The sequence below is a fragment of the Solanum dulcamara genome, chromosome 12, assembly GCF_947179165.1.
Source record: "Solanum dulcamara chromosome 12, daSolDulc1.2, whole genome shotgun sequence".
NCBI classification, from domain to species: Eukaryota; Viridiplantae; Streptophyta; class Magnoliopsida; order Solanales; family Solanaceae; genus Solanum; species Solanum dulcamara.
The window spans coordinates 63989890-64048370 of NC_077248.1; the positions used below are offsets into that span (position 1 = coordinate 63989890).

General features: G+C 35.6%; 4 protein-coding genes and 1 pseudogene across 4 annotated transcripts; 2 read left to right on the forward strand and 3 right to left on the reverse strand.

The window, feature by feature from the left end:
• Positions 1-2070: 2070 nt before the first annotated feature.
• On the reverse strand, positions 2071-3823 carry LOC129877531 (phenolic glucoside malonyltransferase 1-like). Its single transcript, XM_055953048.1, has one exon. It carries the CDS (start codon positions 3726-3728, stop codon positions 2268-2270), a length of 1461 nt encoding a protein of 486 aa, XP_055809023.1. The 5' UTR covers positions 3729-3823; the 3' UTR covers positions 2071-2267.
• A 1040-nt stretch (positions 3824-4863) lies between these two features.
• Positions 4864-5716, forward strand: LOC129875837 (uncharacterized). Its single transcript, XM_055951063.1, has 3 exons — positions 4864-4906; positions 5088-5203; positions 5312-5716. Exons 1-3 carry the CDS (start codon positions 4864-4866, stop codon positions 5714-5716), a joined length of 564 nt encoding a protein of 187 aa, XP_055807038.1.
• A 22882-nt stretch (positions 5717-28598) lies between these two features.
• LOC129877099 (phenolic glucoside malonyltransferase 1-like) lies at positions 28599-29988 on the reverse strand (annotated as a pseudogene).
• Positions 29989-36707: 6719 nt separating this feature from the next.
• On the forward strand, positions 36708-46872 carry LOC129876720 (diacylglycerol kinase 5-like). The gene is made up of 13 exons (XM_055952208.1): positions 36708-36857; positions 39294-39518; positions 39834-39956; positions 40062-40190; positions 40481-40566; positions 41095-41218; positions 41977-42025; positions 42506-42588; positions 44437-44504; positions 45358-45432; positions 45628-45715; positions 45872-45988; positions 46263-46872. The coding sequence occupies exons 2-13, from the start codon at positions 39306-39308 to the stop codon at positions 46587-46589; spliced, it is 1482 nt and encodes a 493-aa protein (XP_055808183.1). The 5' UTR covers positions 36708-36857; positions 39294-39305; the 3' UTR covers positions 46590-46872.
• Positions 46873-49349: 2477 nt separating this feature from the next.
• On the reverse strand, positions 49350-56771 carry LOC129876721 (external alternative NAD(P)H-ubiquinone oxidoreductase B1, mitochondrial-like). Its single transcript, XM_055952209.1, is given in 11 exon segments — positions 49350-49676; positions 50055-50174; positions 50984-51105; positions 51309-51572; positions 52430-52534; positions 52662-52881; positions 53394-53461; positions 53463-53645; positions 53947-54153; positions 54429-54705; positions 56520-56771. Coding segments are annotated over 11 exon segments (1734 nt in total). The 5' UTR covers positions 56600-56771; the 3' UTR covers positions 49350-49588.
• Between the last annotated feature and the right edge of the window lie 1710 nt (positions 56772-58481).

Consider the following 58481-nt stretch of genomic DNA (forward strand, 5'->3'; position numbering starts at 1 on the left):
TAAAATCATCATCCCTTAAGGCCATATTTGCTTCAATATTATCATTATTCAAAGGCCTTGCCTCAACATTATTTTCGAACGCCAAGTGTGACTCTATCCGAGTATTAGAAGAAGATGCACCACCTCTATTTGCTTTTCTTTTATAAGAATTTTGATAAAGTCTTACAAAATGCTCAGGCGTCCGACATTCATTTTTCCAGTGGCCTTTCATGCCACAACGATGACAGTTACTTTTTGAAGGGCCATTTTGAGAACTGATATTGTTCTCCCTTTTATGTTGACCACCACCACGACGATTATTATATCGTCCTCTGCCATTGCCACGCCCACGCACATTATTATGACCTTGATATTTATTATGTCTTCTTTCAGACTGGCCATGTGCTTTTACCATATTTGCCTCCGGTAACGGAGCAGTTCCAGTGGGACGGGCTTCATGATTTTTCATTAAAAGGGCATTATGTTGTTCAGCCACCAGAAGGCATGATATCAATTCAGAGTATTTTTTAAAACCCTTTTCACGGTATTGCTGCTGTAATATTACATTAGAGGCATGAAAAGTAGTTAGTGTCTTTTCTAACATGTCCTCATCATTTATATTTTCCCCACATAATTTTAATTGGGAAGTTATTCTAAATACAGCAGAATTATACTCAATTACGGTTTTAAAATCTTGAAACCGTAAGTGCATCCACTCATAACGAGCTCTTGGCAATACCGTTGCCCTGAGGTGGTCATACCTCCCTTTTAAGTCTTTCCACAATTCAAGTGGATCTTTCACTGTCAAGTATTCCATTTTTAGGCTTTCATCTAGATGATGACGAAGGAAAATCATAGCCTTTGCTTTATCCTGACTTGATGCTGTATTTCCTTCAATTATAGCATCACCAAGACCCTTAGCGGTAAGGTGAATTTCAGCATCAAGTACCCATGACAAATAATTTTTACCAGAAATATCAAGTGCAATAAATTCCAATTTTGACAAGTTTGACATGATGAAAATTAATTTGAAAGTAACAAAGATAACTTAAAAATTAAATTTCTTTAGTAGATATACCTGATATAGAAGTTAATTTTCTGAAAAATTAGAACTTCGTGCTGATAACGTGTTATGAATTAACTAACTTGACAATTTTATAAAGGAAGAAGAACAAGAGAATATGTATATAGAAAGTGTTAATAGAGAGAGTAGTAATATAGAGAGAGTAATAGCAATTCTTTCTCTTATGTGTTTTGTGTGTTTTTACATTGAAGTTTAAGGCTATATTTATAGCCATATTTACAAGTGGAGGAAAATATTAATGGGCATTTTACTCACTTAAAAAGTAAATGGACTATCCACCATTTTAAGTGGACAACCATTTTACTTGGTTGATATTACTTGGTTGATAATACTTGGTTGATAATATATTATATACAAATTTTAGGTGTGACATTCCGCAATATCTTAGAATTCTCTAGTTGATTTAATAGATTCAAGTGAAATATTAAACTATCATTTGATCATAGAATTTTAAATTTTTTTGGCAAGTTATTTTTGAGTGAATTTTCATCATGCGTTTGATCATAATTTTTTGAAAAAATAATAGTTTTTTGAAAAAATATTTGACTTTTAAAGGAAATATGATTCGTGATAACTGAAACACAATCAAAATAAATGATGATAGATATTAAAAGTAAAAACTACAAAAATACAGTAAGTACTATGACAAATACCAACAAACCTAAAATCCTCAAAAACCTCTACTACCTATTAACTTTCTACTCTAATATGCGACTTCCACGCCCTTTTATATTCTAAGATCACTATAACAAAAATAACGTTTTAGTGGCAACAAATATGCACATTAATAAAGAGTCCTAAAATATTTACCGGCATTAGTTAATTGTCATTAGATTCAATGTCGCTATAGGCTTTAGCAACATTTACAAAGAGTGTTAATTGCCTCTAAAAAGACATTTTTAATGACAATTAAGCTATTGCAGTTAATTAATTGACGATAAAAATCATTTTTGACGTAGTAGATCATGTCCTCGACAATTTATCATATGAGGTAGAAAGAACTAATATCAAGCAATTGAATAATAAATTCTTGGATGACATTCAAGATACACCAAACAGATTTGAAAAAGGATTCTTATTTGGACCAGTACCAGTACCATTACAACTACAATTTGAAGCATTTCACACAAGAGGTTATATTTTTAGGTCTATTTTTTATTGGTAATTAATAAACAGATAGGGGTCCTTGCCAAATCCTCGCCACTCAGACATGATATAGAAAACTTAGTCCATGAGTGAATATAGCAGCAAAAGCATTCATTCGAGTTTTAGACAAACACAAGCCAATCTCTAAATCTCCATCAAAGTCCTTAGATTTACTAAGAGACATCGAAATTCCATCACCACCATTATTAGGAGAAATGAATTCTAACTTTGCAGCCCTTCCCCATCCAAAATCAGCAGCATATAAGTCATGTTTTGGCGATCCAGCAATTGAAACAATTCGATTCACGTCTACGTTGACCAATTCTTTATACCAACTACCATTCAGGATCCATTCCTCATTATCCTTCATTTTTTTTTGAATGACTTCTCCAATTAATTCCACAGCAATGGTAAAGCCTTCTTTTCCAGCTAAGTCAACATGCCTTGTCCTTGTGATGCACCCAACTATGCAATTCCCAAAATAAGATTGAGGAATTGGTGGATTGAATCGCGGTCTATAATCTCCAGCACATCCAAAGAACTCCATTACATTATCGTCTATGATCATCTCTTCTCTGATCGCGTCCTCTGATTTTATCAAGCAAGTCCATACATAAGCACATGTTATAGTGAAAGAAGTTACATGAGTTAGAGTACTATTACTCCGTCGTCCTGAGTACAATATTAAATTCTTGAGTTTCTCGATATCATCTCGTCTTATAGTAAATGTACCTTGAACCATGTGTTCAGGGGGAGGAGTCACAATGTCACGCATCTCTATATTTATTTTCTTCATTTCTTCCCATATGTACATCCCTTGTCCATATGGGTCTTTGATTACAGACCTATCATAAAATGGGATGAACTCATTCGATAAGAATTGTTCATGTCCACCGAATTTGTGGAGTAGAGCCCACGCCCTAATGAACCCTACTATGGTAGCTCCATCACCAACAACGTGATAGTTAGTGAAACCAATGGATACACCAAGATTCGGGAAAAATGTCACTTGGATGGCTAAGACCGGTGCTAATTGGAACCCCGGTGCATCCTTAGGTTCCCCTAACTTAGGAACAAAGTGATAAAAATCCTTAGCATTACGAGGATGGTCGTCAATGAGATAATTGAAATCCATATTAGTCTCAGAAAAAGTAACAGATACAGAATCTCCTGTCACATAACGTAACTCAGGATATCCGTTTGTATCTAGTGGACAAGCAACGTTTCCAGCTAAGGGTAAATAGTGTTTGAGAGCGAGGGAGAGTGAATCTTTAAGATGAGGAATGGTGTTTTGGACGAAATCCAGTTTGGAAATGGGGAGCTTGTAGAATAATATCCTACGTATACGGTGGAACCCTAACCACATATAATCAAAATAGGTAAGAGGGAGTGTTACCTCAGCTGCGCCGCTGGGTGGTGGCGCAACTTGGCATTGCTCAATCACGGACGCCATGTTAATTAGTATAATATTTGGTTGAATAGGAATACACACACATATAGAATTGGATTGGCTTATCATCAAACATACATGGAGCCATGAAACTGTTGCCTTTCACTTTATAATAAATAAATTGATTGGCACGTTTTTGTGTCCAACTCTAAAATGTACTCTGAAAAATTCATGATACGAAGTTTATGAGTTTTTATACAATCTCAAGTTCAAATTATAATAGTAATTTTTATATCAATCTTAAATTCAAATTATAATAGTAACTTAGATTAGAGTTTAATATTTTTGAATTTTTACTAGTAGATTTCATAATACATATATATTTAAAGTTTAGACAAAAGTTATTAGTTCAAGAAATTTGCCTCGGGAAATGTATCCATGACACGACAGTACATGTGTATGGTCGTAATTATGGGCTCCTGTTGTCCTAATTTGTACTGTTGTCTCGATGCATTATGGATAGGCATATACGTGGCTGATTTTGAATTATGGCCTACAAGAGGGACATCAAAGCTGTCATGTTTGAACTAGGAATCCCAATTCTAGATAATTTAAATGTCTCTAGAAAAATTTATCCCACAACACTATGTGAATAAATTTCAAAAGAAAATTAACTTGTTTGAAAATTGGCCCAAAAATTAAAGCTATTTGAAAATTGAAAAAAAAAGATATATTAAATTAGATTTTGGGTATATGTCATTTCACAGATATGGAAGTTTTTTTCCCCTTACGCCTAGATCTCAACATTTTTTATTCAGAGTTCCATTGGGGTATTTTTACCCCCTCCGATTCCTAAGGGTCCACATCCAACTCTTATTAATTAAGTAATTGATGAACCTCCATAATGTACAATGTGTTTTTGGTGCTCTCTCTAATATCGTGACATATGTCTTTTGCATATGTTTTTATTATTGGAAGTGATATGATATTACCATTAATTTCCTCTACGATACGGAAATTGTTAATCAAAGAGTATGGTTAAACAAGCTACGATGGTTAGATAAGCTAACTAAGTTTGTTAGAGTTTGTTGGTAAGTAGTTAAAATTTAGTTACAAAGTAGACACTTAGCATAACCTATAAGTATTCATCTCTTCACATGTAAAAGGCATGACTTTCAAAAATAAAGTAACTATTTTTCCTATGAATACACTGAATCACGAGTAAGCATCCAAGTAGAAGATCAAGTTTCAAAGCTGGAAAACAATGGCAAACACAGCTGAAGTTGAATTTGGATCGTTGGAAACTGGCAATCCAAACTTGAACACAACACACTAAAACAACCACCTATGTCATTCCAGTTATAGATCATAATCATCTGCTGTATCTTCAACCTAATGACACTCCAAGTAGCTCCCTAATCTCTCTGCAGCTTACTGGTTCAGAAAACTATGTGATCTAGAGTAGATCTATGTGTATTGGACTCTTAGGTAAAAGTAAACTAGGATTTGTTGATGATAGATTTCCTAAATCTCAGTTTGCACCTGAGTACTTTGACATTTGGGAGAAGTGTAATGCAGTTATTTTGTCCTGGATTATGAATGTTGTATGACCTGATTTACTGACTAGTGTAGTGTATGAAGGTGATGATCACAAAATGTGATGTGATTTGAAGGAGAGGTTTGATAAAATCAATGATGCTCATGTGTTTCAGCTTCATAAAGAGATTCACAGTCTTAGTCAAGGAACTATGTCAGTTACAGATTACTATACTACTCTTAAAAGTTTGTGGAATAAATTCGACTCCAGTATGCCTTGTACAGGATGTTTATGTGATGAATCCAAGAAATTTAAGGAACACTGTGAATATCAAAGATTACTTCAGTTTCTAATGGGACTGAATAAATCTCACTCAGCTGCCAAAGTACAAATTCTGTTACAAACTCCTACTCCTAACTTGAACAAAGCTTTCTCTCTTATCATAGGCCATAAGAGCCAAATGAACATAGAAAATACTAGTTTAGACATCTCTCTTCCTAGAGTTGTTGAGAGCACAACTCTATTTAGTCAGAAAGGAGGAGGTGCTACTACTCATGGTGGAAATGGTTTTGGACATTAACTGCGAGGTGATGGTAATCCAACCAGGGGACACTATGATGCTCAGTATAAATCACAGAAACCACATAAACCTCTTTTTATGTGTGAAGTGTGTGGTTATAGAGGACATACTAAATAGCAGTGCTTCTAAGTTAAAGGTTATTCTGTTGGCGGGAAGTCAAAGAAGAAAGATGGAAATACTAGCTCCTATGCTAATCAAGTTGAGGTTACACTATCTGCAGGTTCATCACATGTTGATAGTGTTGCTACAAGTCTGAATTCCTCTCTATCTCCAGTAGCTTTCTTCACACAAGATCAATATCATTAAATCATGCAGATGCTAGCTAAAGAAAGTGCAGGTGCAGGAGAGCATTCATCCAAAGCAGCTACTGCAGGTGGTATCTTATCTGCTTTAGTCTCTAAATATATTGATAAGGACTAAATTTTTGATACTAGAGCCACACATCACATAACCTCTAGGATTGATGTGCTAGATAGGTAAAACCAGTATCAAATACTGAGGAGGGACAAGTCAATTTGCCTACTGGTAATGTAGTACCAGTTTCACATATTGGTTGCACTCAAGTACTTGGTGATCAAACTATTACAAATGTGCTATTTGTTAAGTGCAATTTGCTATCTGTAGCACAACTTACCAAAGAACTTCATTGCATGGCATCTTTCTTTCCCGACTTCTGTATTTTTTTAGGATCTCTCCAATGGACAGGTTTGGGAATTGGTAGAGAATATCAAGATCTTTATATACTCAAGGAAGGTCAAAACAACTTAGTTCTTGTTCACTCAGCTCATTCAGCCCATAGTAATGCTGCATCTCCAAATTAGACTGATTCTATCTCTTTATGACATAGAAGATTAGGACATGCATTTATAGATATAATAAAAAGATCATCTAATCTTAATATTATTGATACTACCATACATTCTCCTTGTACAGTTTTTCCCTTAGCTATACAAACTAAGTTGTCTTTTCCTGTAAGCTCACATACTTCTAAAGCTGTGTTTGAATTGATTCAATATGATATTTGGGGGCCTTAGGATGCCCACTCATGCTGGAATGAAGTATTTTGTAACTGTTATAGATGAATTTTCCAGATTTACTTGGGTGTTTCTTATTGTATCTAAATCTGATACTATAGTAGTACTAAGAATTTTTTTCACACAAGTTCACAACTTGTTTTCCACAAATATTAAAATCTTCAGAACTGATAAAGGTAGTGAGTTCTTTGGTACTATTTTTCAGTCTCTCATGTTGAATCTTGATATCCTTTATCAGAGTACTTGCGTGTACACACCACAACAAAATGGTATAACCGAAAGAGAGCATAGAACCATCTTAGACATGGCTAGAGCTCTCAGATTTCAGGCTTCTGTTCTATTGAAGTTTTGGGGTGAATGTGTAACCACTGTTGTATATATTCTAAACAGGCCTCCTTCTAAACTTCTTCAGTACAAAGCTCTTTTTGAACAATTGTACTCCCATCCTCCTTCCCTCTCCCACATAAGGACCTTTAGTTGCTTATGCTATGCAATATGTACTAAAGTCCTTGAGAAGTTTTCTCCTAGAGTTATACCTGCTTTTATGATGGGTTATTATCATGACCCAAGCCTAGGGCCTAGACGTAACACGGCGAATGAGATATTCGAAGGTATCTCGCCCAAGCCTCTTAGCATTCATTAAGCATTTCATTGGTAATGATAAATAAATCAAAAGGAAACATAAGGGATATAGGGACTAAGGGGCTTTACATTAATAAAAGTCAAAGACAACATAACATCATTTAGTGTATCTAACAATACTTTCTACATTAAGACTTGATGGGGGCTAAGACATATCCCTAGCTCACCCTCAAGATTAAGTCAAAATACCAAACTTAATTTAAATGTATAAATATAACATAAGCTAGATAAGATAGGAGTGTCATTCCAGGAACATGGGAACTCACTAAAGTGGTAGCCTTCAATGCTCAACTTAGCCATAGGGAGGAAAGTGTGGAGCGATGTCGGTCCTTACATAGTGATATCATGTAGACAAAAGTATGCATTAGTACTTTGAATGTACAAAGTATTTGAGTGTGTTATAAAATGAAGAACATAAGAGAGAGACATATATAGGCAATATGCATAAGTGAATGCATGCATAAGAAATCATCATGTGAATCCTTAAAATATTCATTTTGTGGGAAAGCGACTATAACCAATATTTAAGATCATGCGAGCTATTACATGGAATCCAACATATTCCCCTACATTGGTACGGGGAGACTACTTGCCAGGTAGGACTCCGATCAACTTTAAACATTTTTTAACTTTAACTTTAATGGCTCATCGTGGATCCACTAGCCTAAAATAGCAGACAAGGACCCCTATGGTGGCACATAATTAATGCAACATGAGACTTTACTTAAGAACCCCTTCAGTCAATCCCCCATCTACATCTACATTCGGTGCTAGGTCAAATCTCACAGAATAAAATTTAAACATAATATAGCATAAGCATTATATAACTTTAACATTAAAACATCAATCGGTGGAATAGCTCATTAAAACCTTTCATTTGATTCAATGCGAGAATTTTACTTTCACATTGAAACCTTACTTTGGTTAAGAAGCCCTCATCAATCAGTCATTTCATAAAGACTTCCATTCATAAGCATTTACTTCATAACATTTATTGGAGTCAAACTTCATTTCAACTTTACTTTATCATAAGAAACTGGGTGGGTTCATTTTATAAAGACCTTCAAATATATTTAAAGAATACTTGTATGCATGAGAGTGATATAAATGTATAAAATCAAACATCTTCAAAGTAACCCACCATATACACTTTAAAACTACCTTTAAAACCTTCATATAAAAACCTTAGCAACCCAATCATTTCATGAAATTGAGAGTCAATATATATCAATATAAGTAAATAAACTTCAAATATATCATAAACTATGCATTTGGAATCATCATGTAAAAGCCCATAAGATTTCATCATTTAAAATTGAAAAACTAGTTTGAGAAAATATTTGGTCTCCATGGGTGGAAGGACCCATGGATGAAAACCCACATACCTTGAGGAGTCAACTCTTTAATACAAAACTTGAAAAGAAATGGAGGCTTGATTTTCTTAGAGTGAAACCCTAGAACCATTCTTGGAGATGGAGGAAGAAAGTTTGAGAGGAACTTGGGAGGTTAGGGTTTGGGTCTTAGAATTTTGAGTGAGAGTAAATGAGTGTGGGAAGTCTTTAGGTATTTTATATAGGTGAATTCAGCCCTCAAAACGACACCACTTTGTGTTAAAACATAGGAAAAGACTAAAATGCTCCTTTTAAAACTGACCAAAACTAAATTTCACGGGGACCTTCACGGTCCGTTATGCCCACCACGGACCGTGGTGGGGTCCCGTGGTAAAAGACTTGGAAAAATATTTTGGAAAGTGTTGTAGAGAAGTCTTTGAACCTTCATCACGGACGACCATTACGGATCATATTGAGTTGCACAGAAGGCTATTACGGGTAATGGTGCTCACTAGTGATCCCATAGCTTAAACTGATTGAAAAAGTGGTCTTCATGGACGACCATTACAGACCGTATTACATTTCACAAAAGGCCACCACGATCCGTATTCCTCACCTATCTGAGAAGCTTCACTAAAATAGCCATAACTTTTTACTCCAAACTCCAAATAAGGAAAACTTAATGGAGTTGGAAAGAGGATTTAGAGAAATTTGTTTTGGTAGGTTATGGGACACCTGAATCTATATATTCAAGGAGATATGATCACTTAAAGTTTACCTATGTAGAATCTTACATCAAAATTCAATCGGTAAGGAATCTTTCAACTTAACTTTATGCCTAAGAACTCTTGTGACCTTAAAACATCCCCAAATCTATTCCCACACTAAATAATTAACCTTAAATCCCATAAGATAGAATGAATAGACCTCTGGATGGACCATCTTCAAGGTCCGTGAAAAGCTCCACTATCCATGGTAGTCGTCTGTGGCCCTTGCCTTGGGATATTTCTTGAGGATTTTGGGGAGGGGTCAACACGGAGGTCTTCATCGCCCGTGGTGCTCACCACAGTCCATGGTTGTCACGACCCAACCCCGTAGGCCATGACTAGGCTCCGACCTGGACCTCCTTATGCGTATCTATCCACTATTCTTAAGTTGAACCGTGTGTGATGTGATACCATACACGAACCCCAACGGGTCAAAAACTTTTTTTTCATAAACCTGTAGCCTCATTCACCTGTATCATAGCAGGACAGGTCATGCAAGCCGACGAGGCTACCACACCAAGAAAATATTTGCAATACGTCGTATGAGCGCAACTAAAACAAACTTACAAATAACCCACATACACATGTCTACAGACCTCTAAGAGTAATAACTGTATCATATGGCAGGACAGGGCCCTCGTCGTACCCCAAAATAAATAAACATATACATCAATGACCAGCATTAATAGTAAGTCTCCGGAATAGCAGAGCACATCCAACATAGCTATGTGGAAGCCCTAAGCTAGCGGATCTCCAACAAGAACATCTGTACCTGCAGGCATAAAACGCAGCCCCCCCGAGAAAAGGGGGGGTCAATACGATATATGTATTGAGTATGTAAAGCATAACAATACTGAGACAACAACTGAAGCAAGGATGCAGGAAACCAAGTATAACATTTAATAGGGTACTGTACCTGCACCTTACAAAATAAAGTAATGTATACCACTATCACATATCGTATCCGGCCCGCTCGAGGACTCGGTGTTACAAATACATCATCTATCATGATAGGTGTATATACACCATTAACGCTATGGGACATACAGCCCGATCCCTGTATATAAAAAGTACATGCCGAGAAACGACGGCCCAATCCGTATATCGTATAACAATGCCGAGGTACGATGGCTCGATCCGTATAATGCATAATAATGCCGAGGTACGATGGCCCGATCCGTATAATGCATAATAATGCCGAGGTACGACGGCCTGATCCGTATAATGCATAATAATGCTGAGGTACGACGACCCAATCCGTATAATACATAATCTGTCGTGGAACGTACGACCTGATCCTTACATAACAAAATGTGTTGAGGTACGTTCGGCCTGATCTAGGTATATATCATAATGCATATACGTGCATGTAAAACTCTGTAACATATGAAACATTCCTTAGATATCATCATCAAGCATGTTTAAGAGCCCCTAGGTATAGGAACTTACACATCCCAACACTATTCAACCTATAAGAGGCTCAAGGGTCGTAGTTCAACTACTTCAAGGCCCTTATCATTCAAAAGTGGGTACAAGTCATGAGTTACATCCAGAATCTATAAATGGGGCTATATCCAAATCCATATCCTATAGTACCTTTATTTTAGTCTTTCTAGAAGCAGGAAAAGTCAAGCTTTACATGCACCATTTCCTATCACATGGGAGACTTGAAAAGTAATGACTTAACTTGTTACAAGAATTCTAATCAGTAGGAAGTGAACAAAAGCCTTAACTCGCACTCAGAGTTTTAAGAGTATAATAAATTCAACTTTATATACACAATACTTACATCTAAGTCACGCCAAAAGAGAGGAAGAATAACTTTACATACACTACTTCTTAGCATATAGAAGACTTGAGGAATGGAAGCTTAACTACTTTAAGAGTCTTAACATTCAACAATGGACACGAATTATGAATCATGAATCATGTTCAGAGCTCATGAATAGAGTTACCCCAAGCTTCATACAAATATCACTTGTCACTTAGATCTAACACATGCCCAAAAGAAGGAACAGATAGGCTCTACATATTTATACCAAAATATGCCAAAAGAAGGAATAGCTTTACATACTTATGCCAAAAACATGTCAAAAGAAAGCTTCACATACCTTGTATGGACTTCTCTTAATCACGTCCACGTTCGTTGTCCTCGAAACCTATTTAACATGGAAGTAATGCAAGTATTAACAACCTTGGACTTTTCAGCAACTTAGACTACCCACTAGTATTCATAACATTCATCCCTTCACTCGCCTTCTCGACTAGTTCCTTAACTAGTTAAGGCGTTAACGAAAATCGGACAGCACCTTCCCTATAATGTGCCCTATCCGAAATCTCAACCATGTCCTTAGAACCTGCAGACAACCAACAATAGAACCAGCAGCCCGTACATATACATATTACGACCAAAATTACACCATATAAACCCCCAACAATTCACTCGAAACTAAGATACCAAAACTAGAGTCTTTAATCTTTCTTTCGCGAATACTTTAATTGCAAAGAGGAGGGTCATGTGGCTGCAACCAGCAGCTCCCACACCTCATTTATATAACTTTTAGACCCTTCAACATGCCACAACACAACCAGCAGAAGCCCCCACGCGCACAACACCTTATTTCGACAACAACTTAACTATAGCGATTCCAAATTCGTTTATTTCGAACGCCGAACTTTTCAAACCTTTTTCCCAACTTCCAGCAGCCCCTAAGGTGTGTAATACACCCTAATTTAATATCATAAACTTAAAATTAGAGGGGAAGAACTTACCTTTCCTGAAATTGGCTAGAACTCGCCAAAATCGTGCCTCGGAATTTTTTTTCAGCGTGCTGTAATGTCGTGGCAGCTTGCTATCCATTTTTTGCTGCACCAAACTCTAATTTTATACTACTAATACTTCCATATCATCGTGGTATACGCTATATAATTAATTTACGGGACGAAATCGGGACTTACCTTATTTTTCTCCCAAGCCGTCGCAATTTTCTCCTTAGCTCTAGGGTTTGTTTTCTCTTATTTGTTGCTGCAGTTTTGGATGAAATTTTGGGATAAGCAGCAGCCCCTTAGTCACAATATACATATGTGTAGGTTTCCTTAGGAGGTGACACATGTTATCCCCTTAGGGTGACACGTGTCAAGCCATGATTGGCCACCGTGTCATGCTGTCAATTAGGGGCTGCCACGTGGCAGAGGGGTCCACCTCCCCCAAGAAGCTGTATCACCTACTTGACCCTAAGTAGGTGCATCACCTACTTTCTTGAGGTGCTGCCACATGCCGCTCCTCCATTGGCTTCCACGCGTCATCTTTTTCCCTTCCTCACGGGTTCGTAATTTCGTCTCACTTTAAGAGCCTATGTAATCCGCACTACGTAAGATTGATATATCCTTAAGTAACTTAAGTGTGTAAGACTCTTAACTTAGTGGCTTACGTAGGTAAATCGAGTCCTACGACTCATTTCTTAGCCTCCAGCTCTTTCCGGATTCTTATGACTCTATCTCCAACCTCCCTTCTCGCGAGGTATCACAATCTTCTTTCCTTAGAGTTGTTTGATAGTGTCGTAGCTTATCCAGCTCACATGATAGTGTCTAAGGAACTTAAGAATACGTTCCGAGCTCAAGAGTGCGGGGTGTAACATCCTTCCCCCTTTTAGAATATTTGTCCCCGAATTTTGAATAAAACTTCCCTTAAGACTTTATACGGATCATAGCGAGAATCCTTTCCACTGGAATGACATACATTTTCATCCAAGTAATTAATATATGAGTTCCAAGACTGGGGCTATCTGTAGACATCGGGAATAGGTACGGACACCTGTGTTTCATGTCCTTTTCAACCTCCTAGTTTATGTCTTCACGATTCTTATTCCGTCACAGTACCTTGACGGAAGCTATGTCCTTAGTTCGCAACCCGTTTAACTCCCTATTACGTGGACCTCCTCCACGGGAAATATTCCGGGAGTGTCGTTCATATTCTTGCAGAGCATTGATCTGTGAAAACTGAATGTATTATTTCAAATCGGACGGTATGTCCCACTCATAGGCAGCTTTATCTATTCTAAAAATGCCCTACGAAGGATCAATATACCCCCTTCTTTCGACTCTAGGCTGCTAATCGATATCTTATCCCGGAATAAGCTTTACTTTGTCAATAATTTGCTGGATCCCTTCTAGGCCTATCCATTAATCAAAGGGAAAATATCACTAAGATTCATCTGTGTTCCTCAATCCCTTCCGAAATGATAGATGTGGGACTCTGTGAAATCTTATTGTTTCCCTACTATGTCATCTCGCATAACCCTCAATTGAATATGCCTTCCTAACTGGAGGGGAACAGGTTGATTCTGTCAGCCCATCTACCATAGCCCGTATGAACTCTCAGTTCCTTAGAATGCGAGGTCAGCTCGTACTATAATACATATTAACTGCTTTCCACTTTCGAATTGGGATTCCCATCCCCCGCTCTGATTCTCCTCTTCGTTTAAGCCATTATCCAACTCCTCTTAATTCAACTTGTAACACCTAAGGTCTGTTATCTTGCTCTTTTACTCAGACCTTCTTTCCAGTTTTATTACTACACCTTATACTGTAACTCTTGCACAAAAGTATGTAGGTACGTAGAGCCATTCAGAAAATGCTTTCGTGTCTCTATACTAGCGGCTTACCTCCTTCGGTCGAGGTCAGGGCTCCGCTAGAGCTTTTTTCCTTAATATCGATTATATCTTAATAGTTTTGTCTCGAACCATTTTACACTATCCTTTAATAGATTCTAAGTATGGAAATCACATTGCTATTACTGACTTCCTTTTATCGAATAATTATTTGAACTCGCTCTTAGTATTTCAATGTTCATAAGCTGCACAACTATTCTTGTGCCATTTTCATGAGGTGCGTTGTATTTCAGTCATAATCTTTTCTGCTCTTGGTTTACTCTATTCTATATGTGTCATTGTACTAACACACCTTTATAATCTCTTTTTGTCATACTTGTTTTGTTCCCTTTCTCACTTCTCATGGGGTCACCCATCCCAGTGCTACTCTCATCCGAACACGCTTAACTTCGGAGTTTTGACGGAATCCAGTGCATCAGTGTGGGTATGATCACGCCCATCCCTTATGGGGTCTCGTTTGACGTTTAAGCATTCCTATTTACATATGATAGCGTCAGTTGATTTTCTCTTATGCTTGTACTTCTCTTGTCCACTTCCCCCCTTTTAGGGTGTACCCATGTCATCCTCCATTTATTTTTAGCTATTCACACATGAATGATTCTTACTCCAACATATTTAACGTGATGTACTATATCTACATCTTCTGTTAAATCATCCCCACGTTAGGTTGCCTTTCTAGGAACCCTAGTATAACCATAGGGTGCTTTAGTATTCACAATGTATCGTATAAAATCTCATCTAACGATTGATACTCGAGTAATATCCGTAATGTAGCAGTGCATTCAAAGCCATATTCCATTCATCCCAATCAGTAATTAGCGAGGGCTCATAATTGGTGCAAATTCCCCACTCGAGTGTACTTATACTTTAATGACTCATGTTTCGAGCTTCGTCATTATACTAACTTTATTCCAGTGGATACCACTAGTTATTAGAGTGGAGTCACGTGTACACCATACTTCTTTACGCCTCCTGATCTTGCATCTTTGTCGTGTGCTTAAGGCTCATTTCTAATCCTACTTAAAACCATATCAACTTCGTGGTAGTAGTGGCCTTGTCTTATTAACACTTCATATCCATCACCATTCTTTATCCCTCGTACTCTTGTCTTAATCATACTGTTACTTCCTTCAACTATAACTTATCATAGTTTATCCCTATGTATCACTTCAGACAATGCCTTACTATATCGTTTTATCCCGATCTATCAGTCCTCTCTGAGTCATTTTCTTTGGCTTACAGGTCCTTTCTAACCTCGTTCTACTATTCCAGTATCGACCTCCTAGTTTCTATTGCCATTAACCCAACAATTAACTTATTTCTCGAGGTCAGCCATACTCGTTTAGTCAAATCTCATCAGTTGCGAGAACAACCTTTCAAGACATACTACAACCCTGTATTTCATTCTCCTCTTATTTCTAGGAAAATTTGGGCAGAGTTTCCTCTGTATTTCTTACTATCTCAACACCTGTACGCAGAAAATACCAATAATGCCTCACAGGGCACACATATATATATTCATATCATCTCATCTCGCAGCCGCACAGGGCGCCCATAATTAACAGTATGGAAATGAACTTACCTGTTATGTCCACTCGAGCTGCACCTGTTATACTTTCCTGTTTACCTTTACTTTCACTTTTATATTGTATCTGTCAATCGCATTTCAATACCTTACCTGAAATAGGGCCTTCGTGCCTTTGCTTATCTACGTGCTTCATAACATCTAATATTGTCAGTTACTTTCTTCTATCGGCGTTGTCTTCCTGCTAAAATCGCAGGTTAGAATGAGGAATTTCATTTCCTATAGCTCGGCTCTATCGCACGATCTTAGATATGAAAGAAAGTAACATCCTAAATGTCATGTAGCCTCCTGTCTATAGATGTGGTGCACAATACACCGATAAACAAGACTCTACTAGACACGGTCTGTAGACATTCCAAGAATGAACTGCTCTGATATCACTTCTGTCACGACCCAACCCCGTAGGCCACGACTGGGGTCCGACCTGGACCCCCTTATACGTATCTATCCGCTACCCTTAAGTTGAACCGTGTGTGATGTGATACCATACACGAACCCCAACGGGTCAAAAATGTTTTTTTCATAAACCTATAGCCTCATTCACATGTATCATAGCAAGACAGGAAATGCGAGCCGATGAGGCTGTCACACCACAAAAACATTTGTAATACGTTGTATGATCGCAACTGAAACAAACTTACAAATAACCCATATACACATGTCTACAGACCTCTAAGAGTAATAACTGTATCATATGGCAGGACAGGGCCCTCGCCGTAGCCCTGAATAAATAAACATATACATCAATGACCAGCATTAATAGTAAGTCTCCGGAACAGCAGAGCACATCCAACATAGCTATGTGGAATCCCTAAGCTAGCGGATCTCCAACAAGAACATCTGTACCTGCAGGCATAAAACGCAGCCCCCCCCCCCCCCGAGAAAAGGGGGGGTCAATACGATATATGTATTGAGTATGTAAAGCATAACAATACTGAGACAACAACTGAAACAAGGATGCAGGAAACCAAGTATAACATTTAATAGGGTACTGTACCTGCACCTTACAAAATAAAGTTCTGTATACCACTATCACATACCGTATCCGGCCCGCTCGAGGACTCGATGTTACAAACACATCATCTATCATGATAGGTGTATATACGCCATTAATGCTATGGGACATACAGCCCGATCCCTATATATAAAAAGTACATGCCGAGGAACGATGGCCCGATCCATGTATCATATAATAATGCTGAGAAACGACGGCCCAATCCGTATATCGTATAACAATGCTGAGGTACGATGGCTCGATCCGTATAATGCATAATAATGCTGAGGTACGACAGCCCGATCCATATAATGCATAATAATGCCGAGGTATGACAGCCTGATCCGTATAATGCATAATAATGCTGAGGTACGATGGCCCGATCCGTATAATGCATAATCTATCATGGAACGTACGACCTGATCCTTACATAACAAAATGTGTCGAGGTACGTTCGGCCCGATCTAGGTATATATCATAATGCATATACGTGCATGTAAAACTCTGTAACATATCAAACATTCCTTAGATATCATCATCAAGCATGTTTAAGAGCCCCTAGGTATAGGAACTTACACATCCCAACACTATTCAACCTATAAGAGGCTCAAGGGTCGTAGTTCAACTACTTCAAGGCCCTTATCATTCAAAAGTGGGTACAAGTCATGAGTTACATCCAGAATCTATAAATAGGGCTATCTCCAAATCCATGTCCTATAGCACCTTTACTCTAGTCTTTCTAGAAACAGGAAAAGTCAAGCTTTACATGCACCACTTCCTATCACATGGGAGACTTGAAAAGTAATGACTTAACTTGTTACAAGAATTCTAATCAGTAGGAAGTGAACAAAAGCCTTAACTCACACTCAGAGTTTTAAGAGTATAATAAATTCAACTTCATATACATAATACTTACATCTAATTCACGCCAAAAGAGAGGAAGAATAACTTTACATACACTACTTCTTAGCATATAGAAGACTTGAGGAATGGAAGCTTAACTACTTTAAGAGTCTTAACATTCAACAATGGACACGAATTATGAATCATGAATCATGTTCAGAGCTCATGAATAGAGTTACCCCAAGCTTCATACAAATATCACTTGTCACTTAGATCTAACACATGCCCAAAATAAAGAACAGATAGGCTCTACATATTTATACCAAAACATGCCAAAAGAAGGAATAGCTTTACATACTTATGCCAAAAACATGCCAAAAGAAAGCTTCACATACCTTGTATGGACTTCTCTTAATCACGTCCACGTTCGTTGTCCTCGAAACCTATTTAACATGGAAGTAATGCAAGTATTAACAACCTTGGACTTTTCAGCAACTTAGACTACCCACTAGTATTCATAACATTCATCCCTTCACTCGCCTTCTCAACTAGTTCCTTAACTAGTTAAGGCGTTAACGAAAATCGGACAGCACCTTCCCTATAATGTACCTTATCCGAAATCCCAACCATGTCCTTAGAACCTGCAGACAACCAAAAATAGAACCAGAAGCCCATACATATACATATTACGACCAAACTTACACCATATAAACCCCCAACAATTCACTCAAAACTAAGATACCAAAACTAGAGTTTTTAATCTTTCTTTCGCGAATACTTTAATTGCAAAGAGGAGGGTCATGTGGCTGAAACCAACAGCTCACACACCTCATTTATAGAACTTTTAGACCCTGCAACACGCCACAACATAACCAGCAGCAGCCCCCACACGCACAACACCTTATTTCGACAACAACTTAACTATAGCGATTCCAAATTCGTTTATTTCGAACGACAAACTTTTCAAACCTTTTATCCAACTTCCAGCAGCCCATAAAGTGTGTAATACACCCTAATATAACATCATAAACTTCAAATTAGAGGGGAAGAACTTACCTTTCCTGAAATTGGCTAGAACTCGCCAAAATCGCGCCTCGGAACTTTTTTTCAGCGTGCTGTAATGTCGTGGCAGCTTGCTATCCGTTTTTGGCTGCACCAAACTCTAATTTTATACTACTAATACTTCCATATCATTTTAGTATATGCTATTTAATTAATTTACGGGACGAAATCGGGACTTACCTTATTTTTCTCCCAAGCCATCGCAATTTTCTCCTTAGCTCTAGGGTTTGTTTTCTCTTATTTGTTGCTGCAGTTTTGGATGAAATTTTGAGATAAGCAGCATCCCCTTAGTCACAATATACATATGTGTAGGTGTCCTTAGGAGGTGACATATGTCAGCCCCTTAGGGTGACACGTGTCAAGCCATGATTGGCCACCGTGTCATGCTGCCAATTAGGGGCTGCCACGTGGCAGCGGGGTCCACCTCCCCCAAGCAGCTGCATCACCTACTTGACCCTAAGTGGGTGCATCACCTGCTTGCTTGAGGTTCTGCCACGTGTCGCTTCTCCATTGGCTTCCACGCGTCATCTTTTTCCCTTCCTCGCGGGTTCGTAATTTCGTCTCACTTTAAGAGCCTATGTAATCCGTACTACGTAATCTTGATATATCCTTAAGCAACTTAAGTGTGTAAGACTCTTAACTTAGTGGCTTACGTAGGTAAATCGAGTCCTACGACTCATTTGTTAGCCTCCAGCTCTTTCCGGATTCTTATGACTCTATCTCCAACCTCCCTTCTCGCGAGGTATCACAATCTTCCTTCCTTAGAGTTTTTTGATAGTGTCGTAGCTTATCCAGCTCATATGATAGTGTCTAAGTAACTTAAGAATACATTCCGAGCTCAAGAGTGCGGGGTGTAACAATGGTCCTCTGTCGTGGTCTTCTCCCTACAAGTCAGAATCTCTAAATCTCTACCACGGTTGTTCACCACGGTCCGTGGTTCTCACCACCGCTAGTGATGGCTTCTGTGGTCAACCCTTGGTGTCGATTTCTGCAACTTTCTGAGATTTCCTTCTTTGATCCTTAATTTAGGAGTTTTTAAGTTTTTGGGGTCTTATAGTTATTCTCTATCATAAAAGGGTTGTGTTCTCTATGACTTGCGTTCTAAATCAATGTTTGTCAATAGGAATGATGTTTTTAAGGAGGAAGTATTTCCCTTCAAAGACTAGCAAACTTCTGCTAATCCTATGTTTGCTGTTCTTACCATGGTGCTTCCAGTATCTGGTCCTTGTTCTGTCTCATCTTCCAGTCCATCCTTAGCTTAGTTACCTTTTAGTCCATCTTCTCTTGTGTTTTCCTCATCTTTTTCTTATTCTAGTCTGTCTCCCTCAGTTGATCCTTCTTATTCTTCCTCTATACCTGGTTCTTCTCAGCCTTGTGTACCACCTCCTATTCTTTCTAGAAAGTCTTCTAGGACCACTAAACCTCCCATTTGGGTTTAAGACATTGTCACTATACCCAAAAGAAAATTCCTGTGCCTTTCCCCTATCAGACCATGTTTTCTATGCTCATTTATCCTCTTTCTATGCTTATACTCTAGCTGATTATTCATCTATAACAAAGCCTACTTCATACAAGGATGCAACCTTTGATCCTCAGTGGATTCAAGCTATAGAGTTGGAATTTGTTGCCCTGCAAGATAATAATACATGAACTGTAGTTGATTTACCTCATAGTAAGAAGCCTATTGGCTGCAAATAGGTGTACAAGGTGAAGTATAAGGCTTCAAGTGAAGTTGAAAGATTTAAAGCTAGGCTTGTGGCTAAAGGCTTGAGTTAGCAAAAAAGTCTAGACTATGGTGAAACTTTTAGCCCTGTTGCCAAGATGGTTACTGTTAGATCTGTTATAGCTCTTGTTGCTTCCAAAGGGTGGTGTATTCACCAGATAGATGTTCACAATACCTTTCTCAATAGTGATCTTGTAGATGAGGTATACATGACTATTCCAACTGGGTTTGCTAGACAGGGGGAGCATGGTAAAGTCTGTAAACTCCACAAATCCCTTTATGGGCTCAAGCAGGCTCCTAGACAATGGAACCTGAAACTAACTAAAGCCTTAGTACAGTTGGATTTCTTCAGAGTCACTATGACTATTCACTGTTTACTAGACAAATTGAGTGATATACTTATTGTACTAGTCTATGTGGATGATCTTTTTATAACTGGTAGCAATCAGAAGCTCATAGACGCTACAAGGAAGGATCTTCAGAAGCAATTTAAGATGAAGGACCTAGGTGAGCTTAAGTTCTTTCTAGGAATTTAAGTTGCTAGATCAAGTCAAGACATATATATGTCTCAGAGAAAAAATGCATTGGAATTGATAGCTGAGTCTGGCATAGGGGGAGCTAAGCCTGAAGGAACACCACTTGAGAAAAATCAGAAATTAACCTCTATGAAATATGATGAATGCATCTCTCAAAAGGAAGCACTTGAAGATCCTATACTACAGGACCTTGGCAGATATCAAAGATTAGTAGGGAGGCTTTTTTACCTTACTATGACTAGACTTGATTTGGCTTTCTCAGTACAAGTGTTGAGCCAATATATGCACTATCCTAGGGAATCTCACATGGAAGTAGCACTTAGAGCAATGAGGTACATTAGATGTTGTAACGGCCCATTGGGTCGTTTTCAGAACTAGAACTTTTTATTTTATAAAGAACTCATCCCGTAAATTTTTAATTGGATTCTTTAGACTTTTTGATAACTTCGGTTAATTAGTTAAGGGGTAAATTTAAATAACTAATTTAATTAGTGGGTTAAGCTAATAATTTATTTAATACTCTATACCAATTATTAAAATAAAAGGATAGGGTTTATGAATTGTAATACATAATTATTTTAATTAAAAAAGAAAAAGAGAAGAGAAGGGTGTGAGAAAGAACTCACCTACGGCGGCGGACGAAGAGGCGATCGAAGGCCTCCTTAAGAAAATTTGTTTCAGATAACGACTTGTTTTGTGAATTACTTGCTAGGATATATATATAGTATATTACTTAATGTACAATTAGTGTTGGGAAAAGAGTAATGAATATGAAAAAGTTGAACTCCTAAGTCATGTTACCTGTCGTTCATATATTGTAGTAATATGGAAAAAAAAAGATGTTAGCTATATTGGAAATAGTATACATAGGTTGTGGCTTAGTTTTGCAATTTGTCCACCTGCTCACTTACTTCTTATTTTTGTATTAATTTATTCTTACAATTATCACATTATAATTCATATTTTGGTATATTGAGATAGGTAATTAAATATTAGGTGTAAGGTGTTATATGAATATCATCAAATTTATGATATTGGAAGAAATTAAGGCTTAACCCTTTCTTAAGATTTAGGAATATGAGACTTGAGATATTAGTTGTATCTAAACTTAGGAATTTGATTATAGATTTGGATGAGTTGTAGGGTCTAGGTTAAACATATAAATAATATTGGTGTCTGCGGACTAGTTTACTTATAAATATTATATATTTGATAGATTGGAAATGGTCTGAGGCATTGAAGAAAGGAGGGACATTGGTGGATTAGCTTGCTTTACTTCGGTTCTTCGGTTGAGGTGGATTATGGTTGTTCTATATCATAGATAGACTCTTAATAGTGATTAATAGTCATTGAGTAATGTGTGAAGTTTACTATGCATTTAATTATTGAGGTTTGGATGGTTGACATGTTGTTGTGATTGGTCTAAGATCCCAAGACCGTGAAATTTATAATTTTGAAATTGCCCTATCAAAAATAATGCCTTAGATAATAAAGTGAAATGTAATAATAAATAATGATAAATTAATTATATTAGATCGGGTGTTACGTTCCGACACAGTATATTTAGATCGGATGTCACATTCCGACATGATATTATTAAATCAAGTGTCACATTCTGATACAGTAATATTAAAGAAGAACAATATAAAATGACTTAATGCTATCCAATCTCCAATAACTCATTTCTCAAAAGAGCGTGATGTGGAGGCCTGAGTCCTCGCGTGTGGTCTTGATATTATTGACTCGTTATGTAATTATTCATTGTGTGGTCATTTGATCTTGATCTTGTTGGTTTCCACCTGTTAAGTGCTATGGTTGATTTCCCGCTACTACTTTATGCATATTGATTTCTATTTTGAGTCAGCCGATAATACCTACTCAGTACATGTTGTCCTGTACTGACCCCTACTTATATCTTTTCTTTGTTTTATTTTCTGGAGTGCAGCGAGTGTTCCATCCACTTCGACTTGACCTCAGCTCTAGAAAGTCTCAAGTTCATCAGATTTTAGGGCGAACTATCGTTCTAAGCTTGTGATGGATTCTCTCGATCATGACATGGTTTCCTTAGTTTTTGGACATACTATGTTAATTGTTTATTTTAGTGTTTGATATTTTCAGACTTAGTTTTTGAATTTATATATTCTTTATGTGATGACTTTCAGATTTTGGGAAACGTTAAGTAATAGATTTTAGTGGCTTTGGTTATTTCTAACTTTAATAAGGTTGAGCTTCCGCATTATTATCGTGTTTTATAAGTTGAATCATTAATGTAAGTTGGGATTTATAGCATTTGTTCTCCCAACTAGGAGGTTAAGCGTGGGTGTCACTCATGGCCCATTTTGGGTCGTGACAGATGCTCTAGACCTTGGACTACTTATGCCATCTAAAGACACAAACCAGCCACTAGCTTATTGTGATTCAGAGTGGGAGCTTGTCTAGAAACCAGGAGTTCTGTCACTGGATATTTGATCAAGTTTGGTGATGCATTGATCTCTTGGAAGTCAAAGAAACAAGAAACAGTTTTTAGGAGCTCAGTAGAGGCAGAATTCAAGAGTATGGCTAATTGTGCAGCAGAGATCACCTGGGTATTAAGCTTATTCAAAGAGCTTGGAGTTCATATTAAGATTCTAGTTAGAATGGTGTGTGAGATAGCAAGGTTGCAATTCAAATTGATGCCAATTCCATCTTCCATGAGAGAACTAAACACATACATATAGATTGTCATTTTGTAAAGAAAAGAATTTGTCAGGAAATATTGAAAACTGAGTTCACTCTTACCAAGGACCAACTAGCTGACATACTCACAAAGAGTCTTGGTAGGGCACAACATCAACTGCTGCTCAGTAACATTGGTGTCATGGATCTGTTCAAACCATGAGCTTGAGGGGGAGAGCTAACCAAAAAGTATGGTTAAGCAAGCTACTATGGTTAGATAAGCTAACTAACTTTGTTAGTGAGTAGTTAAAAATTAGTTACAAAGTAGACACCTAGCATAGCCTATAAGTATTCATCTCTTTCACATGTAAAAGGCATGACTTTCAAAAATGATGTAACTAATTTCCCTCTGAATACAATCTCTGCTCTTCCTCATTATCTTCTCTATTAGTTTCTTTGTTCTTCAAGCTCCTTTATTGGAGTTAACAGAGATATGATATTGTTTTGTCTTATTTGACAATTATATTGACATAGAAGCATATGTTTTCTTTTCCATTTCTTGAGGAGTCACCAAGGAAGCAGAAAGGGAAAAGTGTTCGTGGAGGAGTTAAAAAATAAACTTGGTGAGAGTAGTGAATCGGTATGTGTCTGAACCAGTCTACTTTGACAAATTTTCCTAGAAAAAAAATCAAAAAAAGATGTCATTAATCGACTAATCTTGCATAAACATTAATAAATACCAAGTTTAATTTTTTAATTTTTTTTTCAGATTAAGGAAAAAAAACCATTATTTTGAGTTATGAGTGCTTTACCACTTTTAAATCTTTCTTACTTACTGGCCTATTTGTATTAGAGTAAAACGACCCACTCCCAATCTTTAGGGTGCATGCACATGTATTTATATATTTTTGAATATTATTTTTAAAGTTTTACATATGATTTATATTAGAAAATATATTTAAGAGATTTGACATTATTATTTCTCATTATCTATAATATTTATTCCCTTTTGCCATTTAAATATAAATATTCATTACATTAATTATCATATAATGACATGTTGAATAACCAAATGGAACTGAAAAGAGAAAAAAACAAATCAAACTTCTTTTGGTTCGAATTGAAAAAATCAAAATTTAAAAATCAATAAATCAAACTGAAAATGTAAAATCAAACGCACACCTCTACTTGCTACAAAATACTAAGCCCATGACTAAATACAACAACAACAACAAACCAGGTATAATCCCACCATGTGGGATTTGGGGAGGGTAGAGTGTACGCAGACCTAACCCCCACCTTGAAAGGTAGGGCGACTGTTTTCGAAAGACCCTCGGCTTCAAGAGAGAAAAATAAGATAAAAGGTCAGATAAGGACAAGTATATCAAAAATAAGATAAAAACAAGGAATAAAAAAAGTGGGAAAGTCATGGTAGAATGGTACGGAAAGAAAGAGGCATTAATTACAACAACAACCCAATAAAATCCCACAACGTGGGGTCTGCTCATTAATTACTATAAATAAGATAAGATAAGATAAGATAATCAAAGTACAATGGCCCCACACATATAAACAACAATACAATGCAGAAATCAAACAGCAATAAACAATGAGCAGAACTACAACTACTATGGTGTAAAGGGTAAGTCACCTAGCCTTTTATCCTAATCTGAGTTCATAAAAGGGTAGAATAGCGAGATTATGTACTAGCCTTCTACCCTAGTGTGGATTCTCCACGTCCTCCTATCTAAGGTCATGTCCTTGGTAAGCTATAACTGCGTCATGTCCTGTCTAAGCACCTCACCCCAATATTTCTTCGGCCTATCCCTACCTCTTCTGAAACCATCCATGACCAACCTCTCACACCTCCTCACTGGGGCATCTGTGTCTCTCCTCTTCATATGCCCAAACCATCTCAGTCGTATTTCCCGCATCTTATCTTCCACCGAGGCCACTCCTACCTTATCCCGAATAGCCTCATTTCCAAGTTTGTCGCTCCTGGTATGCCCACACATCCATCTCAACATTCTCATCTTGGCTACTTTCATCTTTTGAACGTGAGAGACCTTAACTGGCCAACACTCCGCCCCATATAACATAGTCGATCTAACCACCATTTTGTAGAACTTACCCTTAAGTTGTGGTGGCACCTTCTTGTCACATAGCACACTGAAAGGGAGCCTCAATTTCATCCATCCTGCCCCAATACGATATGTGACATCGTCGTCAATTTTCCCGCTGCCTTGCATGATAGACCCCAGGTACTTGAAACTACTTTTCTTTTGGATGGCCTGATCACCAAGCCTAACTTTAGCGCCAACCTCATGAGGTGTCTCACTGAACTTGCACTCTAAGTACTCTGTCTTGGTCCTACTCAGCTTAAACCCTTTAGACTCCAAGGTATGTCTCAAATCCTCTAGCTTAGCGTTAACTCCACTATGAATCTCATCGATCAGGACTATGTCGTTCATAAAAAGCATACACCATGGCACCTCACCTTGAATTTATCGCGTCAATACATCCATCACCAAGACAAATAAAAATGGACTAAGGGTTGATCCTTGATACAACCCCATCACAACTGAAAAGTGCTTTGAGTCCCCTTCTATTGTCCTTACCCTAGTTTTGGCACCCTCATACATATCCTTGATCACTCTAATATACGCCATAGGTACACCTTTAGCATCCAAACATCTCCATAGTATATCTCGTGGAACTTTATCATAAGCCTTTTCTAGATCGATGAATACCATATGCAAGTCCCTCTTTCTCTCCCTATACTGCTCTACCAGTCTCCTAATAAGATGGATGGCTTATGTAGTTGAGCGTCCTGGTATAAATCCGAACTGGTTCTCTGAAATAGACATGCCTCTCCTAACCCTCATCTCCACCACTCTTTCCCATACTTTCATAGTATGGCTTAGAAGCTTGATATCTCTATAGTTGTTGTAGCTCTAGATATCCCTCTTGTTTTTGTATAGAGGGATCATTACGCTCGATCTCCATTCTTCGAGCATCGTTGTTGTTCTAAAGATGACTTTAAATAACCTAGTCATCCACTCTAAACCTACCGGGCTCGTGCTCTTCCAAAACTCCCCAAGAATCTCGTTAGGTTCGGTCGCTTTTCCCTAGCGCATCCTACGCACAACACCCTTAACCTCTTCAACCGAAATACTCCTACAACACCCACCATCATGAAGCCTCTTTGTATGTTTCAAATCTCCCAAAACAATATCTCTGTCTCCTTCTTCGTTCAAGAGTTTATGGAAGTAGGACTATCATCTCTGTTTAATGAGGGTCTCATCTACCAATACTTTTCCATGCCCGTCCTTAATGCATTTCACTTGATCTACATCGTGTGCCTTTCGCTCCCACACCTTGGCTAGCTTGAAAAATTTCCTATTCCCGCCTTTTCTAGTTCATCATAAAGGCGTACAAAAACTATCGTTTTTACTATCAAAATCGCCGACTTCACCTCCTTCCTCGCAATCTTATAAAGTTCCCTATTCGTCTACTTCTCCACCTCATCCTTGCTTTCTATCAGCTTCGCATACGTTATCTTCTTTGCTTCCACCTTCCCTTGCACTTCTCCATTCCACCACCAATCCCCTCGATGCCGGCCACGGCTACCTGTCCAGATTTTCAACACTTCCCTTGCTACAAACCTAATACAATTAGCCGTCCTATCCCATATAGTATTCGCATCCCCATTACTATCCCAGGCCCCCATATCCTTTAATTTATCTCCCATCTCTAGGGCGCTAGCCGTGGTCAATCTCTCCCATCTGATCCTAGGTCGGTCATCCCCGGACCTCTTCTTCCTCGACATCTTGATCCCTAAATCCATCACCAAGAGCTTATGTCGAATCGTAAGGTTGTCAATTAGAATGACCTTACAGTCTTTGCATAAATCTTTATCATCCTTCCTAAGGAGTAAAAAATCATAATGAGTCTTAGCCACCGCACTCCAGAAGGTTACCAAGTGGTCCTCCTTTTTTGGGAAACTCGAATTGGCTATCATCAACCCAAAATCTCTTGCAAAGTCCAAAAGTGAGACTCCTCCTCCATTTCTGTCCCTGAAGCCAAAGCCACCATGGACATCATCATATCTTCCCGAAATAGACCCGATGTGCCCATTGAAATCCCCTCCCACGAAAATCTTCTCAATAGGCGGTATGCCTCCCACTAACTCATCCAAATCCTCCCCAAAACGCCTCTTATCCTCCTCGCTTAAGCCTGTTTGCGGCGCATAAGCACTAATAATGTTCACCGTGATTCCTTCAACAACTACTTTAATTGACATCATCCTATTAGTGACTCTCCTAACCTCCACCACCTGATCCCTTAAATTACTGTCTACTAAAATGCCTACCCCATTCCTATACTTCGATCTACCAGAGAACCAAAGCTTATACCTGTCTACCTCCTTAGCTTTAGAACCTACCCATTTGGTCTCTTGTACACAAGCTATATTAATCTTCCTCTTCTTTAGAATCTTAACTAGCTCTAATGTTCCAAGAACCTACTACCAGTCTAGATGCTCCTTTCATCCAATTATCCCTCCTAACCCTCGTCCCCGTCCCCGTCCCCGTCCCTGAGCAAGAACATGACCTTAGTCTACCATCACTATCCAAAGCCACGAAAATACGTATGAACTAATAAATTATTTAAAGGTTTAAAGTCAGCAAAATTTAACTACAATTGTATGAACAAGGAATATATAGGGAAAGATATGGAAACTGGAGGTACCAACTCCAGTTGAAATGAACCTGGTTGCCAAGGTGCTGTTCACAACGACCTTTGGGTTGTGTAGATAGCAGATCTTGGGTTGAACGAATCCTTGAGCCAAAAACCCAATAATGATTGCATTTAATGAAATAGTATTTCGTTGAGGAATTTCGTCGAACACCTTCAAGGCACCTTAAGAAACTTACCAAGATAGGGAACTATAACAGAGAACGCAGACAGAAAAACACCTAAAACTTCCATTCTGAGCTCTTTTGCTTTTCCTTGTTGCAACAAACCTTTCTGGCGAAGAAACAAACTTTCGCCTCAAAACCCATGACTAAATATAGCAACAAAAGCATTCATTCGAGTTTCAGGCAAAAACAAGCCAATTTCTAAATCTCCTTCTGAATCTCTCGACTTATTGAGGGACATAGCTATACTATCATCACTATCAATAGAAACAAATTCTAGTTTTTCCGTCCTTCCACAACTAAAATAAACTGCATAAAAGTCATGTTTTGGTGATCCTGCTACTGAAAACATCCGATTCTTATCTACGGTGCTAATTTCTTTCATGCAATCGTCGTTCAGGATCCATTCTTCATCCTTCCTCCTTTTCTGAATGACTTCTCCAATTATTTCTGCGCCAATTGTAAATCCTTCCTTTCCAACTAAGTCAACATGTCTTGTACTTGCAAGGTACCCTGCTATGCAATTTCCAAAATAATTCGAAGGAAGTGGTGGATTGAGTAGCGCTCTCCAATCTGCGGCACATAAGAAGAACTCTATTCCATGCTCATCTATCTCTTGATCTCTAGTAGTCGCAATTTCTGATTTTATCAGACAAGTCCATACATAAGCACATGTTACTGTGAAAGATGTTACATGAGTTAGGTTTGGTCTTTTTGAAAAAATTAAACTCTTGAGTTTTCTTATGTCATCACGCCCTATAATGAATGTACCCCGGACCTTATCATGAGATGGAATACTAAAGATGTCGCACATTTCCACCTTGTAAGTTTTCATTATATCCCATTGTGCCTTCAATTGTCCATGAGGATCTTTCATTAACGACCTATCATAACATGGACGGAAATTATCTCTTAAAATCTGCTCATCTCCATCGAATTTGTTGAGCAAAGCCCATGCTCTTACAAACCCTACTATGCTAGCTCCATCACCAACAACATGATGGTTAGTGAAACCAATTGATATGCCATGATTCGGAAAAAGTGTCACTTGAATGGCTAACAACGGGACTAATTGGACGTCCCCCGGTGCATTTTTACAAGGTTCCCCCAACTTAGGAACAAAGTGATAAAAATCCTTTGCATTTCTAAGATGGTTTCCTATGAGAATATTGAAATCCATATCACTCTCAGAAAAAGTAACTGACACAGAATCTCCATAATTCAGGATAATTATTTGAATTTAATGGTTAAACAACATTGCCCGCTAAGATCATATAGTGTTGGAGAGCGAGGGAGAGTGAATGTTTAAGCGAAGGAATAATGGTTTGTACAAAATCGGATTTGGTAACGAAGAGCTTGTAGAATAAAATCCGTCGTATACAATGGAAATTTAACCACACAATATCGAAGTACGTAAGAGGGAGTGTCAACTCCCCCGGTGGTGGTATAACTTGACATTGTTCAATAACCATTGCCATTTGCTAAGAGTTTAATTATTTGGAATGAGGATGGGGCTTTGGACTTTGCCTTATCAATACTTGTATATATATATATTTACTAAATTTTGACTCTTACTTTAATAGGACTGTGAAAATAGATACTAATATGTAACGGGAACTCATATTTGAAAGAGTAGTTTTTATAGTTTATGTTATTTTAGTTTATTTTCAAGAATTTGGCGTAATTTTTTTGAGGTGCGACCTTTGTTATTTTTAATCTATTTTTGTATAAGGTGTTTTTTAGACGGTTTTTTTTTTGTGGCTCTGATTTTGAAAAAAATTCACATTTCTGGTTAAATTTACCAATCAAAGTTTGGTAAATATTTTATGAAAGATAAAAAATACTCACTTTTGACAGAAATTTAAAGGATAAAAAAAATACTCATTTTTCATAAATTCAAAGGACCAAAATTGTTCAAGTGATACTTACATGAATTATTTCAAACCTGCTATTAAAGATAAGAGATCATTTTTATCGTTTTCTTCGATACCAACACCAGTAAATATCTACACACACGACTCTATTTTCTTAAAAAATAAAAATATTCAATTGATCACCCTTTAATTCTCCGCCACTACCTTTTGATGACTCGAGGGGTGACCTATATGTTGGTTCTCGAAGTATGTACCTTGTCGAAAAATAAGGCAATTTTTGCATGTGCAATGGCCAATGGCTATAGTGTGCCCTTTAGTCTTTATTGTCTAAAATTTTATTAATGTGGTCTCTAAATTGATTTTCTGCAGATATCATGTTTACCTAATTATTAATTGGTTGTGAACAGAAATTAATTTCAGGTCCACATATTATTGTACGTGTTTTTAAAAAAATTATTGTGTTTAGCCATGGATATAAATTGATAGTATTTTTGATTGTGTTTGATGTTTTTCATATTCCTGAAAAAATTTCGATATTCAACTTCAAATAGAATTCTGAATTTTTTTTAAATTTTATGATCAAATGTGTTTCGAACCAGATTGACTAACCATCCTTAAGAATGCATTTTTATAGTTGAGTGTCCGCCTTAGTATAATTTACAAAAGCTAGGGTAGGTTTGGTTATAGAAATTATGCAATATCTTTTTTGAAGAGTTAATATGCTAATAAAGTATGTCAGTACTTTTTCTTAATGCAGGTTTTACACATGGTGGTCCTTCAAATTTTTGGTTGATGGAAGCACATTTCACCATTAATTACCATTTAACCCTAACTCTATTTTGATCGATGTTGTTTAAGAATAAAAAAACCTTTATCAATATTGAGCTAGCTGGAATTATTTTAAAACTAGTTAAGTTGTTCGCATTTCGTGGGGTTAATTTTTTAAACAACACAATTTTTAAATGAACATGAAGTTGAGATATTGCCCCCTTTCTGAAGAATCATCATGCATATCCTTCTTTTTCTCTTTTGAATAAATAATCAATCATACAATATCATTTCTTTGGATTTAATTTTCTATACTACGGTCTAAGGTTTCAAACTTAACTCACATTCAAAAAATTAGTTTAGAGGAAGAATGATTATTCAAGCCTTATAAGGATGCCCAAAGAACCTTATTTTCACCGATGTGAGAGCTTCTCCCTTCATCACATTTCCATCACAAGGCATATCCGTTAAAAGTGTTACTTGAAGGGCTACGACTTGGGCTAATTGAACCAATGAGATAATTGAAATTCATATCAGTCTCAGAAAAAATAACAGACACAAAATTTTCCATTACGTAACGCAACTCAGGATAAGATAACAACTCGAATCCAGTGGACAACAAGGAGTATATATATATATTGACAACATATACGGATGCATTTCGTCTTTACTTGTCTAGATAATTTGATTGTTGTGTCAACATGTACTGAGGGAATCTATGGGTGAAATTGGAAAAGGCCTATCCCTGTGGGGGTGAATCCCATTTGCAACTTCACGGGAATCCAATAGATAGTTGTTATTCAAATTTTGTATATGTATTAAAATATTTAATAAAAATTGATAAATATTTTAATATAAATTCATTTATTAATATAATATTAACTTGAGATCATATTGCAATACGTAACTTTCAAATCATGGATGTGCCTCTACCTATTAGTGTCCACGAATTTTATTTTTAAAACATAAAATGAAACATATGGAAAAAAAATCGTCCCGTTATCTTTATTACGTTTCATGTTAAGGAATTACACAAAATATGACTTTTTCATGAGCGAATGAATAAACAGTTTATTGTATAGTTTGATAGAACATAGTAGTTTTAGCTTGGATCTTGTATATGTGCAGAGAAATTCACTATTACAAGTGAGGCATCGTCCATATTCATAAATTTCAAATCTTAAATCTCTCTCTTCTTGGGAAAGAGTGAATTCAATAACTTTGGGTGTGTTAGGTTGGAAGAAATTTTGCCATATTTTCTTGGAAAATAAGAGGATTTCTTATTTATTTTCTATTATTTAATAAATAAGCAAAATATATTGATCCAAAAGTATTTATATACAATCTAGCAAAACACTACTAATTAATCATATTTTTCACGTTTGTTATTAATGAGTTCAAATGAAGTTTGATAGGTCTACTTCATAAAATGTAGCCCAGAAACATATGTGAGTAAATAATGTTTAAAGTAACCAATATAGGTTTCAAATACAGACAACGGATAAAAACAATGTTAAAAGCATACGTTGTATATTGGTGACTGCACAAAAGTTTGATTCCCATTTTCAGAGAGTACTAATGTACCCCATATATAATTTGGGACCACCGAGTTTTTTTTGGTCATTTTTTAGAGTTGCAGCATTTCCCACTGGTTTATGTTGTTTTTCGATCTTCTTATTTTGAAGTCATCGACAACCTTTTAAAGTTTGTCAAAAAAAATTGTATGACACTTCATGTAGAATTAATACCTATTGAATGATCCACATCAAGAGGAGACGGAATTTCAAGTTATCCCGAAATGGAAACATACTTCAGCTGTTTTGGGATGGGGGCAATGGAGGAGATGATGCTGATTTAGGAAAGAAAAAATTACTTAAATACACAACTTATTTTATCATATTCTTTAAAATTTTCTATCATTTGGAAAAATTACAAAAATTTCTACTCTCTCCTCTTATCGCATACATCATTTTATACGATGTATTGATCGGATACATTACTTTACGTGATGTATCGGAACGTCATACACATCACTTTATTCGATGTATCAGTCAGATACATCACTTACGCGATGTATCGATCGGATACATCACTTTACGTGATGTATCGAGACGTCAGATACATCACTTTAAGCGATGTATCTGAACATTTTGGGATGTATCCGAATACCACCAAAAATTTCTAAAAAAATTGTAATTTGAAAAAGAATAGTAATAGAATATAATTAGCTCTTAACACTATGAGATTTGTATAATCCATGCTTTAGAAAACCCTAGACATAGAAGAAGTGTTCATAGAGACAATGAGGCGCGCTATGTCCAAAATGACCTTGGGCCGTTGATTTTCTATTTTTTTCTTTTGCTGTTTATTGGATTTGGGTAATAGGCCCAAATGAGTTTTGTAATCTAATTATTCAAAAAGTACACCTATTAAACATAAAATGTTGATGCGACCCAAAAAAGAGTTGGCCGATGTCTATCCATTCATTCATATTTGGCCACCTCTGAACAAACGTCACCAGTCTAAACGTTTGACACCAATTTTCACTTACACATTTCAATTTGATTTTATTTATTTTAAACACTTTATGTCGGGGTTCATTGTGTCATTTTAACATTTTTTATTGACATGACATAGTAAGTGTAATACATTCAAAAACAGTGTGTGAAGGCTTATTTAATCAATTTTTTATTTTATTTTTCTCTTCTTGTTTCCCATTTTTTCAAACATTACTTTTCACCATTTTCCAAATTTAATTCCTTCAATGACTCTCAAAATCTGTCCATCTCTTTGAGAAAAAAATATTTTTTTTAAATCACTTTTAACAATAATTCAAAAAGTGAAGAAAATAAATTTTTTTCTGCAAATATATGTACAAGAAAATAAAAATAAATAAATTTTGAGTTTTTAATCCGAATTCATGGAGTGCATAATCGTATCAATGGAATAATTAACTCTTAAAGAAGAAGAAGTTCAGCAAGAACACACTTTATGCCTCAAAAATTATGAACATAATTTTTTTGATTTTTATATAATCCAATCCTAAATATTGATTTTCTCCTTTAAGAATTTTGATTTTCTTTCTAATGGTGAATAGCGATGATAATTAAAGGTGAAAGTAGACGGAATTGAGATTTGAATAATTAAAATATAGCTATGAAAACCAACACACAATTAATATTTGAATAATTAAGATTAAATTAAGCATAAACATATAAATAAATGAGGCCTAAGCATGTGAGTTTAATTTCACATTTTGTTCGAGATTTTCTTTCCCCTTCCCAACCCATATAGTAGAAATGTACTTAGAAAAATTTAATCTAATTATTTATTTATGCAGTAGTTATTATTGTAATTATCAGTTTTATTGTTTAAGAAAAGAAATCCACAATATCATAATCCTTCATTGAACCCGTTTAATAGCTTGTTTGACCAACTTTTAAAATTAACTTATTTTGAGAATGATTATTTTTTTTTCCAAAAAGTATTTTCAAAAAAGTAGTTTTAGTGAGAAGCAATTTATGTTTGGCAAATAGATTTAAAAAACACTTTTGAGCAACAATGTTTGATTTGAAGAAAAATACTTTGCACAAATATATTATCTAAAGATCATTTATATGTTATCTAACAAAATACTATAGCGCGATAAGATGGGAAGTGGAAGGGGTGGGGTTGGGGGGCAGGGAGGATTGAGTAGGTGAGATGAGACAATAAACTTATAATATCATTTATGCAACTTGTTTTTTCTATTTTTATTAGAGAAGTCATTTTATTTTAATTTTTAAGAAACTTGTTTTCCAAAATAAAAATATTTTTCATACATTTTGACCAATCAAACATAGAAAATTCCTCCATACCAAACAATAGTGTTTGACCAAACATTTTAAAGTATTCTAAGCGTATTTTTCTCGAAAAGTGCTTTTCAAAAAGTTGCTTTTGGACAAAACTATTTAATTTAATTTTTATGACTCCCAAAACTTATTTTTAACCTCCTAAAAGTTAAAGCATTTAGTGGTAGGTCCAACACCAATATTCATTAGGGATTAGGGATCACGAAATCTCAATTCTCATTCGTTTACTTTTGTGGGACCCATTTTGAGAATTTCAATCATTGCTAGACTGATCATGATATAAGAAGTGTCTGTATCATGAGTTGTTGATACAATAGTCAGGAAAATTAGGGACGAAATACCTTATCTTGAATACAGAATCAATTACCAGACGGATTGACTGGCCCACTTGTACGTAATAGTAAAAAGTAGCTCCGCTAACAGTGCAGACAAGCTGCTCAAGAAGAGCACAACTCTAACTAGCGAAGAGAAGTGATCAGAAGCAAAACTCGATAAGGAAAAGGTGAAACTCAGATGCTACACTAAACTAGGTGTTTATGAATTGGACACTTTAATCATGTATAAGCTGAATTTTAAGGCACAATAATTTCACTTTAGAAATAGAAAAGAATTGGCTACTACTGAAAATGTGAAGCTTACCTACCTAATTCCAATAATTTAACTAATTGATGTCATACTTTATGTGGCCCTAATCCACAATAGTAGTACTAATGGTGCTATTTCACTAATTATTATCTTTCAAATAATTCAAACAATTCTAATAACAGACGGATGTAGTTTTCTAACATCAGATTGTTTTTTCTAATTTTAATATTTTTATTAATGTAAAATATAAATTTATATATAAAAATTTATTAAAATTATAATAACTAATAGGTTTGAACTCATAACTTTTATATCCCACCTCCCCATTCCCTCTCTCCTAAATATTTTTTCTCTTTCAATTTATGTTAAGAAGTTCGAGTACAATGATCAAAATATTTAATTTTAATTATGAATTTAGGTATAGATTTTTAAAAATATTTTAAAATAAAATCTACATATTTTAAAAATAGACAAAAAGTACTACAAGTCAACACAGTTAATAATTTAAACTATTTTAAAAGAAATTGTAAAAATTACAATGAATACTAAATATTCAATTTCTCAAATAGTAATATCTTCCCACGGAATGGTAGGATGTTTGAGATTCTCCCACTTTAACTAAGGTGTCATTTGACCCCAAATTGTTTTTGAGAAAAAAATTAAAAAAATATAAAAATTAGTGTTTAATCATATAATTTGTCATTATTTGATAAATATATTTGACAAATATCTCAAATTCTCAAGATCTAGAAAAAATTAGAACTTGGGAACTTGAGAAATTTTAAAAATTTAAAAACTATCTCAAAATTTTATATTTTATAAAAACACCCATCATTTATTATCGGGAAGAGATTGTTCATAGAATGTGGAAAGATTTTATAAAAAATAGTTTGTTATTACCTCCTCTAGAAAATAATAGTTTGAGTGACAAGATTAGAAAAAAAAATAATTTATTTTGTAATTCGATTAATGTATTGTTTTTATCAATATTGTTATTTTGTTGTTGTTGATTGTTATGAATTATGTTATAAGATTTTTTTTTAATAGAAGAAAATATTCGTTATAAAAAAATAACATAAACTTATGATTATTTTTATTAACGTTTAGAAATTTATATGTACTTTTGAAACAATCAAATATTATTAAAATTTTTTATGACCAAACGGATACCCAAATAAGTCAACACCTGCGCCACACATACTTTTCTCATTGTCATGGGATACTTTTAGATCCAATTCTCCTAAAGAAGTTGCATTTTCTGTTTACGCTGGGATTTCTCAACCCAATTCTCTGTTTTCTCAGGTAAATTCTCTCTTCTTTCGCTTCTTTCTCATCTGAATTCATTCGCTTTGCAATGTTTTTTTTATTGATCGTTGGAATCAAAAGTAAACGTTAATCTCTTTGCATTACTTTGTGATCGTTTGTTTATGATTTGAATTGCTTATAAGATGTAATTGCTTGATTTACTCAGTGAAAAAATGTTGGTGTTTTTGCCTTTTTAGCCGTCGAAATGAGTGCCAACTTTAGGCGAGGAGTGATCCGGTGCACACCTTCATCTAAAAATTATGTGGTTTATAGAGGTTAAATGTTTGTTATTATTATTATTATGAATGTATATTTAATTTTTGCACACCTTTTAACATAATTGAGAAGAAAAGTTGCACATCCGGCCAATATGGCTCACACTTAACAACAAGAAAATATATTCACTGTGATTATACAAGTGGGTCCGGAAAAGGTATAATGTATGCTAATCTTATCCCTAGCTTTGTGGGTTAGATTAATTATTTTCAATAGACCCTCGTCTCAAAGAAAGTGAAAATATTCGGAAAAGATTTGCAAGAAGAAACACTCTTTATTGCTTTGAATGTTGGACATGAGTGCCAACTTTGTGTGGGTCGCACTATTTATTGCTTTGAATATTGTAAATGAATGCCAACTTTGTATGGGTCACTCTTTATTACTTAACAATAACAACAACAACATAAACAGTGTAATCCCACAAGTATGATTTGGAGAGTAAAATGCAGGCAGATCTTGCCCTACCTTTGTGGGCTTGATTGGTTGTTTTGGATAGACCCTTTGGCTCAAAAATAGAGAAGTTATTTCGGAAAGGGTTGCAAGAAGAAATAATCTTTATTGCTTTGAATGTTGTACATGAATGGCAACTTTGTGTGGGTCGGACTCTTTATTGCTTTGAATATTGTAAATGAATGCCAACTTTGTATGGGTCACACTATTTATTACTTAACAATAATAACAACAATAAAAGTAGTATAATCCCACGAGTAGGATCTGAGGAGGGTAAAATGTAGGCAAATCTTACCCCTACCTTTGTGGGCTTGATTGGTTGTTTTGGATAGACCCTTTGGCTCAAAAAAAGAGAAGTTATTTGGGAAAGGGTTGCAAGAAGAAATAATCTTTATTTCTTAACAACAACAACAACATACCTAGTGCAATTCCACAAGTGGGGTCTGTGGAGGGTAAAATGTACGTCGATATTATCCTTACCTTTGTGGGGTAGAGAGGATATTTCCAATAGACCCTTGGCTCAAAAAGCGAAATTCTTCGGAGAAGGGTTGCAACAAGAAACACTCTTTATTGTTTGAATGTTGTAAATGAGTGTCGACTTTGTATTGGTAACTCTTAATTGCTTGACTGTTGGATGCAAAAGTTGACCTAGTGGATATGAAATTCATCGTTTTTTGTTAGAATCCTATGTTGGTTGAAGTTTCGGATTGTAGTCTCTTTATATGATTTTGGGATCGATTTTAAAGATACGATAGCGAGGCATGTAAGCTTTCTGCTATGCTTATGCTATTATAGGATATAGGAGAGTTACTGTAAACACACAACTTCCACTCTCTTGGCTGTAGTTTCAGCTTGTATATTGAGAAATTAACAAGAAAAAAACAATATTTGAAAAAGAATTCAAATGAACGATTTTTCTGCACAAAACAGGGAAAGACAACTCTTTGATCATAATTTTCCGTATGAATACTGCATCAAACATGAAACTTATGGTTGGTAGTAAAACAACGATTTGCTCGTTGAGACCTAATTCGATCTTCATAGAGTTCTCGAGATATTTTCTTACGAAGTTTTGTTATAGCATCTATTATCACTTCCGCTTTAGGTGGACAACCTGGCAAATATACATCTACAAGAATTAGCTTATCGACTCCCCGAATAGTACTATAAGAATTGGTACTGAACATCCTGCCTGTAATTGTACAAGCTCCCATAGCAATAACATATTTTGGTTCAAGCATTTGCTCATATAATCTCACTAAAGAGGGGGCCATTTTCATTGTTACTGTTCCGGCTGTTAAAATTAGATCCGCTTGTCTAGGACTCAATCTTGGTAAGAGTCCATAACGATCGCGCTTGAACTAGCTATGAGGTTGAATTAGGTCCAAGGCACATTTTCTTAACATTTTTCCAAGACCCATCCTGATGCTTGGTTACTTAATGTCGGGCTCCCATGTTTTCTGAGTTTTATCAGGCTGACAAGTAGATTATTAGAGTTGCACAAAGGTTGGGTTGAACACCACCATTGCAGAAAAAATGAATTTAGAGGATTCATATAACTGTTTTTTACTAATTTGAGATTTGAGGGGTTAGTTGATTAATTGATTGATTGTATATATAACAAATTGTAGTATATTCATGTATTGAACTGGTGATGTTTTTGTCTTTTCCTAAAAAATTAATTCGCCAACTCCTTTTGGTCTGCAGCTACAGCTAGTTATGGCCTCTCCTGAAAGCAATTTTGATGATAACATCAAGAGATATTTCTATATTCCTTCCTATATACTTTCAGAGGATGCAAGTCTGAGTGATGATGTAAAATTGCCTGATGTACCTACATGCCCCGTGCTAGTATTCATCAACTCTAAAAGTGGAGGTCAACTTGGTGGAGATCTTCTTCAGACATATCGATCACTTCTTAGCAAGTATCAGGTATTGAAGCTTGTTGCCTTGATTCACATAACAAAGCTTGGTGAACATAAAGTGTGAGACAAAATTGAAATAAATTCGTTTTTGAATCATCTTTACCAATTCTCAATTGAAAAGCTAGTCCTTAAGTCAGGTTGTTAGAGTACCGCTATACTTTTAATGGGATATGAAATTTAGAGACACCACTTCACTGTTTATATTTTAAACCTGATATATAAATTGTATGGCTCTCTTTTATCATTTTGTCTTTTCTGTTCTTTCTGTTTTCTTTCTGTGGTTTTGGGCTGATACCTCATATAGTTGCATTTGACTTTTCAGGTTTTTGATTTGGGAGAAGAAACTCCTGATATTGTTTTACGCAGACTCTATCTGAATCTAGAAAAACTAAAGAACAATGGTGATGAATTTGCGGCGAAACTTGAGGAGAGATTGAGGATAATTGTGAGTACAACTCTTTTTAAGTAGTTTATTATTTCTACAGAGTTTCTTGTAAATTTACCAGATGATTACTTTCCAGCATTTAGCCCTGACACAGTTGTTTACTAGGTTGCAGGTGGAGATGGCACAGCTGGATGGCTTCTTGGAGTTGTATCTGATCTCAAGCTATCTCAGCCACCACCAATTGCTACTGTGCCTTTGGGAACTGGAAACAACCTTCCGTTTGCTTTTGGCTGGGTAAGGATCTTCAGCTGAAATAGCTCAACTCACCAATGCTTGCTGCAAATAGAGTTGTGTTATAACTGTTAAAATGTTTACTGCTATTTTACTGAGTAATTATTTTTTAGTTTAGGTTATGATATGATGAAGTTACCAATTAATCGCTTGAAATTTGTCAGACAAACCTGCTCATAGATGTTTTCGCTTAAGTTAGATGCTGGATTTCAAGTTTATTTCATCTGTAATAAATTGATCTGTATTCATAGAGGATAATACACCATGTAATATGCATTTGTTGTAACTGGCAGGGCAAGAAGAATCCAGGAACCGACCGGAGCTCAGTTATCTCATTTTTGAAGAAAGTAATGGATGCAAAAGAAATGAAGATAGACAGGTTATTCCATTCAAAGAGTTAGTTCGTGTAAATTACAGTGGCCTCTGGGCTCTGTGAGCTTTTCTAAATTGAAAGTTGATTCCTTTAAAATGAAAGTTCAATTGAATTTTTGCCAGTGGCTGGTTCATGAAAGCTTAATTCACAAGATAGACGTAACATTAGCAATGTTGATATTTCCAAAAAACTCTTTTGTTTTATGGTTGTGTTAAGGACAATTATATATTCAAAAGCTGATAGATCTGGGTATCAAATGTATCATTTATGTCGGTTATTTTAAAACCTTTTGGTTAAAATATTGCAGTTTGCACAACCATAATAAACTATTTCAGAACTTCATAATATTTTTTTATGTTTTTAGGAAGTTCTAATCTATAGAAGTTTTATCATTGCTCTACCCGATATTCTTATAAAGGTCTGACGACTTGTCTAATTTTATTATACAGTACTCACAATATTATAAGTAACTTTATATTGATAATACTGATTGCGAGCAACCAGCAAATATTGAAAGATTCGCCATTTATACAGTTGGCACATTCTAATGAGGATGAGAGCACCAAAAGAGGGTTCCTGTGATCCTATTGCACCACTTGAATTGCCTCATTCGTTGCATGCGTTTCACCGGGTGGCTTCTTCTGATGATCTTAATGTGGTAAGAGCTGTGCATAAGGAAACTTCTATTGTCTAACGTGAATAAATTACAGTCTCATACTAGTCTAGCTCTATCTTTCATGTGTGCCTAAGGTCCCTGTCATCTTTACTTTTCTTTTTGGTGTTACATTCTCTGCGAGAGTTGCTGTGTGAAAAAACTCTGTGGGGCTCCTGATCCATAAACCAAATTGTGGTATTATCTTACGTTTTCTTTTGTTTTTGTTCTTTTCCTTTTTCTATACTAAGGCGACTTCATTTGGAAAAGAGTATATGGTCGGATTGGAATATCACATTTTACAATTGCTTGCAATGTACATATTCATTGACCTATTTCCTTTTTGAATGCAAATTATTTACATAATATATTCTAATATAATCTTCACTAGAGAAGAAGGTGCAAATTTACCACCGATTGGAATACAAATTGAAAGACTACAGCACACTTAAGAACCTGAATCTATTATAAGTACGCCTCTTCCACATTCATTACACTTCAAAATTTACGAACTTGGTTTTTATGTATTTACTTGCACATATGAGGTCCTGCTTCAGGCTAGGTATGTAATTCTACTATGACATTCCTATCCAGATTTCTAATTTAATTATTAAATGACAAGCAGACACATGCATGGGCAATTTGTGGGATTTGAGAACCATATTCCATTTTATCATCTTTGTTGAAGTTGAAGAGCATAAGCTCCTCTGTTTTCCTTTTTCCTTTTATAGCAATAATCAAACTACTTATTTAATATCTCATAGGAAGGATGCCATACATTTCGTGGAGGATTCTGGAATTATTTCAGCATGGGTAAGGAATATTCTCTTGATTACGAAATACGTTCCTCAAAACCATCCAACATTTTCAATTTTTTCTGCCACATTTGATGACATCAAACAGGAAAGGATATGATAAGAAAATCTACCTTCTTGGGTCAAAATTGAATAATCTCTATATTTTTTTAAGATGGTGCCTTTCATAGTTAATTTAAAGTGTAAATATTGAAACAAGAAAGGAGGTTCTTTGTTTATAAAACTAGAAAGAATCAATTGATATATTTTTTAAATAAGTCAGAGCTTGTGAAGGCCTACATTGGACAATGATTTTACTGAATGATAACCTCTATTTGGATATGAAAGCATCCCAGTATTGTAGTTGACATGAATAGGGTGGCTACAAGTTATGTCTCAAACCCGAAAAGGAAAGCTGAGTATATTTTGAAAGTACTATGCTGCTTGTACTATTGTTTATCTAGTTACACGTCTAACCTTAAATTCTCTGTGTCGTCAGGAATGGATGCACAAGTATCATATGCATTTCATTCAGAACGAAAGATGCATCCTGAAAAATTCAAAAACCAGCTTGTCAATCAGGTATCGAAGTGCATGGCAGGATTAAGATGACTTGGTTCCATTTTTATACATTTATTCTTGATTGTGAAGAATTAAGATGACTTGGATCCATTTTCATATATTAGCTGACTCATTTTGTATCCTTTTGTAGCAAGGTCAATATCTATCGTGTACTCAATATATTCTAGTTCTGTGCTACATGAAAAAGTAGAAAAATCAAAATTATTGTGAATTGTAGCAATTGACTGAGCTGATAAAACCGATAGGTGAGATGTAACGGTTCTTTCCAGAGAGGGAAGGAAGGGATTTGTGGAGATCCTTAATCTCGCAGAAGGGCTCATTTGAATCTTCATTTTTCGGACATGAGGTAAAAGAAAGAGGTTTTTAGCTTATTAAATTTTGGATAGGTCGGGCCTCCTGCTTTATATCTCCCTTGTTGAGACCAATGACTGTAAAGTTTATCTTAAAATGGACTAGAAAAGCATGCAAAAGAAAAGCTCTCATTATCCTAGTCTAGGTTACTAGAAGATTAGATGAATGGAACAAAAGGAGAAAGGTTAGGGACTGTTTAAGAAGGCTTATTCTAGTTTCTTTTGCATTCGAGTGTGAGAGGGAAATCAGTGAGAGTGCGCTTATTAGAGATAGCTATGAGAAGATTCGAAGTTATGGCACTTCTTCCTAGTGATATGCCAATTGTATTTCATAATTAGGCTATATATTTTGCTTCTAAGATCTATCACACATCTTGGGACTGTTTTTTATCCATTTATGTTCATGTTACTTCTCATTCATTGTTTTCGTTAACCTGTTATCCACCTTTGTCTTAGGAGAAACATGCTTCTAGCGATCCACATTAATCAATGTCATGAGTCATTGATAGGATCTCGATGGATTTTGCGTCTAGTCATGAAGATTATATGTGATTATTCTATAGAGATAATGGCATATTATAGAGGGATCAGTTCCTTGCAAGGAAAGTACATCAAATTGTTTGTTTGAACAAAAATGTTTTGGTGGGAAGTATATTTTGCACTTTACCTCATTGTACAGTGGTTTGTGAATAGTTAGTGTTGGCACCTTACAGTTACCATTTTCAAAAATTTAGTGTTGGCCCTCAGGAGTATGGGGTTGGATCATTTTATTTAAAGATGATGCCATTTTGTATAAGTATTGATTTTCATATTGACGGATCTTTGTTCTGTTAACTATTACATCTTGATGTATATGACCAGTAATATCAAAACGGCACACAAACACACACATACGAGATTTAGACTGCATTCTCTGTTACGTAATTAAGAACATTCTCCAGTTCTACTTTGCTTACTTTTTTCATAATGTTTTCTTCTTTTTCCAAAAGGAAAAAGCAAAGCACAATAAACTGCAAATAACATGCTATTGAATGATGTAAATTTTGTAACACAGTTGAACAATATGGAGCAATTTAAAATTGCTACAGAATATTGAAAATATTGTTGCTATCACATTGTGTACTATCAGAAAAGGGATCTCACATTTTCTGTTCAGCTTAATATTAGTAGGTAAATGGCATTGATGGTCTCTATTGTCAGTGTTCGTGCTTAAATGAAGTTATTGTTTACTTTTTCCTTGATGAGGTAGTGATTTAGCATTGTCCGAGAATAAGCCTATGGTCTCCTGCTGTACTCTAGGCTTATATAAATGCACCCTGCTTAAATGTCACTCGAACCCCTCAACCTCAGGGTTGGAAGTGGAGAGTGCTTATCATCCGAGCAACTCCTTCTTGTCAATACCTTGGATTATTTCTTGAAAATAAGCATTCCATTTTCTTCTAAATTAGGTATTGTTATGATGAAGTTTGCCTTATGGTTTTTTTGGCTTTCTCCTTAGAGTACATATGCGAGGCTTGGATGTACACAAGGATGGTTTTTTGCGTCCCTTGTTCATCCTTCTTCAAGGTGAATCTGCAGTGTGCTTTAATACATAACTTCTTGTAGATCTTTTCTTACTAGAAAATATGAATAGTTGTAATGGAATCTCTCATGTACCTAAGGAAATTAATTAGCTAGGAATGAATAATTTAGTTTAATATCCTCAGAAAAACCAAGAGGACTTCGTTATATTTGCATTTTTAATTTCATAATGGTGTTGACCATGCTAGAATTCATAACTTCATCTTAAATAGTCAAAAATGTTATGTGTATTTCCATTGGATTGAACTCCAAACTTTACATTCAGAAATGTTTTTGTAATAAACTTTTAATATAGTGCCTTCTCCTTTTATACTATATTTAAATAGCCATATATTTTACTTTGGACATATAATTCGAAACATGAAAAACCAAAATTTGTGGAGAACTCAGTAACTACTACAGGTCAGATACTCCCTTTGCTGCATGCAGTTCCTACTTTATTTTTTAGTATGTCATAAAGTTACGTCCACATCCTTGAAAGAACCACTCTTCTTAACACTAAAATAAAAAAAATTTAACATCATAACTGACAAACACTTATAGTTAAAAGCAGCAAATTCTGAATTCTTTCTTAAGCACCTACGCCCAGAGGTAAGACTGCTTACAATGAGATGAAGAAAGAAAAAACTTCAAATTGCGCTGCTATCAGCGATTTCCTGATTTGTCTGACGCATAACTTGTGCCGATAAATGTATGCAAATAGGAGAGACATCATGCTTTTTTAAAAGGAAAGAACAATGGTTCAAGTAAATATTTATAGGATTCATTATCTTTACTAATTACTATTACCTCTTTGATGGTATATATTATGAGAATATACGGGTTTGCATTGCTGCAGGAACATAGCTCAACTGGCCAAGGTTAAGATAATGAAAAAACACGGCGAATGGCTAGACCTTGATATTCCTCACAGGTAGCATCAATTATTTGTATCAACAGATAGTCTCCTTTTTGTATCTCTTCAATAGAAGATTATGGCTTTTCTCCTGTAGTATAATTCTGGTTGTATTGTAGCATCTGTCTCTATATTTTGCAAGTTGATTGCAAAACATGAAACATTTGAGTTATAAACAGTTTTCCTCTTCTGGTTGTCCTATTGTACATGCAGTATCAGGTCAATTGTGTGCCTAAACTTGCCTAGCTTTTCTGGTGGACTAAATCCTTGGGGAACACCAAATAGCAACAAACGTCGAGATGTCTGTACTTTTTTTTTACTTCTTCCACCATTTACCCTTTTTCTTTTTTCTGTTTTCTATATGCACGTGCGCCTGTAGAGATACCAATAAATTTCTTCCTTAAAAAACTTTTTTCCTTTTTTGTTCTAATCAAGTACATATCAATGTAATGGACAGAGGGACTTGACTCCACCATTTGTTGATGATGGCCTCATTGAGGTTGTTGGTTTTAGAGATGCTTGGCATGGAATGGCTCTTCTTGCTCCAAATGGGCATGGAACACGGCTTGCACAGGTTTGGGATATTATTTCTTCTTTCAGATGTAACGGCGTGTATATATTATGCATGCACATTTATAGACATACCATATAGTGATATTCATACGTAGACTTTCACTTGTTATCTTTCTTTCATACATGATGAAGGAACAGTTCAAAGCATGACCTGCTTTGTCTAGGGGCACATATCTTTAACTTAGAAAAAACAGATTTTTTTGTCTCAACTCATTGCTAAAACTTGAGCTGCCTTCTTCTTTTGAATTTTTTTTGTTACATTTCCCTGTTTGTAGGCACATCGTATCCGGTTTGAGTTTCATAAGGGTGCAGCTGACCACACATTCATGAGGATCGATGGGGAACCATGGAAGCAGCCTCTCCCTGTAGATGATGACACCGTTGTGGTAGAAATTGCCCATCTTGGCCACGTTAAGATGCTTGCTACCCATGATTGTAGATCCAAAAGTGTACATGACCGTTCAAGTCATGTCAATCATGATGGTGATGACGGGGATAGTGGTGGTGAAGAGGAGGATTCGGTTGTGGAAGAACAGAGGAAATTCGGGGCAGCAGACACATTCAAAATTCCCGATGAAGTTGACATTTCACATCTCAGTTGATTCTTTAATCCCCCTTTGTTCAAATTTTTCTTTTGTGACAACCTCCTTATTGATTAATGTGATATATTTAGTAGATGGACAATATAGTTCTTGTGAGTTGAGAGATATTATGACATTGACATATCAGTATTTTCCATACTCTAATTTCTTAATCAATTGCAGTGTAAATGTAAGTTGAAAATTTCTAACTAGATAATTCTGTAGATGCTTGAAGATATCTCTCTATTGTAACTTTGAAATTTCAAGAAAATCACACTTTTATGCTATTCATTATTATGTGCTATCTGATTCTATGATTTGATAAGAAACTTACGATAAGGGCAGCCCGGTGCACTAAAGCGTCCGCTATGCGCAGGGTTCGGGGAAGGACCCGACCACAAGGGTCTATTGTACGCAGCCTTACAATATGATATTTTTTTTACACGAGTTGCAATTTTCTTATTTTTTCCTAGGTCCTCTTTTACTTTTGTATTTTTTTGTTAGCTGTTCAGATGTTCGTTACTTGAGCCGAGGGTATTCTGGAAACAACCTTCTCTACCTTCTCGAGGTAGCGATAATGCCTTCGTACACTCTACCTTCCCTAGATCCAGCTTTTGAGACTATACTAGGTTGTTGTTGTTGTTGAGTTGCAATCTTGAATTATTAGTAAAATGGTTTATATGACATTATTTTGTTTCTTGTATTATACATCGACGTCGATAAGCGAAATTGTCCTAAAAAATATAAGTATGAAAATTTACTAATTTTTGTTTGGTATCTCATGTTAGGAGTTATATTTTTCACTTACACTAGGTACGCACAAAATTCAAATAATTAGAGAAATTACAAAAGATTTTGATATCTCCCTCAATGTGTTCAAACTTTCCGATTTTATTTTATTTAGAGATAAGTGTCAAAAATACATCTTTCTTTTTTGAGTTTCATATTTAAACTATTGAGAGTGTGAGTTTCATACCTAAACTATCACTTATTAGTTTGAAAAACACATCTCTCTTTTATTCCACTCTCATCATGGTGTGTACGACACTCTTTTTTTCATCTAAAAAAAATAATCATATCACACTCTACATAGACAAAATATTTCACCTTAATAAAAATTAAATAAATCATTAGAATTACACACGAAGTCTGTTTCTCAAACTAATAAGTCATAATTTAGGTATGAAACTCATATTTCTAATAATTTAGGTATGAAACTCAAAAAATGAATAATTTAAGTGTATTTTTGATACTTTATCTCTTTTATTTATTTATTTTTAAAAAAGTTGCCTCCATTATGGCCACCACCCGAGGTGGGCATAATACCAAATTGAAAACATCATACCATTATCATAACGTAATATTTTAGATTTTGAACAAGCGAATATTCATTCAGCACTTAGCGTAGAAAAATTAGCTCGAAATTTTCGATACCAAGTTCCCACGAATTGACAATACGAGCCATGGATCAGAGAAGATGCAAAATGCCAGAGTTCCACGGCCGACATTCACGACCCGTGAAACTAGATGAGATGAGTTACAAAGAGCATGAATTCCAACAAGGCATTTCATGAGCCATCGTGGAATGGCCTCGTACATTTGAACCTAAAAGAGGACAAAAGTTTGAGATCCACGAGCTACTTCAACGGTCGTGATTGACAGTGACTTGTGGTTCATTTGTTTTCAAGATTTTCAAAACACATTTTTAGGGGTATTTTCGTCTTTTTTTTGTATTTTTCTAAATCTAAACCACAACGTATTAACACCAATTAGGAGAGTATATCACATTAGTGTGATCAGTTCTCTCTTATTTTACCCTTTCAAACTCATGAAAGACCTCAAGAAAGGCAAAATCTAGGGTTTGAAGCTTTCCAATCAAGTTCCTTTTCTCATGTAAGATTTCAATGAGAGCTTTTCACTTTCATGCCAAAGTCGTATTCTCTTTCAAAAGATTCCTATAGAATTCCTAGAATCCAAGTTAGGATTCTTACTCAACTTATGAAGTTTCATCATAAGCTTCTGTTCTTCACTGATTTACTTTGTCTTTAAATTTTATTGAAACAGTATAGCATGATTTCTATGGTTTCTTTAACCTTGAAGCTCCATAACGACATAACCAAGACACGTATCCATGTCCAGTCAAGATAAGCCCCATTAGCAACTGTTCCTAAAGAATTCAAGAATTGTTCTGACAGTTTCACAACCACGTATGTAACAACTCAAACGTGCAAATAGCAATCATTATGAAGGGCGTGAATCATGCCACACTTAATTGAGGGGTGAGAATATAAATGTACCTCTTCCCTTCACTTGTGCCCCATCTGATTTTGATCACAAACATTGTATTATACTCACATTTATAACACAGGCCATCAAACTCTTATTGCTTGAAGACCACTTAATAAGATTTACTCGATCTCTTCAACTCATTACCTCTTAATAAGTTGTTCTTATCTATTACTTGTATTTCTTATTATGTTCATTCGCAAGTCATTTAGCATAAAAAAAAAGTTCTACTTGGTCATTCTACTCCACGCGCCATTGAACTTCGATTACAAATTCAATTGTTATTTAAGGGTGAACACTCTCATAATGTACTTGATTACAAATTCAATTGTTATTTTGGACCACTTATTTAGGGGGCAAACACTCTCATAATGTGCTTTCTACGCGCAAATTCAAATTAATTAGGCCAATGAGTTCTGGAAACCAGATGCTTGAAGCTAAAACAGAAAAAGATATAAATTAGTAAATTACAATCTAACAATCTCAGACAATTGCTAATTAGAAAAACAAGTTTATACATTCAAACTTGCAAGATTCAAAGTGTGTTTCTCCAGGAACTGATCATCGGAAGAGATACAAATACAATGGCGTGTGACATGTACATTCTTTAAAAACATAAACTGATGTCCAGCTTCAACTGCAGTAACCGAATACAAGCATAAACATAACAAGCCAAGCATGTCAAGCAAAGCAGTGAAGAACACGCACCGTCTATCCAAATGGGGCTGAACTCATCAAATCCGGCTTGAATCTCTTCCGAAAATGTATCTTCTTACCCAATCACCAACCACTAAGTACCTCGTGCGCCAGCTAACTTGCTTGCTGAAATGCAAAAGAAAATACCAGATTTAGACTCTTTGAATACAGAAAGAAGAAAAGATACACTCCCTCCATTTCATTTTATGTCTTAGTTTATAACAAACGCAAAACACCCTTTAAATTGTATGGTTTTAAACAGGTCATGTCATTCTGAGTGTACATAAGGGTGAATTGCGAATGTTGGAATTTTAAAACTCAACATAGTTGGAATAATCACATTAATAGTTGCATTAATAGAATCTACAATTTCCATTCTGTATAGATACTTCCATTATAAATGGCATAACTTACTAAATATAGAAAGAAGTATTTTTTTCAAATAGACTAAAAAAGGAAAGTAAGACGTATAAGTTGAAACGGAGGGTAGCTGTCAATTATTACCTTGCATACACAGAGTACCACAGCCACTGTGTGCTATGGCCCATAGAAACCCAGTCCCCAGGAAGTTCTGCTGCTGCTTGATCTCCACCTAACGGGGCGAATTGCCCTAAATGGCGATACCTGAAACGGAACATATCGTCAAGCCAAGGACCACTGAGAGAGAGGATCGATGCCTACGTTGAAACCATTAGATATTCGGTCATGGTAGCATAACGAAATTTATTGTGAATGAAGATGTATCAATTTACCGATAGGGAAAAGGAGGTTAGAAGCCAAGATCATAGTGTCAATAAACAACATGAGCAACTAATAACATCGAAGAAGTTGCTGATAAGTGTAAATTCGATGGTTCTCTAAACAAAACACACTGCCTAAAAGAAGGCAGAAATGATAAATGGCCAGTGACCACATTTCTGATCTTTTTGCTAAAGACACCAATGTTTTTAATTAGAAAGTTTGAGTTAATGGTCAAAAACACTCCTAAATTGTTACTTTTTCGCGAGTTTTGTACCCCTATCAATTGGTCCTTTTTCCTACTTGAACTAACACCATCTATATATTAAAGCACACCTCGAAAATGATTCGACCAACTATCAGTTGTTCCCTTTTCCTACCTGAACTATCACTTATCTACTCAACTAGGTATGTTTTAATACATACATGGTGATTGTTTAGATAGGAAAACGGAACAGCTAGTAATAGTTTAGGTAGGAAAAGGGAGCATCTGATAGTTGGGGTGTGAAACTCGCGAAAAAGTGATAGTTCAGGTGTGGCTTTGATCATTATCTCAAAAACATTTGTTGTATGGAAGAACAATTTCTCGAGAATGAAATTCTGGTCATACTTCAGCAGTTAGTTGTCCCAGTATGTTTACATGCATCAAGGAAAATAAGAAAAGGAAAGATTCAAAAAGGGTGAGCTATATATACTCGAAGGGTAGAAATTCATGACGTCCAGAACTTTTAAAACGGCGAGGTCCTTCAGGATTACTTTTGCATTGATCCCAGCGGTTTAAGCATCTAGCAAGATATGCACCTTGTTGAGCAGCAACCTAAAGCATGTGAAAAGATAAGAAATCGAACAAAAGCAGAATACCGAGTGAAAAGCTATATTGCTCGGACTCTTCAAACATATCCTCGAAAAGTAGTGTATTTTTTGATAGAACCGACATGGGTGCAGTACTATTTTTGGTGAGTCCGAGCAACATAGGTGAAAAGAGAGAGGGGGATGAAATCTGAACAATGGAAGAAGTACCTGAGCAGTGGCAGGTAGACTTTTCATCTGTGAATCTACATGAGAAAGGGCCAACTTAAAACCTTCAATATCTACCTCCTCTCTTTCATTTCCCTCTGAATCCCTGAATAAGTCTTTTGCCTCGAACAAATGTTTGTTCTTCAGATATAAGTCCACTTGAGGATAACGGATAATTATGTCTTCCAAAACATCTCGGAATTCCTCGGTGGTTAATGTTCCAGAATCATCCTTATCCGCAGCTTTAAAAATGGCTGAAATATCTTCCTAGACCGCGTTCACAGAAATGAAATTTTACGGGGGGAACATATAAAGTCAACAGATATAGTATCTTGCAAACGTAACTGTGGAGAATATAAGATATATGATCATCCTCATGCAGCATATGTCTCATTCTTCTGTTATTTCTTTTTCATTCGTCTTGATAATACTGTTAAGATGCCATTCAAACCATGATCACAGAGTTTGAAGTGAATAACTACAAGGACAGTAACTATTGGCCTCCTCTTATAAAATCAACTTCATTGAAGATTTGGTCCATCTTACGTTTATAAGACATGGGCACTAAAAACTAAGGTTATTGGGACTACCACAACATACCCAATGTAATCCCACAGGTGAGGTCTGGGGAGGGTGGTATGTGTGCAGCCTTACCCCTACCTCGTGAAGATGGAGAGTTGTTTCCGATAGACCCTCAACTCAATTAAAACATATATATCAAAATCAAAGGTTATTAGGACTAGTAAACTAAAATAAAATCTAGGACTGCATTTTCAAGAAAAATATTTCTTTCAGAAAGAACGATGAAACAAAACACTCAAGCTCATAACATCATATTTGAAACACCTGAACGGCTGAGCCCATCGGGAACCAACAGGTTTAGCTCTCATAGGGGGTGCAGATTCATAATAGGCATATAGAAATAATTGTACATCAAATAACATCAAAAGTATTGGTTTGACATGGCACAACAAACTAGCATTATTATCCATATGGACCCTAAATCATGAACTATAACTATCAATATCTGGAAAAAATTTACTACAGATAAACAATTGAATATACTATAGATCAAAAATTGCTTAAATATTTGAGTACAGTTATTTGAACTAAGGCGTCTTTACCATTACTTTGCGTTGATCTACAGATGCACAATCACCTATTGCGTACACGTTACTACAGCTCTTTACTCGCAACCATTCATCAGTTGCTAGAATACGTCTTTTTTCCTGCAAAAGGGGAAATGAAAAGGTTAAAAGGTCATTAACTAATTAAACTCAAAAAGAGTAACTTTTTAAGCATGTATTTAGTGCAGAAACCTCCATGAAACACTAAGAGAAAGGGAGTGCAAGATACCTGGCCAACTTGTTCCATGAAATCCTTCACAAATGGGCGGGTACCAACTCCAGTTGACCATACAACCATCCCATAGGGTACTTCAACGTGTTGTCCTGTAGATTTTACTTTCACGTTGATGAACTGATCAGAAACACTAATGACACGGCAACCTGTTGAAACCTCAATTCCATCTCTTTGAAATTTCTGTTCAGCAAATGAGCTTATTCTTTCATCAAATCTGCAGAGACACAAATTTGCGATTTCAGAGTTGTTGATTCAAAATGATTCTGAAATTGTCTCTTAACTGAGTGGAAAATTATAACAACAACACCACCTTAGTCCCAACCAAGTTGTGGTCAGCTATATGAATCCACACTTCTTCATTTAAACTCATATCATCATCAAACTAAAAGTGAGTGGAAATTACAACCTGCAATATACTCCATTATCCAAACCAGCTAACATGACAACCCTCTTGGAATAATAACGTTTATAAGTTTTGCAACTGCACGAATGAAAAGCCACATGCGTGTCTTTGTCGCAAACAAGAAATATACTTTATCAGGAAGTGTATGCGAGGTATAATAATAAAGGAATGCTCACAAGAAGCACATCGTGTGAATTGAACTCTCTTCACACCTCTCTATCTTCCTTACTCTCAAGTCTCTCAGAATCACATCGACACCAACAAGGCTGTAGCATGCATTAAATATGCAGTCATAAAGTGAATCTAGGAATGGTGCATCTTACGTGTTGAGGATATGATCTCCGGACTGGATAACTGTTATCTTCACAAAATCCTTAACTGAAGGGTATATAATTTACCAAATCCTCATAAACATAGTCATGTAGCTCAGCAGCAAATTCCACTCCAGTAGGACCCCCGCCAACTATAACAAAATGGAGGTTGGTTCTTCGCTCTTCTTCACTTAGGCCAGGAATGACAGATTTTTCAAAACAATCGATTACTGTCCTCCGAATCTTTTGAGCATCTTCGACCTCCTGTACGCGACATGATTCATTTATTTTCAAAGAAACGAAATTTTACACTTCAAGAAAAATAAGAGATGTTTTACTCTGATCAGGTTCAAAATGCGTAAAGACTCCTCCCTTGCAGGGGTAAAAGATGTTGTTCGAACTCTTAAGAAATATCGCCCGGTGAGTGTCAAATCCTCCAAAAGTAGTGCATTGGTAGAGGATCCAACACGGTCTGGCAATATTTTTGAGAGTCCAAGCAACATAGGGAAGAAATGCCATGCATCCCCAACCAAGTTAAGAAAGGCTTTATGAGAGAGAATCCTACCTTTAGAAAATGGCAATGTTCCATAACACCTGGCGTGTTAAAAGTATTCACTTGAGCTCCTACTGCGATAAGCAAATAGTCATATTCTAGGGAGAAATCATTATGTCCCGCCAAATTATCGTTGATACCAGAACGGCAAAATACTTTGTGGTTTTCTGGATCAATCTTTAGGCATTCTGCTTCCCAGAATTGAATTTCTCCACTTCTCTGTCGGACCAATTAATAAAAATTATACAATAAGAGGCAGAAAAATCTTCAAAAGAAACAAGACAGTCTTGGAGAAACTTAAGCATATACTAAATGTTTAATTCCCCGGATCAGGTTGAAAAATTGAAAATCATGTGAAAGCGGAAGCATTGAAGGGGCAAAAGAAACTTTCTAAGATGCAGTGCACAAAGCTATACTATTCATTCCAAATCTTGTGAGTGCAACATAAAATTACAAGTGACATGTAAGCAAGTTCCTTATCATAACTTCCTTACCTTCTTTATTATGTTCCGAACCGGCTCTACTATGCTTCGTGCCTCAACTGTTCCACATGTAACACTAGGTAAGAGTGGTGTAAACGCAAAATAGTTCCGCGGGGAAACCACTTGAACATCGTAGGAAGAAATATCAAGATCTTTTAGGAAGCTGGTACCACCCCATCCTGTTCCAAGTACCACTACTCTCTTCTTCTTCGACTCTGGTTGATTCTTCTCAACAACTTTTTTATCACTCTGTACATTCGATTCTGCATATACCAATAGACCTCCAGTACTGTAACAGCAAGAAGAAAAGTAAATTAGCAAAATCATCTACCAAATATGGATGAAAAAGATGAGTGTTTAAAGGAACCACAACATTTCATTCACTAAACATGAATCCTTGAAGTGAGTCATTACATCAACCCTTCAAGTGAGTCATTATAGTTTAGTAGGTCAAATCTGTTAATAAATGCATTTGCCCTCATTTGTGAATTCTATAAACGTAATTCATCGTATACAACTTAAGAGGCATGTATCTAGGACTATAAGAAACAGAAAAACGACGAAGTAAGAAATCCATAACAACCTAATAATCAGAGAGATAAATTTCCAAAGACAAACCAGTTCACATCTAACTTAATAAAACAAATCGTTATTTGCCACGATTTGTCAAGCTTGGCTCATTAGAAACTCTATTCCCACTTTTGAATCCATACGACACAATTTACCTTTGTCGAGCATCCAATCGAGCTATACTCCACAAGAATTAAAAAGAATAGTCACCAAGTGCTTACATTGTTATATACAAATTCTCACATTATTTAAACCAGCATAACAACAAATGATCACCTAAACAAATTTAACTATTTATTTATACAAAGACCTAATTGTTGGTTACATGGTCATGTTTGTTTTTTTACAACCGTGTTTCCTAAGCCAGTTTGCACACCTTGACTACTTCTACAGGGTACATGCTACCTCCAACCAGTACCAGTACTATCACCTAGTGCATTTTCCTCTACTAGTATTTGAACCCGAGACCTCAATGTTCTCAAACCACTTCATTAACCACTAAGTTGAATCCTTGGGTGCTATGTAGTACCATCATGTTTTTAACTTTTTTCTATTGGTCAAATTGGAAAAATTAAAACTAGATTGCAGGAACAACATCTATATTGACTAATAGTTACACGACAAATCAAACTAGTATATCTCTACCGACTGAATAGTAATTCTAAATAGTCACCCAAATTCACATTAAGTTTTTAAAAGAAGTCTCCTTTCCAAAAGAAAATTTTGTCAAAATATTTATTATACATTTATTTTGATACTTAACGTCAAAAGAATTGTTCTTTTCTTTCTCTAAAGATATGTAGCCTAACTTAACCCAAAAACTAGCTCAGAGAAGAGGACTTCCCAAGTCCATATAAGTAAACCCTCAATCCATTGCCCAATCAATATGGGTATCTAACCCACTCTAACACCCCTTCACGCCTAGGCCCAATTGGAGCATGGACCGAGAGCCCAAACGGGAAAAGACCCGACTTTAATACTATGTAAAGATATGACAACTGGCCCAACTCAATCCCAAAAGCTAGCACAGAGGAGATGATTGTTCAAGTCTGTATAAGCAAATCATCCGTCCATTTCCCCACCAATGTGACTCTAACCTACTCTTAACACTTTCATTTAGCTTCTCTGGATCTAAGAGTAAATGGAAATCTGTTCCAAGACTCAAAATAAATTCAGAAATTCTCCTTTTAGTACAAAATCAAGAACCAAAAGGAAGAGATGAAGAAAAATGGCTACCAAGAGCTTTGCTAAAATATGTTAAACCCCGCATCTTCTTTCTTTTCCCTCTTAACAAAATTGCTCAAAGATTGAAACTTTATCAATATTTCTGCCAAATCTTGATTTAAGCTAACTAGCTAAGAATGAAATGAGTAATGAAACAAAGGAGTTTAAAGTGAATAAGCTCTTAGAGGTTGTTTGGTTCAAAACCAGAGCTATATAACACAAAGAATAAACAAGTTAGTGAAAAATCAGCAAGAAAAAAAAATGAACTTCACTAAAAATTTAACAGAAATGAAGGGATCAAAGAATAACCTGACAGAACAGAGAACCAGAAGTTTAGAATAAGAAGAAGGGCTGTGAAGAACTTTTCTTAAATATGTGAAACCCCTCATCTTCTTCCTTTTTCCTCTTAACAAAATTGTTCAAAGATTGAAACTTTCTCAATATTTCTGTCAAATCTTGATTTAAGCTATGGATAAAATGAGTAATTATGAGACAAAGGAATGTGAGGAAAAAAAAAGGGAATACTAGTACTACTACTGTAGTGTCATTATATATTTTGTCCGGTGAAATACGTATTTTTGCCTCAACGGGATACGTAGAGGCCACAATAGTACGATCATTAAAAAAAAAATATATATATATATATATATATATATATATTTTGTTTGAAAATGTTACAAGTCTGGCAACTTATAAAAAAAACGTGTCAACCCTTTTGGATCAAACTATGGGATTTGAGAATGGATTTATCCAAGTCTTCTTTTTTTAAAAAAAATAAACTTCATAGTCTTTTTTTCTTTTAGTATTTGATAAATAAATAAATACATAATATTTCAAGATCATTTATACATAAAGTAGCAAAATATTATAAAGGTGAAATGGAGTGAGGAGTGGGGTTGGACGGGTTGAAATTGGTTAAGAGATGGATTGGGTCTTAGGGTTCAAAATTTAAAGAAGTAGACAGACGAACTTATCAAAGGAGTTTTGACATCTATTATACATACATAAAAAATTATTTTTATTATATATAAATAATATAATTTTTCATCAAAAAAAAATTGAATGAACCCCTAAGCAATAGATGGCTCCGCCCCCGATTGAGGCGTTGGCTGGGTGGGGAGGAGACGAACATGTTTCTACTATTTTCATAAGGAAAATAATTTTTTTTATTTTTATTTTTTAAAAAAAATATTTTAATCAAATCAAACATAAAAAAAAATTAAAATACTTTTCAAAAAATATTTTCCATCCTATCAAACACATCCTTAATCTTCTTTCATAGTCTTCTTTTTATTAATTAGATGTTCCCAAATGGACGGTTTATCTTATGTTTACATGTGACACATTTTAGACTTGTTAATTTAATATTCCTTTGGCTCTCTCACAAGCAACCTTCTCAATCAGAATTTATATATCGAATTTGCTTAGTATAATTATAATATTTTTGTACATTGTAAGTTATTAGATATGAGAAGATTTATTAAGTGGATTTGCTGGAAATTTCCAAAAAAAATAATATATCCCCTCCATTTTTTTATGCAATCAATAATTTGATTTGATTGTGAAAAAAATTCATAATATTTGTCTGATATTAAAAATTTTAAATTTATGATTTTAAATATGACATATCATTAAATATTTAAAAATTTTAAAATTTGTGATCTTAAGTATATTATAAAAAATATAAGCCTCAAAACACTTAATTTTGATTATGATTCGAATACAATACTTATTTTTTATTATGATTCGGATATATATTTTTTTCACATTTTTAAAAATAAAGCTTAACATATTTAAAAGTGATTCAAATTATTTTTGAAAGCTTAAGAAAATTGTAGTAACAAACTTGTTTGATTTCACAATCAATAGCACCTACACACAAAGTGAGACGGTGGTCTAAATGTGAAACATCTTAGAAGCACTATTTTAATACCCTTCGTTTTAATATTATAGGTCGGGTAAGAACTATGAGAGGAGATTTGGATTACTTTTTAGTTGAGATGGGGTTGCATTAGAGATTAATGTTGAATTTATTTTGTCTTGGTAATTGTGGATAAATTGATGCGGCATATTCAGAATGAGGTACCTTGGTGTATGTTATTTGTAGATGGCATTATTTTGATCGAGGAGACACATGGCGGAGTTAATGAAAGATTGAAGATGTGGAGACAGACTCTGTAGTTTAAAGGGTTCAGTTGAGCAAGACCAAGACAGAGTATTTGGATTTCAATTTTAGTGATGAGATGCATGAGACAGGCATGGAAGTGAGAC

What these genes read in the sequence shown, in the direction of transcription:
- LOC129877531 (XM_055953048.1), bottom strand. Translation starts at nt 3,728, where the DNA reads ATGATAAGCCAATCCAATTCTATATGTGTGTGTATTCCTATTCAACCA.
- LOC129875837 (XM_055951063.1), top strand. Translation starts at nt 4,864, where the DNA reads ATGGCAAACACAGCTGAAGTTGAATTTGGATCGTTGGAAACTG. An exon ending in ATTTGGATCGTTGGAAACTG is followed by an intron (nt 4,907 to 5,087) that starts GCAATCCAAACT and finishes TTGGACTCTTAG; the next exon opens with GTAAAAGTAAACTAGGATTT. An exon ending in TGTCCTGGATTATGAATGTT is followed by an intron (nt 5,204 to 5,311) that starts GTATGACCTGAT and finishes CATGTGTTTCAG; the next exon opens with CTTCATAAAGAGATTCACAG.
- LOC129876720 (XM_055952208.1), top strand. Translation starts at nt 39,306, where the DNA reads ATGGCCTCTCCTGAAAGCAATTTTGATGATAACATCAAGAGATATTTC. An exon ending in TTCCGTTTGCTTTTGGCTGG is followed by an intron (nt 40,191 to 40,480) that starts GTAAGGATCTTC and finishes TGTAACTGGCAG; the next exon opens with GGCAAGAAGAATCCAGGAAC. An exon ending in CTGGAATTATTTCAGCATGG is followed by an intron (nt 42,026 to 42,505) that starts GTAAGGAATATT and finishes CTGTGTCGTCAG; the next exon opens with GAATGGATGCACAAGTATCA.